Genomic DNA, 72,089 nt, shown 5'->3' on the forward strand with positions numbered 1-72,089 from the left:
AATAAAATTTATGTTAAAAACCTTGTTTTTTTGTATCATTTGTACAAGTAATTCCACATATTAAAATTTATTCTAAAAAAAAAACGCAGTGGTGCTCAAGGAAGTATTTTGTACAGAAAAAAATAAAGATTGAATAAAAAACTGCTCAAGGACATGTGATTGGACCCATAAGTTTTGGCATAACAGCAATTAAAATCACATTTTAAATATTCGATTTTTTTTAATGCAAAAAAGGAGTATAATGTCATTATGGACATTAAATATGCAAAGGAAAATTAGAAAGTAAAGACATCATATTGGCAAACTTTTTTTTTCCTACGTGGTTGTGTTAATAGTCATATTTTTCCTTTTCGTTGTTTTCTAAATTAATTTTTTTAAATGTTTTAAAGTATTTGTGTAATCTGTTTTAATAAGTTAGTTTGGATAATAATGTAAGTAATTGCACAAAAATAATATACTATTGCCTAAAAACTGCTTTTGGTTAAAAAACACTAGAATCTTAGCCTTTCACATTTGTGTACTGCCCACATTCTATGAAAATATAAATTTTACAAACATTACTTTTTAAGTTGGCAGGTGAATTAAGAGCAACAAAAATCACCATCAATGTCTTACTAACAGTTTGGAAAAGCTCTCAGTATCTCATTTCAAGAATTCCTCCCTTGCCCTTCAGGATATAAGCATTGCTTTTATCAAATAGAAGATTTTTGGCATGTAATAGACTCATTCATTTTAATTATCTTAGTACTCAATTCCTGCATTAGAGGAATACCCTACTGACTTATCCTCCAAGCATGAAAATTATTTTGAAATTTAAAAAATCATTATTTTTTCCTCGATAATAAGAGATTAATTCACTCTAAATCTATGTTGTTGTCATTGTTAGATACCACCGAGTCAGTTGGAAATATTGCCTGGTTCCGTGGCATCCTCATAATTGTTGCTTTGTTTGAATCTATTGTTACATTCATGGTGGCAATCCATCTAGTTGAGGGCCTTCCTATTTTTCACCAATGCTTTACTTTACGAAGCATGATATCCTTCTCCAGGGATTGGTCCCTCCTAATAACGTGTCCAAAGTACAGGAGATGAAGTCTCATAATCCTTGCTTCAAAGAAACATTCTAGCTGTACTTTTTTCCAAGACCAATTTGCTCATGCTTCTGGCATTCCATGGTATATTCAATATTCTTCACTAACAGCATAATTCAAAGACATCAATTCTTCTTCAGTTTTCCTTGCTCATTGTCCAGCTTTCTCACGCCTATGAGGTGATTGAAAATACCATGGCTTGGGTCAGTGCACCTTAGTCCTCAAAGTGACATCTTTGCTCTTTGATACTTTAAGGAGGCCTTTTGCACCAGGTTCTCCCAACGCAATATATCGTTTGGTTTCTTGACTACTGCTCCCATGGGCGTTGATTGTGGATCCAACTAAAATGAAATCCTTGGCAACTTCAATATTTTCTCCCTTTATCATGATGTTGCTATTTGGTCCAGTTGCGAGGATTTTTGCTTTCTTTATGTTGAGGTGTGATCCATACTGAGGACTAAAGTCTTTGATCTTCATCAGTGAGTGCTGTCTCAAGCCCTCTTCAGTTTCAGTAAGCAAGGTTATGTAACTTCATGCCTCAGATTGTTAATGAGTCTTCCTCCAGTCCTGATGCCATGTTCTTCATGTAGTCAAGCTTCTTAGATTATTTGCTTGGTGAAAGGATACAACCCTGACACACACCTTTCCTGACTTAAAATCATGCAGTATTCCCCTGTTCTCTTTGATTGACTGTCTTACCATCTATGTATAGTTCCACATGAGCACATTTAAGTGTTCTGGAATTCCTATTTTTTGCAATGTTATTTATAATTTGTTATGTTCCACAAAGTCAAAACATTTCCACAGTCAATAAAACACAGGTAAACATGTTTCTGGAGTTCTCTGCTTTCAGTCAAGATCCATCTGATATCAGCAACGATATTCCTAATTCCACATCCTCTTCTGAATTCACTTCGAGTTTCTGTACTGTTGCAACTACTTTTGAATTATCTTCAGCAAAATTTTACTTGTGCATAATATTAATGATACTGTTCAATAATCTCTGCAATCTCTTAGATCACCTTTATTTGGAATGGGCACAAATATGGATGGCATCCAATCAGTTGGCCAGGTAGCTGTCTTTCAAATTTCTTGACCTAGATGAGTGAGCGCTTCCAGCATTACATCCATTTGTTGAAACATCTCAGTTGGTATTCCCTCAATTCCTGAAGACTTGTTTTTCATCAGTGCTTTCAGTGCAGCTTAGACTGTCTAAATATATATTTTAAAAGCATTTAAGTAGGATAAAGCAGCAACTTTATATGGATTTTGGTCTTCGTGGATTTCTGTGATATTATTATAGTTTAATACCAAAAACTAAAATTATTATCATCTAGTCGATTTGGACTCAGAGCAACACTTTAGGACAGAGTAGAACTGCCCCATAGGGTTTCCAAGGCTGTAATCTTTACAGAAGGAAACTACCACATCTTCTCTCATGGAGGGGCTGGTAAGTTTGAACAACTGACCTTTTGGTTAGCAGTCGAGCACTTTAACCATGAAAAACCAGGGTTCCTTAGAGTATTATGCAGACTTACATTTGAATTTTGTCTGTAGTTTATTAGGTATATTTTGAGTTTGTATTGACCAGGTGGATTATAATATTCATTAAACTGCTGGACAAAACAATGGAAGTATGCCTTGATGATAATGCTTTTTTTGTCATGCCCAACATCTGCATTCCTAATTTGTCTTAATTATGTACATATACAATTTGGTCAATGTTTTGCATTTCAAAAATCCTTTCTAATTTCAAATGTATCTGATAGTTCATATGAACAATTACATATTTAAATGAGACAATCATTGTCTAACTGGCAAATTTCAATTTCCAGTAAGATGTGCCAATTAAGTAGAATCCACTGTAGACCACAATATCTCCAGCACAGAATTTATTGACTATCAACTAAACACAGCAGTTTTAAAGCAGCATATCTAAAGTTGATTTCCCAAAACAACTTTCTCAAGGAGAGATTGTGCTCAAATGCATAAGTTGCACTTAAAACAAATATCATCTTTGGAAATTCTCTGTTTAGTACTAGGCTCTATGTCCTTTTATAGAATCAAATGTAATGGAGTAAGGATGTTAGATTGGTATTCACTTCACTGCATTTTTATTTAATGTTTTAGAAACACTTTTTTTTAGAAACACTATTAGTAACTTCTGAGGAGCTCTGGGGCCCTGTGGTTAAAAGCTCAGTTGATAACCAAAAGGCTGGTGGTTTGAACACACCAGCTGCTCCATGGGCAAAAGATATGGCAATCTGCTTCCATAAAGATTTACAGCTGTGGAAACCCTATGGAAAACCTATTCTGTCCTATAAGTCAGAGTCGATTCTATGGCAATGAGTTTGGATATACTAACTTTTGGTGGTTCCTGAGAAGCAATGCAACCTCTTGCCTTCACATTTTATAAAAGTCCATTCCAGTAATGGGTTTTTTTTTTTAGAATCTAGGTCTCTTTCTCTCTCTAATTTGTTCTGTATGACAGCTTATACTTAATGATGAAAATTATTTATGCAGGTTATTAGCACAATTGAATTTCAGGTAAGTTTTGCCCTTTATTATTTCTCCTGAAAGAAGTTCATTGGGATGTCCATATAAACCTGTACAAAAGATCAAATTTACATAGGTAAAATCAAAAACATTGTTTATATTTTAATATTAATGTAAAAGTTTACACAATTGTCCCAAATGCCAGAAAAGTATAATCCATATTGCATAGTATGCAATTGTCTTTGCTTTTATAGATTCATAAGACATGCCCATTGTCAGTTTTCGTTGTTAGATTTTAGAATTTCTTAGACTTTGTTTTTCTTTCCCACTTGAGTTTCACCTTTTTTTCCCCATTTCTTAATGAATAATGTAACCACATATTTTTTTCTTTTTTTTTTTTTTAAGGTAACGTGACTAAATATTCATTATTTAAAGTTTATGGTTGATTTAAAAAATTTATTTGAAAAGTTGGTCAAAGCATCACTGAAAAAATGAACAAACAAATCTTTTATCTTATTGGGGACTATCCCATTCTTTGATTTTATTGCAATTTCTCCTTTTTAATTTTTAACACACTGAGGAATTTTACTGAAAATAGCTGGCAAAATAGTGATTTTCATAAATGACACCCTCTTGTATAGAAACAGTGCTTAATTACAATTTAGTATTTTTTTCTGTTTGAACCTTATATTTTAGATTATAATTCTGCAACTTTGATAAGTCCAATCATCACTACTTGAGACAGTTTATGTCAACCACTGTAATCTTTACCTAGGCCACTTCATCCAGTCTAAAGGTCTTTATGATGTATTTTCCCCATATTTATACTTTTCTACAAGGCATATTCTGCTTTTACCGCATAGGAAAGAAGATACCAAACAGTGGTACCTTAGCTACCCAGTGTCTTAGTTTCCTAGTGTCGTTGTAGCAGCAGTACCAAAAGTGGGTGGCTTTAAAGAGAGAAATTTATTGTCTTATAGCTCTTGAGGCTAGCATTCTAAATTCTGGGCTCTAGATGGAGGTCTTCCCTTACCAATTTCAGGTTCCATTTGCTACCAGCCATACTTGACACTTCTGGGTTTGTAGATAAATCTGCTGTTTCTGTCTCTCTTCATCTCTCTTCGTATGTTGTCTCCCCACCCACCCACCCAAACTCCGTGTGTATCTCTGTGTATATTCTGATTTTGTTTTAATTCAGAAGTTGCTAGGTTTAGGACCTCTGGCAATGATGTCAATAACGTAACAAAAGAAACTACTTTTTCAAAACATGGTCATAATTATAAGTTTTATGATTTCAGTGCATATTTGTTGGTACCATAAAGGATTGCCAGCAGCTATAAGCTGAAATAGACAAAAAAGGGCCTCTCCCTAGAAACATGCCCTGAATTCAGACTTCTAGCTTCCTGAAGTAAGAGAAAATAAATTTCTGTCATATGCCTGTTAGGGCAGCACTAGTGAACTAAGATCTAGGGTTTTTTTTAATGTCAATGAGTCTATAATGTAGCAGGGTAGGTCCCAAACCTAATACCTTCTCAATGTTGTCTTATAAAATGAGCAGAATAAACACAGTGACGCACACACAGCGGGAAGAAAGACTTCATTGGAAAATTCCTCCACAAGGCAAGGAATTTCAAGGAACACCCAGGGCTATTGACAAGAAAGGGCCCTCCCCTAAAGCTGACACCCAGTTTTGGACTTCTAGCCCCCCAAACTGTGAGGAAATAAATTCCCGTTCTTTAAAGCCGTTCACTGAGTACTATTTTTTTACGACAACACTAGGAAGCTAAGAGAGAGTTTTAAAGATGCTATGCTACGGGTTTTGTAGATGGAGGAAGGGGCCCTGAGCCAAGGAATCCAGGCAGCCTCTAGAAGCTGGAAAAGATTACTCCCCAGAGCCTTCAGAAGAAACCTTCCCTCTTGACAACTTGACTTTAGCCCATTGAGACTAGTTTTTGACTTCTGACTTCCGAAATTGTAAGACAATAAATTTGTGTTCTTTAAAAGCACCCAGTTGGTGATAATTTGTAATAGCAGCTAAAGGAAACTAATGCAGTTATCAAAGATCTAAAATATGAGTCAGACTTAACTTGGCAAAGAGATGAAGAAAAAACAGTCTATGCAGAGGGAGAAGATCCTTTGGCAAGAAGCATTGTCCATTTAAAATGAACTGGAAGAAAGTTGCTGTCTTATGGTGGAAGGAAAGAGAGAGATCAGGAAAATTCTGATGTATGTTGAAAAGGAAAATTGTGATTCTGTAAACCATGTTCAGGGTTCTGGGAGGGCGTGGATACATTTTAATAGGAGACTATGTGTGTGGTACCTAATCAGACTTGTGATTTGAAAATACTTCACTCTGTAGAATGATTTGTGGGGTCGGGGGGATGCTTCAGGTCTGGAGGATGATTTGTGTGTGTGTGTGAGTGTGTGTTGTGGGGGAGGGGAGACTTCATATTGACCACTTAGGAATCCCTGCTGAAATTCAGGAAAGAAATGGTAGCAGCGAGCCTGTGTGGAAATGCTGAAAATACACAGAGGCTGACAAATCTAGGAAGTGTTTGGAAGATAAAATTTATAGGGCATGTGGGGACTGTGGAAGTATGGAGTATAGCCTCCTCAGAAATTTTATATGGTACACATCAAAGCTGAGATAAAGGCCCAAAAAGGATCCTATGGATGTGGTAAAAGTTTGATAGCTTTCAGGAAGAATAAAATGGCTCCAAATAGAAACGAGGAAAGAGCAAGGGAGATACTGAAATAAAGACAGAGATAAGTCATTTTGGACCCTAAATCCAGCGGTCATTGAAAAAATTCTACCTATGCGCTTTCCATATTTTAGGTAGATTAACCAAATCATATCTCTTTGTTTTTACTTACATCTTTTATTTAGGTCAATGATTAGCTCTTGACAAACCCTAGTGAAATATAGACTAAAAATAAAATTCCAAATATAAGTGTCTTTATAGTTAACAATCTCAATAGACAAAAATTATCGGTATTGGCTACTAAGCTCTATGCTTGGATTCCTGGCTAAACTGTAATATTATAAAGGGACAGTTTTGACTCACTTAGCAGTTGTATGTGTGAAATTAAGGGGAATACAATACTAACTCTCTGAAGGGGTGAGGCTAGTGTACCTCCACATTCAACTGAAGTGCTGAGATAGCACCTTGGCTGGTTTCTGCTTGGGTAATGTTGAGTATACTATTTTTTTACTTCCCTTCATTCACATAGCAATATAGCCTAAATAAATTTCTATTCCAAGTAAATATATGTTAACAGCATCATTTTTTGTGGCTAATAGTTCATCTTCAATTGTGTCATAATTTATACAGATTTATGTTATTTAATATTTAAATTTCTTTAAATATTTTTTGATATTATAAACAGTTTTATAGTGAGCATTCTGGCAACTCTGTGCTTAAATTGATATAAGTGTACATTCTGAATCAAACTGTATGAAAAATACTAATTTTGGCTTTAATCTTGAATTTTATGTTGAAAAACAATAATAGTCTCTTCTCTCCTGGGATCCTATTTAAAGGTTTGTTTAAAGGATTTTGTAGAACTTTACTTAATTGGTTTTTTTCTAATTATAATACCCAAAGGACTCTTAAAAGTTATGTCTTCATCTGAAGCTGATATTACTGTCAACCTTGAAAGCAACATTGGAACAGCATTAAACTCCAGGGAGTGTCATTTAAATGACTATATATATATAAAACCAAAGCAAACCCAGTGCTGTCGAGTCAATTCTGACTCATAGCGGCCCTATAGGACAGAGTATAACTGCCCCATAGAGCTTCCAAGGAGCGCCTGGAGGATTCGAACTGCTGACCCTTTGGTTAGCAGCAGTAGCACTTAACTACTATGCCACCAGGGTTTCCATATATCTATATAAATATAGATATATAGAGATAGAGATAGAGATAGATAGAGATAGAGATAGAGATAGAGATAGAGATAGAGATAGAGATAGAGATAGAGATAGAGATAGAGATAGAGATAGAGATAGAGATAGAGATAGAGATATAGAGAGAGAGAGAGAGAGAGAGAGATAGAGATAGAGATAGACAGAGATAGAGATAGATATGTATATATTTTAAAACATTTGGTTTAAAGTGATTTATGGAAGTTTTTTTTACCTCTAATGTTACTTTTGCCCCAAATATATGCATACAAATAAATATCTAATAGAATCAACTGAAGCACTAATCCTCTAATAAAATAACTTTAACAACAAAACAATGCCTATTTTCAACTTTGTTTTAGAATACACACGCACAAGCATATATGGAAAAAAAATACATTTTTTACATGTCTCCTGTCACAGTATCATACTAAAATATATATAGATACATTTACCCACGTCACCGGTAATGACAATTTTGTCATAGAATGTAAATGTCCCCCAATAACTGTAATTCACTCTTTCACAGTGTTTTAGTCAGGCTTCTCTAGATCAAAGGTCCCTGGTTGGTGTAAAAAGTTTGCATTGACTACTAACTAAAAGGTTAGTGGTTCAAACCCACCCAGCAGTACCTTAGAAGAAAGGCTTGGTGATCTGCTTGCATAAATTTTAGAGCCAAGAAAACTTCATGGAGCTCAGTTCTACTCTTTATCACATGGTTTTTTTTTTTGTTTTTTTTTTTTTGGTTTTCTCTATAGGAACAGAAAGAATGATTTATACACATAGGATTGCCATAAGCCAGAATCCACTTGACAGCAACTAACCCTATATATATATGTATATATATACACACACACATATGTTTGTGTGTTTATATGTATATACACATATATATTTATATATATGTAGGATTGCTGTGAGTCAGAGTCAACTAGACGGCAATGGGCTTTATATTTGTAGACTGAGAGAGAGAGAGATTTATTTTAAGGAATTAGCTTACGGTGATTACGACTGACAAGTCCAAAATCCAGATTAGGTGACAGGGTGGAAATTCGTGCAGGTTTGTATTCCCAACATCTTTAGTTCAGGTGCTGGGAAGAGTAAAGAGTGAGAGAGTTCTGGTAAAATGTCTATCTATAGTCTGGAGATAGAACACGCCCTAAGGAAACTTGCTTTTTTGCTCTTAAGGCCTTAACTGATTAGTTGAGGCCCGCCCAAATTACGCGGGGTATTCTGTTTTACTTAAAGCCAACTGATTTAATCACATAAAACCACTTCACAACAATAAATAAACTAGTGTTTGACCAAACAACTGGGCACCACAGCCTAGCCAAGCTGACACAGAAGATTAGTCATCACACATAGTAATAGCATATTTATCAGGACGTGTGATCACTCAGAACAAGGACAGTATTTTTTCTGCCTCTTTTTCAGCATATGATCACAAATTTAAGTTGTGACAAGAGCAATGTGAGTGGAAGCAGTGAATGCAAACTCTAGGAAGTGACCTTAAAAGCAACAAACAATATATCTTTTTTCTCTCTGTTTTGTCTTCTTGCCAACGTAAGGAGGCATTTTAGTAACTGGAGCTGGAGGCCATTTCTAATCACTTGGGAATTTTTTTTTTTTTTGGGAATGGAAGCTACACACAGGGAAAAATGACATAGAAGGAACTTGAGTCCCTGATACTATCCAGCAACAAACTAGCTCTGGAGTACCTACCCAGACCTTTACATAGAAGAGAAGTAAACTTCTAGCCTTGGATTTTCTGTCCTGCAGAGCTTAAACTCAACCTAACTACAAAAAGAAGAAATATAAAACATTTATTTAAATACCTAAGTTGTCCATAACTTTCTCTCATTTTGAAAGAGATAAATGCACACACATACAAATATGATATGCTTTTTTATTAATTGAAATAAAAAATTATAAGAGCCAAGCAAAAAAAAAAAAACTTTGCCGTCGAGTTGAATTCAACTCATAGCAACCCTACAGGACAGAGTAGTACTATCCCTCAGGATTTCTGAGAAGTGGCTGGTGAATTCAAACTGTCAACCTTTTGTTTAGCAGCCACGCTCCTAACCACTGTGCATCCAGGGCTCCTATAAGAAGAAATAACTCTAAAATTCCTAAATAATGTATGTTCTAAAAACAAGATATAAAGGCATGACATAAATTGAGATATAATAAGAAAACTGTAGAAAGGTATGATACTTTTAAGGAAAGATATTTTTAATCTATATTGTTGGCCTTAGTATTTTTTAACGTGTTGCATAATGTGATTACTGACCATGAATGACATTGTTTTCTGTAGGCATTTGGCTTTGCTTTTATTTTCAACAATAAAAATATTCTGGTGCCGTAATTTTCTTTATGCAGGGTTAATATTCTAAAGATAAAGTTAAAAAAATATATATCCAGATGTAAAACTTCCAAACTTTAAAATTCTCCTTGAGTTTCTAAAGGGACTTTTAAGAACCAACCTGGGAGATGCTGTAGAAACCTTTTGAAACATAAACACTCAATTTTGTTCTATTTTCTGAAGCAAGAATCTTGCTATAAAAGAATTTCAAATTTACCCCAGTGGACATGTTAGTAACTGTGGAATAAAGCCTTTTCTTACCTGTCACTGTTTACTTTGTTATTGCCTATTAAAAATCATTCACTGCTATAATTCCCCGGGAATGAGACACCATTTCTGTGTTACTAAAAACGTCTTTCAAGGGCAACTCAGAATAGTTAAAAGGAAGCTTTGCTAAGAGTTTAGCTTTCCGTAAGTTAAACATTCTAACCGACTCATTCAGTTGAAAAAGAATAATAATGAGCCTGGATAGAAAAATTAGGATTATATACATGAGCATGAGAAATGTTCTCCCCATGTTTATTAAAATCATTGCTTATTTCTAAAGGAGTGTGTTTCTGCAACAAAGCCATTCTTCCCTGAATTTTGAAAGTGGCTGAGAACATCTATTGTTATGATTTGCCAGACTCCATTCCCTAGTGCCCTCAACTTCAATAAGATGAATGTGCACGTCAAAATTTGCACCTTCATACTTAGAGATGAAACAGGCTCAGAGGAAAGTAAGCTCAGGGTCAAACTTTAAAAATGCCACTTTGATTGTTATTCTGACCTCTGGATGCCAGAATTCTACCTTGAGTTTTAAGACCTCAGCTTCTTAGTCCTCTATTCTTAGTCTTTTTCTACCTTTGCTTGTTTTCCTCAAATAAGCCCTTGCTTGTTTGTACCTGTGCTTCTTGAACATCCTGTTTTCCTTAGCTGACTTCTTTGATCTTTCATTCTGACTTGCATGAATTACACTTCCTTTGTCCTTTCTGTCAAGTCAAATTCCTAGTTTTTAACTCTCCAGACTAGACCATTACTATTCTTTTCCTGAGAAGGGACTCAAGGAAACTTATGGCTTTTTTTTTTTCTTTTTAAGTTTGAAATATTAATTGTCTCATAGTTCTACACACTCTCCAATATTCTTTAGAAAATATTTTAGCATATTCTTAAAAGACTGGAAGATGGCCTCTAATCTTAAACTACAAAAATGGATTAATCTGCATGAATAGAGCTACCTTTGCGTCTGAGGAGAGACAAAAATGTACAGATAATTCCAATAAAAACGCTAGTGCTTGCATAACAACAGATCACTACACAGACGACAGAATGGTTAACATTAAATAAGATTGATAATACCACAAGTCATTAGAATGCGGAGCAATGAGAACTTTCCTACAATTCTGATGAGAGTGTCTCTTGGCACCGATGTTTTGAAGAATTTTTAGGTATTAAATACTAAAATGAAACCTATATATAGCCTGTGTCCCAGAAAATACACGCCCAGCTATCTAGATACACAACAGGTATGTGTACGTATGTTCATCAAAATATATGTTCAATAATGTTCATAGCAGCAATATTGGTAGTTCCCTAAAACTAAAATTAAAAAAGCCACAAATATTGACAGTAGCACAATTCCAAATACTTTGTAGTACATTTATTCAAGCAAATAATGTACACCATGAAAATGAATGAGTTACAGTTACAGCACAACGATGTAATGAATCTCGCCAACGTAATAGTGAGAGAAATACATTAGAGACAAAAACTTTGAATTTATAGGAAGTTCAAAAAGAGGCAAAACTCATACAGGCATTTTAAAATCAGGGTAACATCTCTCTGAGAAGGAAGAAATAGAGACAATGATTGGGAAAAGGCAGCTTAACAATAGAATGTTGGTAATATTTGATTCCGGATCTGATGATGGTTCATGGGTGTGCTCATTTGGTGGTAATGTACCAACCTGTAAACTCATGGTTTATTATTTTTTTCTATATTATGTTATACAACAAAAAATGCTATTAAAGAAAAAAGGTAGAACATTCTAATGTATAGATTTAAACCCTCTGCCATTAACTATCATTAACCATTAAATAAGGCATGGTATCATTCCAGAAACATTTTTCTTGAAGTACTATCATATTTGCCTAACCAGAAAAATTGGACTATTTACGTCAGTGTGATAACGTGACTATACAAACTCTCTTGAATTACAGAGTTAAATTCATAGCCTCTATGAAGGAGCCCAATTTCTCTATTTATACTCCAAAAAAAAACAAACCAAACCCAGTGCCATCGAGTCAATTCCAGGGACTATTAACTAGGAGAGTCAATACATTAGTCCTGAAGTACAATTCAGCAGGTATTTATCGAGTACCAAGGATATCCAAGTCACTGTGCTCATCATCTCATCTCAGTGAATACACAAAAGATAGCACAAGGACTCATAAGGAATGCAGAGAACACTGGGGGTGGGGGTGGGGATGGGAGAATAACTTCATTTAATAAATGCAGTGTGCAAAATAATTGCCTCCCTACTTCTCAGTAGATTTATAACACCAATGAAAGAGAGAGTACATTTATATAATAAGAATAAAACAAGACATGACAATCAGGAAACATTCAAATTCTGATGATGTATATTTTTTGTTAACAAATTACGATTGAAATTAATGAACAATTTATAGTATGAGACTTTTAAAATAAATAATTCTACTTTAAAATAAATAATAATACTTATGCATCCTTATCAGAGCCCTGGTTGCACAATGTTTAAACACTTGGCTACTAACTGAAAGGTTAGTGGTTCAAACCAGCAGTCACTCTGTGGGAGAGGAAGACCTGGTGATTTATTCCCATAAAGATTACAGACTAGGAAGCCCTGTGGGGAGTTTCTACTCTGTTCTTATAGGGTCACTATGAGTCAGAATCAACAACAACAACATGCATCCATATGAGTGTGGTCTTCTTCCCAATATTTCATGTTTCATACATTATCAAAACACAAAGGCTCCTCATTTCCCCAGAATAAAATCCAAGGTCTTAAAAATGACTTATAAGGCCCTAGTTTGTTTCCTACTCCTCCCCACCCCATTGCCTGTTTGACATTACCCTTCTTTTAGTTGTCCCCTCACTATCTCTACCTGCAATCACCTCTGTTCTGTTCTTCCAACTCATGCTCCCAGTCAAGGACCTTGACTCTAGATATTTCTTCTTTCTTGAAAGCTGTTCCTTCAGTCATCCGTTAAGCTAATTCCCTCATTTCCTTTATGTCTTTGATCTAATCTCACTTTCTTAATAACTCTAGGTAAAACCAACCTCTGCTAACATTCCTTTATCTAGTTTTACTTTGTTCTATTTTCCATGTTCTTTGAACTGAATTACTTCCTTATGTGGCCTTAGTTTTTCAACCCATTGTACTCTCATTTTGATCCCCATGTCCCCTTGAAATTGTACTTCCTAGGGTCACTTTTAAAATGACATTTTTCATATCTCAACTTAAATGTTGTATACACAGAGAGGCCTACCCTTTCAAATAAAAATTAAGGAACTTGTTGATATTCTGTCACCCCAGTCTTCTTTTTTGTACATAGCATTCATCATGATTTTGGAAAATAACTAATCTTTTGAATGTGTGCTTTTCCCCCCACTACATTGGAATCTCCCTGAGGAAAAAAATTTTGTCTGTATTTTCACTACCATTGACAGTGCCTAGTACAGTGCCTAATGTATAGTAGACCTTCAGTATATATATGCCAAAGGAGTGAATTTCAAATTTCAAGAATTTTTACACCTTAATTTACTGCTTCATTGGGACCTTTTCTAACTCCTTCTTTCTTGAGATCCTTTACTTCCTTTGCTTAAAACATGTTATAAAGTTTACTCTAACCAACATTACTCTGTCTGCTCCATGATTTACATTATTGCCCATCTTTTTATTTTTGTTTATATAATTCTATCCATAGCTGTTTTAGACTGGGTTCTCTAGAGAAGCAAAACCAGTGAAGTATATATAAATATAGGTAGATATTTAACTCAAGGAAATGGCTCACAAAGTTGTAGAGACTGGCAAGTCCCAAGTCCATGGGTCAGGCAACAGGCTGGAGGCTTCTCTTGACTCACATGTCCGTGGGGGCTGATAGACTCCAGATTGGCAGGTCAGATGGTAAGCTGCTGGCTTAAAGGCTGTGGAGGCCAATGAATCCCAAGATTGGCAGGCAATACAAAAGACACTGGCTTAAATCCTAAGAACCAGAGGTCAGATAATGATGAACTGGATGCAGGATCCAGAGCAAGCCAGTGAGCTTTGCCAGAATGTCCATATATATATTGGGTAAAGGCCACATCCTTGAGGAAAGTCCCCTTACAATTGATTGCCTAATCACATCTGATCACATCATGGAGGATGACTATATCATTACATAACAACTAAATTGCATCATCACGTAACTTCCAAACTACATCATTCATAACTGCCAAACCACTGAAAATCATGGCCCAGCCAAGTTGACATACTACCTTAATCATTGCAATGGACAAATGATTTTTCATCCTACTATCTCCCTAGGTGATCTCAACCAAACCCATGGCATAATCTAATAACTATATACTAATATTTCTCAAACCTGTATATTTATCCTAGATTACTTTTTGGAAATTCTTGGAAAATCTTAACTCATTTCTTTCCAATAAAATTTCTTCCTTGTTTCATGTCCTATCTAATTTGTCAGCACTCCCATCCAGTCAGTATCACATCTAATAAACATTTTACTGCTATCTGTCCTTTAAACTTCACATCTGTTTTACACACCTTTGTACTTTCGTATAACAAATATTACTCATTTTCTTCATTATTTGTGATGAATGACCTAGTTCAGAACATCATCTCCTCTCACCTGAACTACTTCAACAATCTCCCGGTCGGTAACCCTGCCCACATTCTCATCTGGCATGAAGGATGATGTAAGAGTTTCTGCTCTTATATAGTGGATAAATCTCCACTTGGTAATGTTTAACTATCAGAAATGGATATTTGACTGAATGTTTCTGAGCCTTGGTGTTTTTAGCTATAAATTGGGTACAATTTTAAATGCTTCATGGATTATTGGTTGTTATTACATGAGAAAAATTATATAAAGTACCTTTCATATAGTAGATAATCAATTATTATTTATTAAGTGAATAATGGCAAGATTGCCAACCCCTGAAGTCTTTCTGGAGGAACAGGAAACTTAATGTACAGAGAAAAAATCTTTTTGCAAAATCCAGATATGTCCAATGCAAGTCCAATTATTAATTAGAGCTGTGGTAACAACACTAAATTAGTTGTCAGAAAACCTAGCTTCCAGCCTAAGATCAGTCATTTACTGTTTTACAAGTTAGAAAGTTGGGTAAGTACTTATCATCACTTAACCTTGGTACAATCACCTCTATAAGGAGAAAGTAATACTTTGGTGACTAGGAGAATAAATGAAGAAACTGTATTGATACAATTTTATACTTATATTCTCATTGTTTTTCTTCTGGAAGAGGGAAATACTGATTAGTGGTAACAAACCAAGATTCCAAGTTTAATAGATGAGACTATAATTTTTACTGTCTGACCATTCTTGAATTAAATCTTAACTTTTCTTTTTCCTAGCTCTGTGATTTTAATTCATAGCAAGACCTTTCTAAAATTCAATTTCTCTTATCTATTTAAGTGAAGATTATTGTAAAATTTAAGTGAGAAAAACAATGTAATCTGTATTTAGAATAGTACAGTGTCAAAAATAAATTGTTATTAATTTTTTTCAGCAACCTCGGTTTTAAAATCTAGATTGAAGTCATAAATTATAGCTGAATAATATAGTTGGTTTAAATGAAGAAGGTTTTAAAAGACAGAACTGAATATCAAAATATTATCAATTCACTCGTCAGATAAATATTATCAATTCACTCTTCAGATAAAATAAATGTTAGAGTTTAGTCCTATAAAGAATTAACGAAATCATCTAAATCCATTGCCATCAAGTCTATTCTGACTCATAGCAATTCTATAGGACAGGGTAGAACTGTCCAATAGCATTTCCAAGAAGCACCTGATGGATTCAAACGGCCGGGGCCTTTTGGTTAGCAGCCAAGCTCTTAACCGCTATGCCACCAGAGCTCCTGAAATCACCTAGAACTGGCAAATTATAACCTGACATACTCAGTGAAGTTATGCAATGAATTGCATGAATCAAATACAGTTTGAACGCGGATTGAGGATAACAATTAGAAGAATGCTTCAAACAAATAAGGCCTCCAAACTGAGGAGAGAGATTAATTAAATGATTGCTAGAAAGTCAAAAACAAAGAAGCAGTTAGAGAGTGATCTAGGACAATTATCTATCTAAACGCATTTATTTCCTGGATGGCTTCTACATTTTCTCACATACAATTTTTATTTTTGCCTCAGCCATTTTACCTGACTTATTTTTCCCCACACACTTATCATTTGCTTCAGGAAAAAAATAGTATTTCTTGAAAACGCTTTTGATTTTATAAAAAAGATTCATGTATTATCACTTGCCCAACCACCGCACAGAAATAAAAATTGTAAAATTCAAGCTTATTTTCAGGATATTAAGATTTTTCATGTTTTAATACATTCTCAGAAATTTATTTATATTGCTTTGGACTTCCCATGATTGCAACAATCAAATCTCTAAGGTCATTTCCTGTATTTTTTTTTCGTAGATATTCTAACATTTATTTTATAGAGCTCAATGCTTGTACCTAAACCTAATATCCAAATGTCATATAAAGAGTGATTTCTTCTAATTTATATTTTTCATTTTATTCTCTGTGGTTCTTCATTCAATTTTTCTTTGTGTATTTCTCTAGACAATTTTCAGAGTAAGTTATTACTGTTTTGAGAAGCCAGTAAGAATAGCTATCTGTTTTAATTCTGAGGAATGTTTTTGTAAATATAATGATTTAAATGATTTTACAGCTATTTTTTATTGATATTAAGTATGATTCTGTATTACAGATTACCTTACAATTTGATACTACAAAAGGAATAGAATGTGTTCTTCAAGAATATTGGAATGAGAAACAAAAGAACTAGGTTCCAGTCTTAGCTCTGAAAATTGGTAGAACCATGAATAACTTTAAAATTCCAAGACATGCATTTATTTTTCAATTAAATGATAAAATATATTTGCTTAAATTCTTTTTTAAATACGAAATTTTTCTATACTCATGAATCTTCCATAACCTTAGAATTGTGTCAGCACGGTATTCAAATAATAATTTGCTTCAGAATTCTGAATGGCAAATGCATTTTTTTTAGGTGCTCATTAGATATTATTCTATATTAAACTAAGGATTTTAATTCCCTAGTTAAAATTAGATGAAACCCTTAAAAGATAAAGAAAGAAAAGTAAGTCTCTTTGGAATAAATTACATGAATCTTCCAAATGATTCAGAAAAGTTAAGTTTGGCTCATATAACTTTCTACAACCATAGGATGCAGTCTTCTTCTGAATGTGAACATATGTTTAAAGGAATCCATTTACAACTATAGGTTTAAACATTTTAAGACCTTAAATAATGATTCCCTCAACTGCTTGTCAGTTTGTCACACTGTGTTGCTATGATTCAGGAAGCTACACCATTAGTCTTTCAAATCCAGTAGGGCTACCCACAATGGACAGGTTTCAGAAGCTTCTAGATTAAGACAGATTAGGAGTAAGGGCCTGGAACTCTATTACCAAAAATTAGACAATGAAACCTTATGGATAGCAACAGAACATTGTTTGATACAGTGCTGGAAGATGAGTCTCAGTTTGGAAGATACTCAAAATATGACTGGGGAAGAGCTGCCTCCTCAAAGTAGAGTCGGATATGGAGGAAAATTTTTGGGATCTTCATTTGCTGATGTGGCATGACTCAAAGTGAGAAGTAATAGCTGCAAATATTCATTAGTAATTGAACTGTGGAATGTACAAAATGCAAATCAAAGAAAATTCGAAGTCATCAAAATTTCAAAGGAATGCTTGAAGAACAATATCATAGCGTTAGTGAGCTTGAATGAACTGGTGTTGGTCATTTTGAATCTGATAATCATGTTGTCTACTATGCCCGGAATGATAAATTAAAAGGCAATGGCATATCATTCCTCATCAAAAAGAACATTCAAAGATCCAGCCTGAAGTACAATGCTGCCAGTGATAGGCTAATATCTATACACCTAAAAAAAAAAAAAAAAATTTTTTATGAGGAAGACCAGTTAATACAACAATTACGTAAACTTTTGCATTAAGCACAGATGCGAAAGATGAAGAAATTGAAGATCTTTAAGAACTTGTTGCAGTCTGAAATTGAGCAATGTATAAACTAGATGCATTGATAATTACAAGTGATTGGAATGTGAAAGTGGGAAACAAAGATGAAGGAACAGTAGCTTTGCTGATAGGAACAATGCCAAAGATCACGTGTTAGAATCCTGCAGGATCAATGACTTATTAACTGGAAACATTTTTCAACAACACAAAGGATGACCATGTATGTGAACCTCACTGAATGGATTACGTAGAAGTGAAATCACGACATTTGTGGAAAGAGAGGACTAAAAAGCTCAGTATTATTAGCCACAAAAAGCCAGGGGCCAACTTCAGAACAGACCACCAATTACTCATATTCAAGTTCAAGCTGAAGCTGAAGAAAATCGAAACAAGGAACAAGAGCCAAAGCATGACGTTCAAGACATCCTAGCTGAATTTAGAGCATTTGAATTGTGGTGCTGATAAAAAAATATTGAATTTATTGAGGACTGCCAGAGAATAAATAAATCAGTTTTGGAGGAAGCACAGACAGAATATTCATTAGAAACAAAGATGATGAGCTTTTGTCTTACTCATCATCAGGAAAAACCAATCGCTAGAAAAGGACATCATGTTTGGTAAAGTAGAGAGTCACCAAAAACAAGGGAAACCTTCCATAATTGCGAGGATGGTGGAAGACCAGGCAGTGTTTCGTCCTGTTACACATAAGGTTACCATGAGTGGGAGATGACTAGACGGTAACTAACAACGATAACAAAATCAAGTATTGGCTTTTTTTTTTTTGAGTGTGTGTGTGTGTGTGTGTGTGGAGGTGATAAATGGCATCAACCTGAAATTTTACCCCCATTTGTTCCATTTATCAACTTTTTTTTTATAAAATAAAGACCAGGGAGGAAGATAATCGGGACAAATATGTAATATGCCGCCATGAGTCCTAGTGGGAAAATTTGATTTTAATAGTGTGATACTTATGCTTTGTATGTGTAGCTATTACTTTTTGATTTGTCCCTTCTGTCTTTCTCCACATACACACAAATACAACACCTATCTGAAATATGTGTGGGAATGGCTCTTTCTCACTATCTCTGAGGTTGTAAATGAGGTAGCTTGTTACAAAGCAGCCGTGTCCCTTTAAGATGTGACAGATTTAGGAATGGGTTCCCTGCTCAACTGGGATCACCTGGTAGTAATCCAAATCTTAATTATTGATTGACTTGTGCCAGGAAGAACATCTAAAGTAAATTAAACAGTGGCTTGCTTTGCTGTGATCTTTGCAGTTGGAAGTCAGAGCCTCTTTTTGGTGTCTGACTGGAAAAGGAAATGTTTGGAAGCTGCCTGCTGTCAAGTCTCCTACTAGACAAGCCAGAAAAGCAAAGGAATCTGGGAGAATGATGTGATACATAATAGTTTTAGCACAAGATCAGGGTCAGGCATAAATCAAGCACACTAGAGTTTATAAATATTGTTTATTGCTTTTGTTATTATTATCTGTTTAATTCTCCTAAATCTCTTCATCTCCCTTCTGTGTCCAGAAAATTCAGAATGCACATTCTGTCAAGTAGTATTTGTGCAACTTTACTGCAGACTTCCTCGAAAATAAGCAAAAAATAAAGGCTGCAAACTTTTTACAACCCATCTTATTTAACTGATTGATTACTCTCAAACAATCTAGGGATATGGACATCTTTATAGTGTGGCAAAATAGGAGCAATTCAAACTAATTGAGGTGAGAGCTTATCTCAAATCAATGAACAAGCAAGATTTATAAACATTTTTAAAAGCAATTAAAATGCCGTTTGTTCAAATCCTTAAAATGTTCTGCCAAAAACACTTGCACTGATCCTTAGAAAGCAAGTCTTTGAATGCAGTGATGCAAAAATATGGCCAGAGGATACAGAGTGATTTGGCCCAGATGCAGCAAGATTGCCACAATTGTCTGAAGTTCAGCTTTCATCCCGTAGTTGAGAAACGAAGTGTGCTGGAACTAAATGGTTCAGTCAAGTTGTAGGCTTATGTTAATTTCACTTTTTAAGTATTTGATTGTGTGCTATAAATCGGCTACAAGTTTTAAAATTTGGTGAAAAATAGCACACAGGAAAAATAATTGACATCGACAATGTGAAACTCTACTGGAGACCTGTACTCTTGGAAAATAGGGAAAGTCGAGAAACCCTGCCCCTCTTCTTTTGTGTTCCAGGAAATGACTTACTGCAAAGAACAGCCGTTTCTCTGTATGATTTAGATAAGACTCAAGATACCCTCTAGTTTACCTATGACAAAGCCAGATGGAGATTTTCCAAATATCCGTTCTTTGCCCTATAAAAGATTAGTTGAACTGATCAGTCAGGGAAAAAAATGCTGGTTACTGACTTGACCAAACTTGAATTAAGCATCTCTCCTTCCAGGCCCCTGAGCTTTGGCCAACCCTCAGCATGCAACCCCTCCAAAATGGCCCCTTCTGAGAATCCGCTGGCCACAAGGAAAGACATTCCTTGATCAAGGATTTGATTCACTTCCCCAGATCTTGTTCTTTATAGCCCTGTTAAAAGAACATTCCTTTTGGCCTAACCTCTAAGAAGCTTGCAGATCTCTCTCCTGCAATAGTTTCCTCTACCTATTGCAATAGTCTTTCTACCTTATTGCATTAATGTCTTTCTGAGCCCTGGTGGCATAGTGGTTAAAGCACTCGGCTGTTAACCAAAAGGTTGGTGGTTCTTTATTCTATTGACAACTTCTAATAATTAATAGAGGTGTTCTATAAGTTTGTTCCCCATAACCTATCTTGTAACACATGAATGCATTTACTTTCAAAATAATGTAGTAAACAATCATAACGTCTTTTGCATTTTTATGATGCCCTATCTCTTCATGTCAGCTTTCATAAAGATTTACAACTTTGGAAACCCTACTGGGCAGTTCTACTCTGTCCTATAGGGTCACTGTGAGTCAGAATCAACTTGACAGCAGTGGGTTTGGATTTATTATACCTAAGTCTAGCTTTGGTTTATTTGACAACATCTAAATCGTTATTGCTGAATTATATAAATTAATGCATTTCACTGAGAGAAGGGATTTTCTCTGCATCTATCACATAAGGGACAGAATTATTTGAAGTCTAACAAGGAACTCTGCTGTTTAAACACAAATCTATGCAGTTCCAGTTACTTCCTCTTCTTAAATTTGCCTTTAAAATATTTCCTTTGTTAAACTTTGACAAAAATCATACAAATGAATTTTAGTTTCCTAAAGACCAATTAAGAACTAAGCAATGAGTTATTCTGTAAGGCAAAATTTCCTTAGCATGAACAGAATTATTAATTATGCCATAAAATTATATTACATGAATGAGTACCTAATCTGGAAGGACAAATGCCCTAGAGAATATTTTATTATTCCACTCTCAATAATCTTTTTCTTTCAAATCAAGTTTAAATTTGTTTTTTCCTTCAAGGTCATTTTATTATTCCACAGGAAGTTACATTTTCTGAAAGTTCCTCCTGTTCTCTTTCTCCTAACTTGACACCATTAATTTCTACATACTACTTAACTAGCTGCTTGGCAGAGCAGAAAGGGCATTCGTTATAGAGTCATGTAAGCTTGGGTTCAACTACAGGTTCTCCCATTCATTTTCAGATTGTACTTTGGCAAATAATATTGCCTGTCTATTTATGAAATGGGGATAAAAAAATTTACCTTGAAAGATCAGTGAGAAGATTAACTGAGATAAAGATGCAGGACTTGGCAAAAAGTGGTTGGTGCTTAACAAACAATGACCCCTGTCTCTTCTCCAGAATGACCTGCCAACAACTTTACAGAATCACGAGGGAAGTACTTGGTTCATGAAGTTTGGATAGAAAGTCATAGATAGTGTTAGAATATACAGTAGACAATAAAATCTTTATTGTTCTCTGTATGAGAGAATTTAGCTCATTCTCCATTTTCCTCTTGGAGAAGACATATATAGAATTATTAACATAAATATGAAAAAATCCATTTCACTTTCTATGTAATCATTCTTATCACATTTATTTATTCCTTCTGTCTCCCTTAAAAATATGGGTTCTAAGCTGTTCATTTTCCACAGTCTATGTCATGTTAGCCATATTGTTTATTGAAATCAATCAAATTCATATACCGGAATTGAATCCAATTAGATAACATGCTTCTTAAGAATTACACATTATCTGCATAAACCTCCCATTTTATTTAAGGTTCTTTTTGTTTCGTTTCTGTTTGTTATGTGTCTATAAGAATAAAATGCATAGCCATTAAATATTATGGAATGGTAATAATATTATGGAATGGTAATAATAGATGTCATATATTAGACACTTAAACTGTGGAATGTGAAATGATTTACAGTCATTTATTCATTCATTTATTCAACATCTGTCTTTTAGACCTGATTCCACTTTAGTAAAATGTCAATTACTTCCAAACTGTTGGTACCAGTATACGCCCACTGTCTTAGTCATCTAGTGCTGCTCTAACAGAAATACCACAAGTGGATGGCTTCAGCAAACAGAAGTTTATTCTCTCACAGTCTAGGAGGCTAAAAGTCCAAATTCAGGGCATCCACTTCAGGGGAAGTCTCTCTCTCTCTGTCAGTTCCAAAGTAAGTTCTTTGTCATCAGTCTTCCCCTAGACTAGGAGCTTCATGCAGGATCCCTGAGTCTAAAGGATGAGATCTGCTTCCAGTGCTGTTTCTTGGTGGCTTGAGGTCCCCATGTCTCTCTGCTCCCTTCTCTCTTTTATATCTCAAAAGAGATTGGCTTAAGATACAAACTAATCTTGTAGATCTCATCAATATAATTGCTGCTAATTTAATCCATCTCATTAACGTCATAGTGATAGGATTTACAACACATAGGGAAATCACATCAAATGAAAAATGATGGATAATCACACAATACTGGGAATCATGGTCTAGCCAAACTGATACATATATTTTGGGGGCTATAATTCAAACCGTGACACCCACCAACAGTATCAATCTTTTAATTATTTCACAAACTCATCAAGACTAGGAATTGGCAGTCATTCTGTTGGGTGAGTAGTGATAACATTTCATGTTTTTAATATGGATTATAGCTTTAATATGAACTATAAAAATATTGAGTACCTTTGCATATACTTATTGGCTTTTTGGATGTCCTCTTTAGTTAAGTGCCTGTTCAAATCCTTTATATAGTTTTCTATTGGTATGTCTACCTGAATTAAAAATGGTGATTCATTGGACTCCTTCATATATTCTGGATATGAGGTTTTCAGTTACAGGCATACTTCATTTTATTGTGCTTCCCTTTGTTGTGCTTCAAAGATACTGTGTCTTTTACAAGTTGAAGGTCTGCTGCAACCTATGGGCACCATTTTTCCAACAACATGTGTTCACTTCATATCTCTGTGTCACATTTTGGTAATTCTTGCAATATGTCAAACTTTTTCATTATTATTGTGTCTGTTACAGTGATCTGTGATCAGTGATCTTTTATGATACTGTTATAATTGTTTTGGGGTCGCATGAATCTTGCTCATGTAAGACAGCAAACTTAATTGATAAATGATGTGTATTCTGACTGCTCCACCGATGGGTTGTTTGTGTCTCTCTCCCTCTCTTGAGTCATCCCTATTCTCTGAGACATGATAATATTAACATTAGGATAATTAATAACCCTACGATGGCCTCTAAGTGTTCAAGTGAAAGGAAGGATCGCATGTTTCTCAATTTCAATCAAAAGGCTAACAATGATTAAGCTTAGTGAGGAAGCCATGTCAAAAGCCAAGATAGGCCAAAAGCTAGGCCTGCACCAAGCAGTTAGCCAAGTTGTGACAGAAAAGGAAAAGTTCTTGAAGAAAATTAAAAGTGCTACTCTAGTGAACCTATGGATGATAAGAAAGTAGAACAGCTTTACTGCTGATATGGAGAAAGTTTTAGTGGTCTGGATAGAGGATCAAACCAGCCATGATATTCTGTTAAGCCAAAGCCCAACCCAGAGCAAGTTCCTAACTCTCGTCAACTCTATGAAAGCTTAGAGAGGTGAGGAAGCTGCAGAAGAAAAGTTTGAAGCTAGCAGAGGTTTGTTCATGAATTTTAAGGAAAGAAGCCATCTCCATAACATGAAATGCAACGCGAAGCAGTGAGTGCTGATGTAGAATCTGCAGCAAGTTATCCAGAAGATCTAGCTAAGGTAATTGATGAAGGTGGCTACACTAAACAACAGATTTCTTTCAATGTAGATGAAACTGCCTTGTATTGGAAGAAGTTACCATCTAAGATTTCATAACTAGAGAGAAGTCAATGCCTGGCTTCCAAGCTTCCAAAGACAAGTGACTCTCTTGTTAGGGGTTAATGCAGCTGGTGACTTTAAGTTAAAGCCAGTTCTCATTTACCATTGTGAAAATCCTAGGACCCTTAAGAATTGTGCTAAATCTATTCTGCCTATTCTCTATAAATGGAAAAACAAAGTCTGCATGACGTCACATCTGTTTACAACACTGTTTATTGAATATTTTAAGCTCACTAGTGACACCCTTTGCTCAGAAAAAAGAGATTCCTTTCCAAAAATTACAGCTCATTGACAATGCCCCTGGTCACCCAAAAGCTCTGATGGAGATGTACAAGGAGATTAATGTTGTTTTCATGCCTGCTAACACAACATCCATTATGAAGCCCATGGATCAGGAGTAATTCTGTCTTTCAAGTCTTAGTATTTAAGAAATACATTTTGTAAGCTATAGCTTCCATAGATCATGATTCCTCTGATTGACAAAGTAAATTGAAAACCTTCTGGAAAGAAATCACCAATCTAGATGCCATTAAAAACATTTGTGATTCATGGGAGGAGGTCAAAGTATCAACATTAACAGGAATTTGGAAGAAGTTGATTCCAAACCTCATGGATGACTTTGAGGGATTCAAGACTTCAGTGGAGGAAGTAACTGCAGATATGGTGGGAATAACAAGAGGACTAGAAGTGGAGCCTGCAGATGTGACTGAACTACTGCAATCTCATGATAAAATTTTAAGAAATGAAGAGCTGCTTTTTGTGGAAGAGCAACGAGAGTGGTTTCTTAAGATGGAATCTACTCCTGTAGATGCTGTGAACGCTGTTGAAATGACAATAATGGATTTAGAATATTACATAAACTTGGTTGATAAAGCAGTGGCAGGGTTTAAGTGGATTGACTCCAATTTGGGAAGAAGTTCTACTGTGGGTAAAATGAAATCAAACAGCATCATAGGCTTTCATGAAAGGAAGAGTCAGTCGATGCAGCAAACTTCAGTGTCTTATTTTAAGAAATTGCCACAGCTGTCACAGCCTGATCAGTCAGCAGCCATCAATATTGAGGCAACACCTTCCACCAGCAAAAAGATTACTGCTCACTGAAGGCTCAGATGATGGTTAGCATTTTTTAGCAATATTTTTTAATCAAGGTATGCACATTGTGTTTTTAGACATAATATTACTTAATAGACTACAGTATAGTGTAAACATAACTTTTATATGCACCAGGAAGCCAAAAAAATTTGTGTGACAACCTTTATTGTGATATTCTGTTTATTGGGTTGGTCTGGAACTGAACCCTCAATATCTCCTAGGTATGTCTGTGTATGTGTTGCAATTATTCTCTTTTATAGCTTGCTTTTGACAAAAAGAAATTCTTTATTTTAATGTAGGCTACTTTATCAGCCTATTCTTTCACAAATATGTGTTTATGTATGTATTTATGTGTGTAACAGTCATTGAAATTTATTAGAAACCAAACTTTGATCAATACACTAAAACCAAAAATTGAACCTGTCGCTGTCAAGTTGATTCTGACTCACAGTGCTATCTGTCAAAAATCAATTGAACGTATATATATATATATATATATATATATATATATATGTGTGTGTATATTTCTGAATACTGTATTCTTTGCTACTGACAGATATTTCTATCCTAGTACTGGTACCACAATCTCTTAATTAGTGTGGCTATATAATATTATATTTAAGAGAGCAAAAATTCTGCCCTCCCTTGTTGTCTTAAAGACAATCTTGGTTATTCTTTGTTGTTTGAATTCCCATACACATATTAGATGAGCTTGTAAATTTCCAAGTGAAGAAAAATGAAAAGTACCATATGGATTTTGTTTGAGATTGCATTGACTCCTTTAATTTCGGGGAGAATAATGTTGTTGTTATAATTTTGAGTCTATCAACTCATAAACATGGTGTATCATTACATTTATTTAGGTCTTCTTTAATACCTCTTAAGCTTAAGCTTACTATCTCTTAATTTATGTTTATTTTTTAGTAGTTTCATGGACTGAATTGTGCCTGACCCCCGTAAAAAAATGTGAAGGGGTCCTGACTCCTATACCTGTGGATATAATTCTCTTTGGAAATAGGGTTTTCTTTGTTATGCTAATGAGGTTGTATCAATGTAGAGTATGTCTTAAACTTAATTATCTCTGAGTTATAAAAATAGATTAGACAGAGGAGCAAGCATATATGGTAGAAGACAGCCTCTACTTGATGGCCATTGAGGCAGGAAAATCTACAAGCTGGGGACTTCAAGGATTACCCTGGGTGGTGTAAATAGTTAAGCACTTAACTACTAGCTAAAAGGTTGGTGGTTCAAACCCACCCAGAAAAGCCTCCCAAGACAGGCTTGGCAATCTGTTTCTGAAAGGACACAGCTTTGAAAACCCTATGGAGCAGTTCTGGTCTGCACGCATTGGGGTGCCATGAGTCAGATTCGACTGGATTGCAACTAACAACAACAACAGAAGCTGAAATAGACAAAGGACCTCCCCCGGATCCACACTCTGAATTCAAATTTCTTTTCTCCTGAACTGTGAGGAAATAAATTTCTGTTTTTAAAGCCATCCACTTGTGGTATTTTTGTTTCAGAAGCACTAAGAAATTAAGACAAGTAGATTCATTTCTATGAATGTGATACTCTTTGATGTTATTTTAAATGTTTTTTTCTACATCATTTTCTAATTATTTGTTTATGGTACATAAAATGCAAATTTTTATACATTGATCTTGTACCCAGTGACCCTGCTATTCACTATCTTACTAAAAATTCTAATTTTTAGTTGTAGATTCTTCTACATTGCCTGTTGTCACAACCATATCATTTGAAAATATAGTTTTATTTCTTCCTTCAAATTTTTATACTTTATTTTTCCTTTACCTTAGTGACTAGGACTTCTAGTAAACTTTTGGATATAAATGGTGAAAAATAAGCATTCTTATCTAATTTCCAATCTCAAAGAGAAATTTTTGACACATCATTGAAAAATCCTGTACTTTTTTCTTCTTTTTGTAGGTATTCTTTATCAAACCAAGAAAATTTCTCCCTATTCCTAACTTTGTAAGGTTTTCTTTTTTTTTAAAATCAGGAACAAGGTTAAATTTTATCATTGCTTCATACTATTGGCTTTGCTGTCTGTGTCATTTCACTTTTAGAAAGTGATTAGTCACGTACTATCAAGTATTAAAATGTAATTATTTAACAGTGCCTCTTTAGAATTCTACTTTAATGCTGGCAAATGCCTATGTCCATAATCTAGGACAATTTTCAAATTTCATGAATGTAATTGTCAATTTTTTTCTTATTAATAATTATTATGAGTCTTTGAATTATCTCATTTCATTTACTCAGCAACAATATAATAGCTTATATGGTGAGCATTATTTGAATAGTTTTTGTAAGCTTGCTTGTTTATTTTACTATCTAGTAAAAACGCAGTGCATTTAGTTGCCATCAGGAGTCATCCAGTTAGACTTTTGATTTATAATACAATGCATAGAATTGGTACTAAATAACAATATTGTATATTTGAAAGTTTCACACTATTAGTTCAATTTTAGTATTTTAATAGCACATTCTTCAAGAAAACTTTTAGTACTGTGGTGAAAAAAATGGCTATGTAACTCCACTGAATACCACAATTATCAAAATTGCATAAAATATTTTAACGGTCCTACTTCCTAGATACAACACGCAGCCATTTTGTTTTCACATCTGACCGTGTCCTTAACAAGCTGGCTTTCCTTCCAGATTTCTCTGCTTAATTTTTCTCCTTAACAATGATCACTCTGTAACATGCTATATATTTTTTTAGACCCTCAACAAGATGGATTGACACAGTGGTTGCAACAATGGGCTCAAGCATAGCAACAATTATGGGGATGGCACAGGACTGGGCAGTGTTTTGTTCTGTTGTACATAGGGTCACTATGAGTTGGAACTGACTCGATGGCACCTAAAAACAACATATTTTTCTTAATTATTTATTTTTGTATGTTTCCCTCATTATAATCTAAACTGCATGACAGCATATATTTTTGTCTATTCAGTCACCAATGTACACTAGCACTCATGTTTAGAGTAGTGAAAAGGAGAATTCAGTTACGTCACGGTTTTGTCTTAGTTTCCTAGATCTACGATAACAAAATACCACCAAGTGGGTGGTTTTTAAGAACAAGACTTTACTGTCTCACAGTTTTGCAGACCAGAAGTCCAAGTCAGGGCATTGGCTCTAGGGAAGAATACTTTCTTGTCGGTAACCCTGGATATTCCTCGACATTACTTTGCTGGTAGAGGGATTTTCACTTTTCTGTTTTTTGCCTGTGTGTGTCTATTTTGCTCTCTTTATAAGACACCACTCAGGATACATTAGGTTTAGGACTTACCCTACTCTAGTATGACATCATTAACACAAAAAAGAAAACCCCTATTTCTAAAGAGGGTCATACTTACAGGTATAAGTTTTAGGACTTAGAAGTACATTTTTGGGGACACAATTTAATCCATGTACTCCACCACTTGCTCCCACCCAAATTTATTTCCTTCCCATGTGCAAAATATGTTCACCCCATCCCAGCATCCCCAAAAGTCTTAATTCATTCTAGCATCTACTCTATGTTCAAAATCTCATCTTCTGGATCATCTAAATTAGATATGCATGACTCTTGGTATTATCCGATTTAGGAAAAATTCTCTGTCTATAAACCTGCAAAACTAGGATACAAGTTATCTACGTCCAAAGTACAATGGTGATACAGGCATAAGGTAGACATTCCCAATCCAAAGGGAGAAATTGGAGAGAATGAAGGGTCATGGGTATCAAGCAAGTTCAGAACACATCAGGGAAAATCTCATTAGATATCAAGGCTTGAAAATAATCCTTTCTTTTCTGGAACCATCTGGGCATTGGCTTCACCCCTTGGATTGTATGGTAATTTCTGTGGCCATAGGCAGTGGTTCTGCTTTTCAGGCCTCTGGTTTTGGGTGTCCCCATTCTCCTGGTCCTCTGAAGCAGTGACCCCCACCCCTCAGCCATGGACTACTTTGTTCTCCTGGCCTACCAGGTCTCTGGCCCTACCCCCTCAACAATGGGTGACAGCTTCATTCTCCCAGTCCACCCAAATTGTAGCTTCACCCTCTAGAAGCAGCTGCCCGGCCTCCTGTGTTTCTTCTGACAAACTTGCTGGTTTCTGGATTGCTCCTGGGATCATCCTTTCTTTTTCTTGTTGGTCAACGCATGTTTTCAACAAAGTAGTTCCATTGGCTTGTTACCTGCCTGTAGAATTCCAGGAACTGAGCAGCTTTCCTTTATCCTAATTCATCCCATCTTTGTTGCCTTAAACTGACAGCATTTCTGCTGAGATGTTTGAATAGATCCATCAGTCACAGGCCTAATTTCTTTAGTAAATCTTTGTGTATCACAACCTTGATGCTCTTTCCATGGCATGCACTCTTCATTTTTATGATAAAATTTTCAAAGTCTTCAATTTCTGGTTTCTTTTTGCATAATTTATTTCTCAATCTGTCTCTTTCCTTCTGCATCTTACTATAAGCAAAGAAAAAACAGTATGAACCTTCAAGATCTTCCTTAAAATCTACTCAGCCAAATATCCAAGCTCATCACTTACAAAGTTCAGTTTCCGCAAAACATTGGAATTAGAAACTAATTCAGACATGTACTTTGCTACTTTATAATAAGGAGCATTTTTCCTCCAGCATCTAATAATATGTTTATCACTCCTTTAAAGCCTCACCAGAAGCATATTTAACATCCACATTTCTGGTAACATTCTATTTGTGATGATAGAAGTTTTTTCTACAGAATTACTTGTTTATTTCTGAGCTCTCCTCAGAATCATCCTTAATGGCCATAATTCTACCAATAGTCTCTTCAAGGCAATCTAGGCTCTTACTATCCAGCACATTGAAACCTCTCCAGCCTCTATCTATTACCCAATTCTTAAATCACTTCCACATTTTAGGTATTTGTTAGAGTAGCATCCCACTGCCGGTACCAAATTCTTACTTAGTTTCCTAGGTCTGCCATAACAAAATACCACATAGTGGGTGGCTTTAAACACAGGAATTTATTGTCTCATGTCAGCTTTAGGGGAGAGTCCTACTGTGTTGGTTGCTCAGTACATTCTTTGCGTTATAGGGGAATTTCGATGTGGTGTCTGTCTTCCCCTTTTGTGTATCTCCGTCTATTCTGTTCTTTTTGTAAGACACCACTCAGAAGGGATTAGGTTTAGGATCTATCCTACTCCAGTATATTTCATTAACATAACAAAAGGAAAACCCTATTTCCAAACAAGGCCATATTTGTAGGTACAGGAGTTAGAACTTCAACATGTATTTGTGGGGTAGTAATTCAATCCATAACAGATGTCATAATTTCTAGCATGGGTAGTGTAATACTACTAGAGCCCTAATACTTTTGTTGGATGATATAGGGAAAAATGACTTCATTCTTTGTCAGTGATGACAATGGAGCAAACGGAGGAATTTAAGTTTTAGATTAAAATTCTCGTATTTTTTAGACTGACACAATTATTGTAGTTTTTATAATAATCTTTTTTGAGTCTTTTGTATTTATTAACATATTTAGCTATACAATTATTCTGTTAGGCAAAGTAACTGTTACTTTGTAATCTACTCTGCCACTACTCAGATAGCATTATTAATAATATTTTACTAAGAAGACACTAAAGTTTAAACAAATTAAGTAACATTCTCAAGTTACATATTAGATGAATAAGGATTGAAATAAAAATTATTATAATTCAAATAACATGGGTTTCATAATATTTTATACCATTTTAGTTTGTGAAGATGTCTGGCCCCTTAGACTCACTGATGGGTCTTTAAAAAAAAAAATGTAGTCTCCAAGAATCTATATCAGGTGGTTATGATTTTAAGGGACTGGAATATGTTTCAAATATCTATATTTTCAGAAAGTTTCCTAGAATGGTTCTGATGAATAGACTAATTTAGAAATAAGAGATAAGCTTGATGATGTTTCTTTTGAAAATTAGGTTCAGGCTAACTAGAAAGGACAATTTTACTAGTGCAACTGGGTTAAGACAATAGAAGAGAAGAGAGAAGATTGTCATGAGAAAATAAAAATCTGTAAATGATAGAACTTTATAGAATAAAATGTTTACTTGAATTAGAGAGTTCAATTATGGCAACATGAATCATTGTGGGTGTTATGGAATAAGGGATTATACTTTACCCAGCTATAGAAGAGTTAGGAAAGTCAATATCTGAAAAGGTCAGAGAAAGGTCACTAACTAGCCCTGGTATAGGTGGAAGAGTTGGAATTTTCAAGAAAATCTGAAAACTAGGGACATCCAGCTGCTGAGTAGGACCATAAGGGGGACATGGTATCAAAGTCCATGGCAGGGTATTGACTCTTTGTGACTACTGTCTTTCTGATTTTATAATAAAATATCTGGTTTTGAGCCAAGAGTGACTGTTAGGTCACCAGGGTCAGCAGTGTGAAACGAAACTTTGCCAAAAAGAGCAAGAACAAACTGGACCCCACAAGCACATCTACATCAGTTTGTCACTTCCTCTAACCAATAGCAGTCTTCAAAGCATAATGCCTCTACCTCCTAAATCTTCCATCTTTTCACTTTTGGCTAGCTCCCTTATTGAATGGAATTTGGGAAGCAGAACCCAATAACCTATCTGATGCTAAAATAATCAAGCACAGTAGGAGAAAAAAAAGTCAGGGTGGGATAATGACACATAGTGTAACTGGACAGAATTATAAAGCTAAGAACACTGAATTAGGCAAAATACGTTGAAATTGGAGTATGGGTTCATAGAAAATTTAATGCATTATTCCTTCTGATTTTCCACTTCAAATATTATATCATGATTAATATTACCTAAGAGATCTGGAGTCTGGGAAGAGATCTAGTATAAATGGAAACTATTGCAAAGCTAGAAGGTAATAAAAACATTTCAGCTCTCTGTTATCTATTTTGCCTTTCATTGAGCTGAAATGACAAACTTTTCTTACATGACCTGTTGGTGTCATATAACCAAAAAAAAATGTTTTACTGTTATTTCTGCGTCTTTCACGTACTACTTCTTCTCTCCTGGTATACAACTGAACACAATTGAATTGACCTTTACCATGAGACGTGACCTAATTTCTACTTTTTGTGACATTCCCATTTATTTTTCTTTTCTCTCTGTTGCTGAGAATTCAGCCAACTTTATATCCCCCTAGTGTATCTAGGCTTTTCATACAGCTATAAGACAGTATTTTCTAATATTAAGTGATTTTTAATTTGAAGAATATAGATAATTTTTCAGATGTCTTTTAAATTTCCTTGTCATTGAGCTAAGCTTTTGGATGTGTTTTATTCATATATGAATTTTAATTATATCATTAATTTTATTTTTCAAAAATTTCCTGTTCTTACACTATTACAATATTATTTCCAAATAGGTTTTCATGCACCCTTACTAATCGAAATATTTGTTATTTGCCACACTTTATTTTTGTTTTAACAATTTCTAAGATTAAAACCAATACAGTTGCAGAGGCAGAGCCAGCATGGTACTATAGACAGAAGCACCACACCATCCCACCACAAAAGGCCCCCAAAACTAAGTAAAACAGATACAATCGTCAATCCTGGAACCCTAAGTGTCAAATGAAGAGATACAGAACTCATCCAAGCACTGAATAGAATAAGAAACTGATGGAAAACAGAAAGCAAAGAGAGATATGGAATGGAGATACCCTCTCAGCTAATGCAGCACAGATTTGCCATCTTGGCTTCCTCAGCCACCAAGAACAGGGGACAGGGAGGATGGGAAGACAGCTTCGACGAGCTCCCAGCAGAAGACAGAATACTTGGTAACCAGCAAAATGCACTTTCTCACCCCCACCCTTCTTTGTCTTGCTTGGCCTCTGCTGCTTTCTGGGGGGCTGAGGTCACTCAGCTGGGATGGTGACAACTCTGTGCCACTCAGATTCACCCTGCCCATATGGACTAGCTCCTTCACTACCATTTTTTTTGTTGCTGTAGTTACTTTTTTTAAGCTTCTTTTGGTTTCTCCTCTCTCTCTCTCACCTCCCTCCCTTCCTTTCTCTTGAACACCTGGCTCCATGTGCCATCTCCGCTCCTTTTTGACAGGCTGTGCAGTGCCATGTGACTTGGGAGCCACTTCCCCGGTCTGCGCCGCCAAGCCAGTGGGTTCGCTTAGGGACTTTTTTTTTCTTTTCTCGAATTCTTGTCTCTCTATACCATCCTTCCTGTTTTAGACATCTAGTGCTGCCAGAACAGAGATACCACAAGTGGGTGGCTTTAACAAAGAGAAATTTATTTTCTCACAGTCTACTAGGTAACAAGTCCAAATTCATGGTGTTAGCTCCAGGTAAAGGCTTTCTCTATTGGCTCTGGAGGAAGTTCCTTGTCCTCAATCTTCCCATGGTCGAGAGGTTTCTCAGGTGCTGGGACCCTGGGTCAAAAGAATGCACTCTGCTCCTAGTGCTGCTTTCTCAGTGGTATGAGGTCCCCAGCTTTATATTAGCTTCCTTTTCCTTTTATCTCTTGAGAGATAAAAGGTGGTGCAGGCCACACCCAGGGAAACTCCCTTTACATTGGATCAGGGAGGTGACCTGGGTAAGGGTGGTGTTACAATCCCACCCTAATTTTTTAACCACAGGCAAAGATTATGATTTATAACACTTAGGAAAATTACAAAATGGAGGACAACCACACATGGCCTAACCAAGCTGATAAACTTTTAGGAAGACATAATTCAATCCATGACACTTCCCTTCTTTTGTCCTGAATACCTGCTCCTTCTACGTGGGCTGTGCAATGTCTTGTCACGGGAAGCCACTTCCCCAGTTTGTGCCACCACACCAGTGAACTCCCTTGGGGATTTTTTTTTTCTTCGCTTAATATCTCGTCTCTCTCTATCATCCTTCCTGTCTTTTTTTCTGAACACCTGACATAATGTGCCATCTCTGCTTCTAGACAAGCTGTGCAGTGCTGCCACTTCCTCCATCTGTACCAGCACACCAGTGGTCTCCCTCATGGCATTATTTTTTTCTCATCTTTTTTTTTTCTCAATTTTTTCTCTCCTTCTACCTTCTTTTCTTACCCTTCTCCTGAAGACTTAGTGTCATGTGCCATCTTCACTCCTTCTTGATAGACTGTATAGTGTCTTTTGTCTGGGGACTTATTTCTGCTAGGCTCCCTCGGGGCATTTTTTTTCTGTCTTTCTTCTTTACTCTCTTTCTTCTTTTTCATGGTTTCTTGTCTCTCTCTACATTTCTTCCTTACACTTCTCCTGAACACCTGATGCTGTGTGCCACCTCTGCTCTCTCTTGACAGGCCGTGTACTGCTGCTCACCTGGGGACCAGCTACTGGTGGGCTCCCTTAGGGCACTTTTCTTTTCTTTCTTTCTTTTTTTTTCCCTCAGTTTCTTGTTTCTTTCTACCCTCCTTCCTTACCTTCTGCTGAACACCTGGCATCATGTGCCACCTCTGCTTCTTCTCGATGGGCTGTGTAGTGCTGCTCACCTGGGGACCTGTTTCTAGTGGACACCTTGGGGCATTTTTTTTCATTCTTCTTCCCCCCCCCCCCTTGGTTTCTAGTCTCTCTCTACTTCCCTTAATTTTCTTCCTCACAACCACCTGGCTTTTTTTTTTTTTTTTTGCTTTTCTTAGTTTCTTCTCAGTCTCTACATTCCTTCCTTTCCTTTCTCCTTATCACCTAGCTGTGTGTACCTTTCTCCCACCTTCTTTTTTTTATCCAGTTTCTTACCTCTCTCTCTCTCTTCCTTCCATTCCTTTCTCCTGCCTACCTATCTGCATGTGCCATATCTGTCCCTTCTTGATGGCTAGAAAGCCACCAGCACACAGCTTCCCTGGGTCTGTGCCACTTCAATGGCAGCCTCTGTCAGCACTTATGTATTTTTGGCTCCTGTTTCTCTCTTTTCTTTCTCTTCCTTACTATACTTACTTAGGTCCATACACCATAATCACCCCCCCCCCCGCCACGTATCTACAGTGTGCATTGATCATCACAACCCTGAGCAGCACAGGCATGATCTACCAGAATCTGCCCTGCACTGACACCTGACCCCACCCTGTTGGCCCCAGGATGTGCCACAACCAATCCCAACCCCTCCCTTTCCGCTGGACTTGTCCTGCAATACCATAGCTAAGGGACTAGCCCTGCCCATTGGACAAGGTGGTGAGAAGTATCAGGCCCACAGACAAAAAAAGGACAAGAATCACCCAGACTGCCTACTCAAATATAAACAAATAAAACAAAAAAGCAGGACAAAACAAACCTACAATCAATAAACAAAGAAAATAACTACTGAATGTGCCAAAACTGCAGACAATATCAAAACTGATTAAAAAACAGAATAGGTTGGTGCCAATAGGCATCCAAAATGAAACATCACATGACCTTCCAGTAGAAGAAAATGTACTGGAACTACCTGATAGGGAATTCAAATTTCTATTATTAAGAGCTACCTGAGAGTTGAGGGAAAGCTCAGTCCAAAATGAGGAAAAAATAGACAAAATTATGGAAAAGACAAACAAATTAATGCAAGAATTCAGGAAAATAATATATTAACAAAATGTCAAATTAAATTCACAACTAGAAATCACACAAAAACAACAATTAGAAATCTCAGCTAAACAACAAGATTTCAGAAATGAACATGCCATAGAAGGTTTGAGGAGGAAGTCTGAAACAATGGAAGACAGGATCAGTGAAACTGAAGACAAATATGTGGATACTACTTTGTTTGAGGACAAACCAGTGAAAAGAATGAAGAAAAAAGAAGAAACCCTGACAATGATGTGGGATACAACCAAAAGTAAAAACCTGCAAGTGATCAGAGTTCTGGAACGGGGGAGAAACTGAAAACACAGAGAGGATCATTGAAGAATTGCTCACAGAAAACTTCCTTAATATCATGAAAGATGAAAAGCTGACCATTCAGGAACTCAAAAAAATTCACATAGGATAAACCCCCCAAAAAATCATCAAGGCTTATCATAATCACACTCCCTAAAACAAAAGACAAAGAAAGAATCCAGATAGCAGATTGATTAAAAAAAAAAGTCACATACAGAGGGGAAACAATAAGATTAAGCTCTGATTACTCAGCAGAAACCATGCAGGCAAGAAGGCAGTGGGAAAGTATATATAAAACCTTGAAAGAAAAAAAATTGCCAACCAAGAATAATATATCCTACGAAACTCTTGTTCAAATATGATGGTGAAATTAGGACATTTTCAGATAAACGGAAATTAAGAAAATATGTAAAAACCAAACCAAATTTACAAGAATTATTAAGAGAGACTTTCAGTTAGAAATAAAAATGGATCTCAGCCTGAACCTAGGACGCAAGACCCCATCAGCCAGATACCAGCCTAGGTAATGAACTCTCAAGGATTAATCAAAATTAAAGTATTTACAACAGGGAAACAGAGAGATTAGTCTGTAAATGACAACATTGTCAGAACAGTTAAAGAGGAAATAAACTGTGTAGACATAGAACTTTCAAACAGAGAAGAAACCAAGGCAATATCAAGCAATAAAAAGACTGGTTTGATCTTAGGAAGAAAAGGGTAAATTTCAAGGTAACCACAAAGAAAGTTAAAAAAAAAAAAATACTCATCAAAATAAAGAGGAAAAACATAACATCTCCGTAAAAATCTACAAAAACGAAACAAAGGAGAAAAAATCCACAAACAAAAGGAAGTCAGCTCAGGAGAATAAAAGGAACAAAGAGAAGGGCAGTACCACAAAAAAAAAAAAAAAAAAAAAAAAAACACTACAAAATGACAGCAATAAACTCACATCTATCAATAAATACATGGAATGTGAATGGCCTAAACGTACCATAAAGAGACAGAAAGTGATGGAATGGGTAAACAAAAAAGAAAAAGAAAAAAAGGATCTGTCAATATACTGTCCACAAGAGACAGACCTTAGAAACAAAGATATAATTTTTTTTAAAAAACCAAAGGATGGAAAAATATATATCAATCAAATGTAAAATCAATCAAATAACTACCAAAAAAGAGTAGGAGTGGCAATAGTATTTTCAGATAAAATAGACTTTAAAACAAAATCTACCATAAAAGACAAAGAAGGGCACTATACAATGATTAAAGGGAAGATCCATCATGAAGACATAACCGTAATAAGTATCTGTTCACACAATGACAGGGCTCCAAAAAAACATAAAAGAAACTCTTACAGCACTGAAAAGAGAAATTGGCAGTTCCACAATAATAGTAGGAGACTTGAACACACGACTTTCGGTAAATGACAGAACATCTAGAAAGAAATGCAACAAAGATGCAGAAGATCTAATGGCCACAATCAGCCATCTTGACCTAGAACATTCTAACCAACAGCCAAAAGTGCACTTTCTTTTCCAATGAACATGGAACGTTCTCCAGAATACACCACATCTTAAGCCACAAAACAACCCTCAAAAAAATCCAAGGCATGAAGATAATACAAGTATCTTCTCTTATCACAACACTATCAAAGTAGAAATTAACAACAGAAAGAGCAAGGAAAAAAAAATCAATTACATAGAAACTGAATAACACCCTGCTTAAAAACCCTGGGTAATAGAATAAATCAAAGATGGAATAAAAAAAATTCCTAGAATCAAATGAGAATTAAAACATATCATATCAAAACCTTTGGGATAAGGCAAAGGCAGTGCTCAGAGCTCAATTTATAGCAATAGATGCACACATCAAAAAAGAAGAAAGGGACAAAATCAAAACATTAGCTTCAGAACTCAAACAAGTATAGTACAGCAAAAGAAGCCAGAAGAACAGAAATAATAAAGATCAGAGCAGAAATAAATGAAATAGAGAAGAATAGAAAAACAATAGGAAGAATTTTTTTTTTAAAGTTTGTTCTTTGAAAAGATCAACAAAATTGACAAATCACTGGCCAAAATGACTATATAGAAACAGAAGAGGATGTAAATAACTCAAATAAGAAATGAAATGGGGGACATTACAAAAGACCCAACTGAAATAGAAAAGGATCATAACAGAGTATTATGAAAAACTATACTCCAACAAATTAAAAAACCTAGAGGAAATGGACAAATTTCTAAAAACATGCTACTTACCCAAGCTAACACAAAATGATGTTGAAAATCTGAACAGACACATAACAAGAGAAGAGATTGAAAAGGTAATTAAAAAAAAAAAAATTCCCAACCAAAAAAAGCACTAGAGGTGGGGCCAAGGTGGCACAGTAGTCAGAAGCTTCTTGTCGTACCTCTTACAAAAAGACCCCAAAAAATAACTTAACCGATTATATATGAAAACATAGGAGCCCTAAATATCAAACGCAAAGTTGAGGGATCAGACTGAGTGGCAGGGGGAGGGAGAGATGGTTCAGAAGCAGCGAGGTGTTGCCAGACCTGACCTGACCAGCACTGACACCCTGTAGGGTGGATTGGCTGACATGTGCATTGAGGCAAGCAGTGGTATTTGGGATGTATTTTCTACACTGGGAGCTACCAAGCAGTGGAGCATCCACTCAAGCCTCCAGAACCAGTGAGAAGCGGCGCTCAATTGGCAAAAGATAAGTACATGCGTCCAACCTACTCCACAAATTAAAAAAAAAACATTTAGGAAGAACCACTTTCCCCTTACCTGACCCCTCTCCACTCTACACCTTAGTCGGGTCCTGGTCCAGCTTCAACGATTGCCGTGCACCCTGGGCAGGAAGTAGGACCTGTCACACAGCTCCCCTAAGCCAAGAACCCAAGGCAGGCACAGCCCATTTGCTTAGGCACAGGCATAAAGGGTCCATGGACTTTGAATGGCTTTTACCCCTGCACAGACCTGTGTAAGGCCCATTTCAACAACACAGGCCTTCATTAGCACTGTACAACAGGGTATATACCCAAAGCTTATTTTCAACTGTATCAGCTATAAGAGGGAATAGCAGATTCCTAAAATTTGACACCTTCCTGCTTATTCCACAGGGTCCTCACCAGAAGTCTGAGGACTGGTGGCTCCACTTATGCTACCCAGCCACCCAAATACTGAGTCAACAGCAATGAAAAGAAAATACATTAAGAAAAATGACTCAGTACAAAAAATTAAGTGGAACAAAGAAACTGACAGCAAAACACAAAAAATGACAGCACTAAACTCATATATATCAATAATTATGCTGAATGTAAATGGACTAAATGCACCAATAAAGAGACAGACAGTGGTGAAAAAAAATTTTTTTTTTTTTTTATACAGTGGTAGAATGGATAAAACAAAACTGTCCATCTATATGCTGCCTAAAGTGGACATCTTAGACTGAAAGATTGAAACAAACTAAAACTCAAAGGATGGAAAAATATATATATTAAGCAAATGACAATGAAAAAAAGAGCAGGAGTGGCAACATTAATCTCTGACAAAATAGTCTTTAAAGAAAAATCCACCACGAAGGGTAAGAAAGGACACTATATAATGATTAAAGGGTCAATACACCAGGAGGATATAGCCATAATAAATATTTATGCACCCAATGGCAGGGCTCCAAAATACATAAAATAAACTCTAACAGCATTGAAAAGAGCTATAGCCAACTCCAAAATAATAGTAAGAGACTTCTACACACCACTTTCTGTGAAGGACAGAACATCCAGAAAGAAGCTCAATAAAGACATGGAAGATCTAAATGCCACAATCAACCAACTTGACCTCATACACATACACAGAACACACCACCCAACAGCAACCAAGTATACTTTCTTTTCCAAAGCACTGGGAACATTCTCCAGAATAGATCACATATTAGGCCACAAAGCAAGCCTTAACAGAATCCAAAACATTGAAATATTACAAAGCATCTTTTCTAACCATAAAGCCATAAAAGTAGACATCACTAACAGAAAAAAACAAGGAAAAAAAATCGAGTACATGGAAACTGAACAACACCTTGCTCAAAAGCTACTGGGTCATAGAAGGAAACAAGGACAGAATAAAGAAATTTATGGAATCAAATGAGAATAGCAAACCTCACCAGGACCTTTGGTAAAGAGCAAAAGCAGTGCTCAGAGGGCAATCTATAGAAATAAATGCTCATATACAAAAAAAAAAAAAAGAAAAGTCCAAAATCAAAACATTAACCCTACAACTCAAACAAATAGAAAGAAAGAAGAGCAAATGAAGCCCTCAGTCATCAGAAGAAAACGAAGAATAAAAATTAGAACAGATTTAAATGAAATAGAGAATAGAAAAACAATTAAAAGAGTTAAGACCAAAACCTGGTTATCTGAAAAGATCAACAAAATTGATAAACAGTAGAACAAACTGACAAAATAAAAAGACAAGAGGAAGCAAATAACCCAAATAAGAAATGAGATGGGTGATATCACAATATATCTAACTGGAATTAAAAGAATCATAACAGAATACTGTGAAAAATTACACTCCAATAAATCTGAAAACCTAGAAGAAATGGACAAATTTCTAGAAACACATGACCTTCCTAAACTAACACAAACAGAAGTAGAACAACTAGATAAACCTATAACAAAAGAAGAGATTGAAAAGGTAATTGAACCCCCCCCCCAAAAAAAAGTCCTGGCCCTGACACCTTCACTGGAGAATTCTATCAAACTTTCAGGGAAAAGTTAACACCACTACTATTAAAGGTATTTGAGAGCATAGAAAAGGATGGAATACTCCCAAACTCATTCTATGAAGCCAGCATGACCCTGATACCAAAACCAGGTAAAGACACCACAAGAAAAAAGAAAATTACAGACCAGTATCCCTCATGAACTTAGATGCAAAAATCCTCAATAAAATTCTAGCCAATACAATTCAACAACATATCAAAAAAATAATTCACCATGACCAAGTGGTAGTCATATCAGGTATGCAGGGATGGTTCAACATTAGAAAAACAATTAATGTAATCCATCATATAAATAAAACAAAATACAAAAACCTCATGATCTTATCAATTGATGCAGAAAAGGCATTTGACAAAGTCCAACACCCATTAATGATAAAACCTCTCAGCAAAATAGGAATAGAAGGGAAATTCTTCAACATAATAAAGGGCATTTACACAAAGCCAACAACCAACATCATCCTAAAAGGAGAGAGTCTGAAAGCATCCCTCCTGAGAACAGGAACCAGACAAGGATGTCCTTTATCACCACTCTTATTCAACATTGTGCTGGAGGTCCTGGCCAGAGCAATTAGGCTAGAAAAAGGAATAAAGTGCATCCAAGCTGGTAAAGAAGAAGTAGAAGTATTCCTGTTTGCAGGTGATATGATCTTATACACAGAAAACTCCAAAGAATCCACAAGACAAGTACTGGAACTAATAGAAGATTTTAGCAAAATATCAGGATACAAGCCAAACAAACAAAAATCAGTCGGATTTCTCTACACCAACAAAGAGAATTTCCAAGAGGAAATCACCAAATCAGTACCATTGACAATAGCCCCCAAGAAGATAAAATACTTAAGAATAAGCCTAAAATGAGACATAAAAGTCCTCTACAAAGAAAACCACAAGACACTACTGCAAGAAACCAACAGAGACCTACATAAGTGAGAAAACATACCTTGCTCATGGATAGGAAGACTCAACATTGTGAAAATGTCTATTCCACTCAAAGCAATCTACAGATCCCAATCCAAATTCCAATGGCATTTTTTAACGAGATAGAGAAAGAAATCACCAGCTTTGTATGGAATGGGAAGAGGCCCCTGATAAGTAAAGCACTGCTGAAGAAGAAGAACAAAGTGGGAGGCCTCGCACTACCTGATTTCAGAACCTATTATACCCTCAGGTAGTCAAAACAGCCTGGTATTGGTAAAACAGCAGATACATAGACTGACATAACAGAATTGAGAATCCAGACATAAATTCATCCACCTATGAGCAGATGATATTTGATAAATGCCCCAAGTCTGTAATTGGGGAAAAGACAGTCTTTTTAACAAATGGTGCTGGCATAACTGGATATCTATCTGCAAAACACTGAAACAAGACCCACAGGGTACACAGTGCAAACAAATTAACTCAAATGGATGAAAGACTTATATATAAAATCTAAAATGATAAAGATCATGGAAGAAAAAATAGGAACAACACTAGCAGCCCTTATGCATGGTGTAAACAGAATACAAAATATTACCAATGATGCACAAACACCGTAAGAAAAACTAGATAACTGAGAGCTCCTAAAAACCAAACTCTGATGCTTATCCAAAGACTTTGCCAAAAGAATAAAAAGACAAAGTATAGACTGGGAAAAAAATTTGGGCTATGACATATCTGATCAGGGTCTAATCTCTAAAGCCTACAAGATACTGCAAAACCTCAACAACAAAAAGACAAATAACCCAATTAAAACATGGGCAAAGGAAATGGACAGGTACTTCTTCAAGAAGACATTTGAGTGGCTAACAGATACATGATGAAATGCTCACAACCATTAGCCATTAGAGAAATGCAAATCAAATCTATAATGTGATGCCGTCTCACCACAACAAGGTTAGCATTAATCCAAAAACCACAAAATAATAAGTGTTGGAGAGGTTGTGGAGAGACTGGTACACTTATACACTTCTGGTAGGGATGTAAAACGGTGCAACCACTTTGGATATCAATTTGGCGCTTCCTTAAAAGGCTAGAAATAGAAGTACTATATGATCCAGCAATCCCACTCCTTGGAATATATCTTAGAGAAGAGTCGTCACATGAATAGATATATGCACACTTGTGTACATTGCAAGACTGTTTGCAAGAGTAAAAATATGGAAACTACCTAGGTGTCCATCAATGAATGAATGGATAAACAAATTATGGTATATTCACACAATGGAACACTATGCAATGATAAAAAAAAATATGTGTCTGTGTAATATAACATGGAGGAATCTGGAAGGCATCATGCTGATTGAAATTAGTCAGTCGCAAAAGGACAAATATTGTATAAGACCACTATTATAAGAACTCAAGAAAAGGCTTAAATACAGAAGAAAATATTCTTTGATGGTTATGAGGGTGGGGAGGGAGAGAGGGGAATTCACCAACTAGGAAGTAGACGAGAATTATCTTAGGTGAAGGGAAGGAAATCACACGATACTGGGGAAGTCAGTACAACTGGACTAAAACAAAAGCTAAGACATTTCCTGAATACAACCAAACACTTTGAGGGACAAAGTAGCAGGGGTGGGGGACTGGGGACCGTGGTTTCAGGGAACATCCAGCTCTATTGGCATAACAAAGTTTATTAAGAAACTGTTCTTCATTCCACTTTGGTGAGTGGCATATGGGGTCTTAAAAGCTAGCAAGTGGTCATCTAAGATTCATCAATAGGTCCCAACACACCTGGAGCAAAGGGGAATGAAAAATACCAAAGATACAAGGAAAATAATAGCCAAAGGGACACATAAACCAGAAACTTCATCAGCCTAGGACAAAGAACTAGATGGTGCCCGGGTACAAGCAATGGCCACCTGACAGGGAACACAACAGAGAGTCCCGGACAAAGCAGGAGAAAAGCAGGATGCGGAACTCAAATTCATGTAAAAAAAACCAGAATTAATTATTTGACTGAGGCTGGGGGAACTCCGGAAGACATGACCCTTGGACTTCCTGTTAAGCCAGGAGTAAAACCAATACTGAAGCCAATTCTTCAGACAAACATTAGAGTGGACTGTAAGATATAAAAAGTTACTGGAGAGGGGCCGAAAACATTCCCCTGGAGACCAGAAACAAGACAAGGATGCCCTTATTACCACTCCTATTTAACATTGTGCTGGAAGTCCTAGCTAGAGCAATAAGGCAAGAAACAGAAATAAAGGGCATCCAAATTGGTAAGGAAGAAGAAAACCTGTCCCTATTTGTGGATGATATGATACTATACATAGAAAACCCAAAAGACTCCACAAGAAAATTACCACAAAGACTGAACAGAGTAGCAGGATGAAAGATTAACATACAAAAATCAGTTGGATTCCTGTATACCAATAAAGAGAACAATAAGAAGGAAATCAGGAAAACAATACCATTTTTAATAGACCCTAAAAAAATAAAATACGTAGGAATAAATCTAAGCAGGGATGTAAAAGACCTATACAAAGAAAATTACAAAACACCACTGCAAGAAACCAAAAGAGATCTACAGATATGGAAAAACATACCACATTCATGGATAGGTAGACTCAACATTGTGAAAATGTCAATCGTACCCAAAGCAATCTACAAATACAATGCAATCTCGATCTAAACACAATAGCATTCTTTAAAGAGATAGAAAAACTTATCATTAATTTTACCTGCAAAGGGAAGAGGCTCCGGGTAAGTAAAGCACTATTGAAGAAGAAGAAGAAAGTAGGAAGACTCCCAATACCTCACCTCAGAGCCTACTGTACAGCTACAGTACTCAAAACAGCCTGGTGCTGAAATAACGACAGATATATTGACCAATGGAACAGGATTGAGAACCCAGAAGTAAATCCATCCACCTACGGTCACCTGATTTTTCACAAGGGCCCAAAACCCATCAGATGGGGAAAAGACAGTCTTTTTAACAAATGTTACTGGTAAAATTGGATGTCCATCTGGAAAAAAAAACTGAAACAAGACCCATACCTCACACCATACTCAAAAACTAATTTAAAATGGATCAAAGACCTAAATATAAAACCAAAAACTATAAAGATTGTAGAAGAAAAAATAAGGTCAATGCTACAGACCCTAATACATGGCATTAACAGGCTACAAACCATAAGTAATAACAAACTCCAGAAGATAAGCTAGATAACTGAGATCTTCTAAAAATTAAACATTTATGTTCATCAGAAGACTTCACCAAAAGACTAAAAAGAGAGCCTACAGATTGGGAAAAAAAATGTTGGCTATGAAAATCTGATGAAGCTCTAATCTTCAAAATCTACAGAAAAATTCAATACCTCTACAACAAAAAGACAAATAACCCACTTAAAAAAATGGGCAGAAGAAATGAACAGACACCTCATCAAAGAAGACATTCAAGCAGCTAACAGACACATGAGGAAACGCTATCCCTAGCCATTAGAGAAATGCAAATCAAAACCACAATGAGATACCATCTCACCTGGGCATTACCAGCATGAATCAAAAAAAAAAAAAAAAAGTAACAAGTGCTGGAGAGACTGCAGGGAGATTGGAACTCTTATGCACTGCTGGTGGGAATGCAAAATAGTACAACCATTTTGGAAAATGATATGGCTCTTCCTTAGAGAGCTAGAAATAGAAATATCATATGATTCAGCATCCCACTCCTTGGAATATATCCTAGAGAAATAGGAGCCATGACACATATAGATATATACACACCCATGTCCTCTGCAGCAGTGTTTACAATAACCAAAAAACAGAAACAACATAGATGCCCATCAACAGATGAATGGATAAACAAACTATGGTACATACACACAATGGAGTATCATGCAAAGAGAGAATAATGATGAACCTGCCAAGCATCTCACAACAAGGATAGATCTGGAGGGCATTATGATGAGTGAAATAAGTCAGTCACAAAAGGACAAATATTGTATGAGGCCATTGCTATAAAAACTCAAGAAAAGGTTTACACACAAAAATAAACAATCTTTGATGGTTAGGAAGGGTGGGGATGGAAAAACGCTGAATAGACAATAGATAAGTGGTAACTTTGGTGAAGGCTAAAACAATACACAATACTGGGGAAGCCAGTACAACTTGTCCAAAGCAAGGTCAAGGAAGCTCCACAGACACATCCAAACTCCCTGAGGGATTGAATTACTGGGCTGAGGGCTATGGGAACCAGGGTCTCAGGGAACATGTAGCTCAATTGGCATAACATAGTTTATAAAGAAAATGTTCTACATTCTACTTTGGTGATTAGGGCCTGGGGTATTAAAAGCTTGTGAGCATCCATCTAAGATACTCCACTGGCCTCACCCTTTCTGGAGCAAGGGAGAATGAAGAAAAACAAAGACACAAGGGAAAGATTTGACCAAAGGACTAATGGACCACGACTACCACAGCCTCCACCAGACTGAGTCCAGCACAACTAGATGGTGCCAGGCTACCATCACTAACTGTTCTGACAGGAATCGCAATAGTGGATCCCAGGCAGAGCTGGAGAAAAAATGTAGAACAAAATTCTAACTCACAAAAAAAGACCCGACTTACTGGCCCAACAGAGCCTGGAGAAACCCTTACAGTATGGCACCCGGACACCCTTTTAGCTCAGTAATGAAGTCACTGCTCAGGTTCATCCTTCAGCCAAAGATTGGACAGGCCCATTAAACAAAATTAGACTAAAGAGGCACACCAGCCCAGGCGCAGGTACCAGAAGGCAGGAGGGGACAGGAAAGCTGGTAATAGGGACCCCAAGGTCAATAAAGGGAGAGTGTTGACATGTTGTGTAGTTGGTAACCAATGTCACAAAACAATACGTATACTAATTGTTTAATGAGAAGCTAGTTTGTTCTCTAAACCTTTATCTAAAGTACAATAATAAAAGTAATAGTAAAAAAGAAAATAAACAATCCGGTTGTCACTGAGCTGCCTCAGACTCAAGGTGACCCATATGTGTCGGAGAACAACTGTTTCCTAATTTTTTGGAAGTAGGTCACCAGGCCTTTCTGAAGAGGAACCTGTGGGTGGACTCCAACTGCCAACATTCTGTTAGCAGTCAAGTGTGTCAACCGTTTACACCACCCAGGGACTCATCTACTAAGATTACATAATCTAAAAAGGTCAGATATTTCCAAAGTAGGACCAGAAATAGAAATAAATCAATCAAAATTGGAGCTAATAACAGATATAAGCTCAAAAAGAGGTACTGGAAATCAGATATTAGGCCAAAATTAGGAATTCAAATCAATCCATATTTCTTGAGTACGCTGAACACATACAGGCAATTGGAAATGGGATAAAACTGGTCAGAAAGGCTGGGATTTAATTCATTTTATTCTTCAATTATATAAACTGCTATGTAATAAGCAGAATTCATAAGTAGGTTCAGGCTTCCAAATAACTATGGATTTCCAAAAATCCGCATACTGTCCTCAAAATAAGATGAGAGTGTAAGGGCAAGAAACCAGGTCAAACCACTAAAGAAACCAAAGTAGATATATACAAACAAAACAAAAACACTTCTAAGTTTGCAATGCCTATCAGGTAGGATTGTGGTAATTATTTCTTTAGTTTTATGGCGCATTCAAGGTCCTCCATATTTTTTTCTTCAACAGTAAACTAAGTCATTTAGTTGAAATCACTCCAATCTAATTCAAAAATTTTTGAGCCTCCGTTATGAGCCAGGCAGTGTTAACAGACAGAGCTACTTCACCCTGTACCGACAAGGGACTTGAAATTTAAACAAGATTAAAAGAATTATCAAGTGTTCAGCACTTACCCTTATACTTTGATTTTGTGTCCTGTGTATTGAATGTGTTTGCCTTTCTCATTAGAACAAAAGCTCTTTCACATGGAAAGCTTATGTTTTTGCATCATCGCAACTGTCCCTTCTGCCAAGAAGCTATCATAGGGATTTGAAACAGTCGTTTAATAATTCACTTGTAAATACACAGATAAATAATTACATATAACGTTAGCTATAATACTGAAAAAAAAAATAACAAAGCAAAGCTTAGTACTGTACCCAGAGGTAAAAAATGAAGAATAGAATCTATAATTCTGTCTTTAGTAATCTGAAGTGTTACTAATAATTAAAAGTTCCTATCAGGCTTTTCAATGTTCTCATTCACTTCTTTGGTTTTACAGCAAATATGTCTATTTTTTCCTCATGACTTGTGCTTCCACACAAGGTTTGGAAACCCTGGTGACATAGTGGTTGAGAACCACGGCTCCTGACCAAAAGGTCGGCAGTTCAAATCCACCAGGTGCTCATTGGAAACTCTATGGGGCAGTTCTACTCTGTTCTACAGGGTCCTTACGGGTCAGAATTGACTCGAGGGCAATGGGTTTCCGTGCTTCTGAATGAAGATGAAAAATCAATTACTTCTGAATTGAGAATATGGAATGCAGCTGAAATGAGGATACTTATGTAAGTTTGCAACTCTAAGTACAGTTCTAAGGGATGATCAAATTTAAAATAAATGGGCTTTATGGATAGTTAAGATGAGTCTTGTTAATACCGAGCTGTTGATATATTTTGTCTTTAGCGAATTCAATAGGAATTTCTTACCATAACTTACTAATATTTATTTATATAAGAAGTAAAACCTGCTGGTATTCTTTAAAATAACTATATACTCTAACACTATTAAAGATTAATATGGGTGACAGTGGCTAAAAGTGTTTGAGTTCAGAGAAGAAAGAGATAAGGGTCATTTGGACAAGGAATAAAACTGGAGCTAGGCATGAGAACCCTTGCATGCAAACCTATTACTGCAGTGTCTTAATTGTTGCTAATAGTCTTCTTTTGCTCATTTACATTTTGCCATACATACTATGATTTTTAAAAATATTCCCACTGGAAAAAAATAAAACTTAAAATTTTAAAATAGAATTCATAAAGGATATTTCTAAATATATATATTTTATATCCCTGTAATATTGTTAAATATATTCTTTTTTATATGTAATATAACTAGTCTAGAGATAAAAGTGAAATTATTTAAGAATATATACCTGTAACCTTTAAAACTCCTCATTCATTCATTTATCTATTCAGTCTTTCAACTACTGGCTTTGGACCCCCTATTGTATGCCAGGCACAGTTCTAGATAGGTAACATCCCAGATAAATTTTTTTCCATAGAGATTACCCATTATGAAATGATAGAACATAAACATAATTGTTGTTGTTAGTTGCCATCGAGTTGATTCCAACTCATGGTGACCCTGAGAGTGCAGAGTAGAGCTGCTTGACTGAGTTTTCAAGGCTGTGGTCTTTCCGAAGCTGATTACCAGGCCTACCCTCAGGGGTGCCTCTGGGTGGGCTCAAATGTCAACCTTCCAGCTAGTAGTTGAGTCCTTTACCATTTGTGCCACCTGGAGACTCCTATGTATAATGTTGTTCTTGTTAGGTGCCGTCAAGCCTGTTCCAACTCATAGCTACCACATGGACAACAGAACAAAACCCTGCCTGGTCCTGTGCCATACTCATAGTCACTGTTATGCTTAAGACCATTGCTGTAGCCCCTGTGTCAACCCATCTTGTTGAGGGTCTTCCTCTTTTTTTGCTAATCTTCTATTTTACCAAGCATGATGTACTTCTCCAGGGACTATGATTTTTAAAGATATTCCCACTGGGGAAAAAAAAAATTAAATTAAATTAATAAAGGATAATATGTCCTGATATTTAGAGACTATTCTTGAAATGGTCTCTAATTTATAAAGGATAATATCTCCTGATAATACGTACAAAATATGTGAGACTTAGTCTCACCATCCTTGCTTCTAAGGAGTATTCTGGTTTACTTCTTCCGAGACAGATTTATTCATTCTCTTGGCAGTCCATGGCATATTCAATATTCTTTGCCAACACCGCAATTCAAAGGAGTCAGTTCTTCTTCGGTCTTCCTTATTCATTGTCTAGTTTCACATACATATGAGGCAGTTGAAAATACCATGTCTTGGGTCTTCAAGGTAACATCTTTGCTTCTCAACACTTTAAAGCGGTCTTTTGCAGTAGATTTATACAATGCAATGCGTCTTTTGATTTCTCGGCTGCTGCTTCCATGGATGTTGATTGTGGATCCCAGTAAAATGAAATCTTTGACAATTTCATTCTTCTCTCCTTTTATCATGATGGTGCTTATTGGTCCAGTTGTGAGAATTTTTGTTTTCTTTATGTTGAGGTATAATCCATGCTGAAGGCTGTGGTCTTTGATGTATATCACTAAGTATTTCAAGTCATTTTCAGCAAGCAAGGTTGTATCATCTGCATAAGGCAGGTTGTTAATGAGTCTTCCTCCAATCCTGATGCCCCGTTCTTCTTCATATAGTCCAGCTTCTGGGATTATTTGCCCAGCATACAGATTGAATAGGTATGGTGAAAGATACAACACTGACACACACTTTTTCTGACTTTAAACCACACAGTATCCCCTTGTTCTGTCCGAACAACTGCTTCTTGATCTACGTACAGGTTCCACGTGAGCACAATTAAGTGCTGTGGGATTCCCATTCTCCACAATGTTATCCATAATTTGTTATGATCCACACAGTCAAATAGCTTTGCATAGTCAATAAAACACAGGTGAACATCTTTCTGATATTCTCTGCTTTCAGCCAGGATCCATCTGACATCAGCAATAATATCCCTGGTTTCAGGTCCTCTTCTGAATCCAGCGTGAACTTCTGGCAGTTCTCTGTCGAGAATGCCTATGAATGATCTTCAGTAACATTTTACTTGTGTGTGATATTAATGATACTGTTTTGTAATTTGTGTATTCAGTTGGATCACCTTTCTTGGGAATAGGCATAAATGTGGATTTCTTCCAGTCATTTGTCCAGGTAGTTGTCATCCATATTTCTTGGCATAGACCAGTGAGCACCTCCAGCACCGCATCCTTTCGTTGAAACACGTCAACTGGTATTCCATCAATTCCTGGAGCATTGTTTTTCACCAATGTCTTCAGTGCAGCTTGGGCATTTTCCTTCAGTACCATTGGTTCTTGATCATATGCTAACTCCTTAAAGGGTTGAATGTCAACCAATTCTTTTTGGTACAGTGACTCTGTGTATTCTTTCCAACTTCTTTTGATGCTTCTTGAGTTATTTAATATTTTCTCCATAATATCCTTCGCTATTGCAACTCGAGGTTTGAACTTTTTCTTCATTTCTTTCAGCTTGAGAAATGTGGAGCATGTTCTTCTCTTTTGGTTTTCTATCTACAGCTCTTTGCACATGTCATTATAATACTTTACTTCGTCTTCTGAAACCGCCTTTTGAAATCTCCTGTCCAACTCTTTTACTTTATCATTTCTTTCTTTGACATTCAAGAGTGAGTTTCAGAGTCTCTTCTGACATCCATTTCTTTCTTTCCTGTGTTTTTAATGACCCCTTGGTTTCTTCATGTATGATGTCCTTGATGTCATAACACAACTAGTCTGGTCTTAGGTTATTAGTGTTCAATGTGTCAAATCTATTCTTGAAATGGTCTCCAAATACAGGTGGGATAAACTCAAGGTCATACTTTGGCTCTCATGGACTTTTTGTAATTTTCTTCAGCTTCAGCTTCAATTTGCATGTAAGCAATTGATGGTCTGGTCTGCAGGCAGCTCCTGGCCTTGTCCTGACTGGTGATACTGAGCTTTTCTATCATCTCTTTCCACGGTTGTAGTCGATTTGATTTCTGTGTATTCCATCTGGTGAGGTCCATGTGTATAGTCACCATTTATGCTGGTGAAAAGTTATTTGCAATGAAGAAGTTGTTGGTCTTGCAAAATTCTATCATGCAATTTCCAGCATCATTTCTATCACCAAGGCCATATTTTCCAACTACTGATTCTTCTTCTTTGTTTCCAACTTTCACATTCCAGTCACCAGTAATTATTTATGCATCCTGATTGCACGGTCTACCAATTTCAGACTGCAGAAATTGGTAAAAATCTTCAATTTCTTCACCTTTCACCTTAGTGTTTGATGCATAAATTTGGGTAATAATCATATTAACTGGACTTCCTTGTAGGCAATGGATATTATCATATCATTGACATTGTTGTACCTCAGGGTAGATCTTTGAATATTCTTTTTGTAATGCCATTCCTCTTCAAGTTGTCATTCCTGGCATAATAGGCCACATCATTCTCCAATTCAAAATGGTCAATACCAGCTGTTTCAGCTCACTAATGCCTAGGATATTGATGTTTATGTGTTACATTTCATTTTGATAACTTTCGATTTTCCTAGATTCACACTTCACACATCCAAAATTCTGATTATCAATGGATGTTTGCAGCTTTTTCTCCTCATTTTGAGTTAGGCCACATCAGCAAATGAAGGTCCTAAAAGTTTGACTCGACGTCATTAAGATTCACTCTACTTTGAAGAGGCAGTGCTTTCCCAGTCGTGTTTTGAGTGCCTTCCAACCTGACAGGCTCATCTTCCGGCAGTATATGAGACAATGTTCCTGTGCTATTCATAAGGTTTTCACTGGCTAAATCTTTTCAGAAGTATACCACCAGGTCGTTCTTTCTAGTCTGTCTTAATCTGGAAGCCAGCTGAAACCTGTCCAACATAGGTGACCCTGCTGGTATTTGAATACCAGTGGCATAGCTTCCGGCATCACAGCAACATGCAAGCCCCCACTGTATGGCAAAATGACAGAAGTGTGGGGACCTATACATAATAAATAATTAAAATTATAGACCATAGTTTCTGCTGTTATTGATATATTTGGTCAGATTCTTTACTGTAAGGGCCTATACAGTTCCCTCTAGGATTTTTAGCAGCATTCCTGGCTCTACCCACTAGGTGCAACTATCTTCTTCCCCAATCATGCAAAACAAAAATGTCTCTGGATATTGCCAAATGTTCCCTGGAGTAAAAAAATTGCTCCCTGTTGAAAACTATAAACGTAGACTATATTAGAATGTTGTAAATGATTTGGAGAACAAAGACTCAGGGCAAATGGCTTTCCTAGACATGATGATTCAGAGCCACAGTCATCTTCCATCTGTGGTTCCACTCAGAACTTACCTTCCACTGCAGAACCTAGAAGCAAGAATGCTGGTAAACATAATCTTTCACTGAGCAGTTATTTCCTAAGAATAAATCCATACTATGGAAGGGAGAGGAGGGTAAATTGTTCATGGAAAGGTAGCTGTCCCTGCCTTAGTACTGTATTCATTTCTAAGGACTACACTTAATAAATTTCTATAAATTGGTGGCTTAAAGTAAAAATTTTTTCTCTCTCACAGTACTGGAGGCCATAATTCCAAAATCAAGATGCTGGCAGGGCTGTACTCCTTCTGAAGGCTCTAATGAACAATTCATTATTTGCTTTTTACAGCTTCTGGAATACAAAATATCTAATGCAATGTTTATTCGTAAGTGTTATGATACCAGGAATCGGAATGGTCAAGTTCTCAAATAAGGAAAGGGAAGTGTCTTAGTCATCTAGTGCTGCTATAACAGAAATACGACAAGTGGATGGCTTTGACAAAGAGAAGCTTATTCTCTCACAGTCCAGTAGGCTAGAAGTTTGAATTCAGGGGGCCAGCTCCAGGGAAAGACTTTCTCTGTCTGTAGTCTTCAGACGAAGGTCCTTGTCATCAGTCTTCCCTTGGTCTGGGAGCATCTCAGCGCAGGAACCTCAGGTCCAAAGGATATGCTCTGCTTCCAGTACTGCTTTTGGTCCTCATGTCTCCTTGTTCACTTCTCTCTTTTATATCTCAAAAGACACTATCTAATCTTGTAGACCTTGTCAATAGCACTGCCAATAATCCATCTTATTACATCATAGTGATAGGATTTACAACATATAGAGAAATCACATCAGAAGATAAAAAATGGTAAATAATCATACAATCACACATGGAAATCACGACCTAGCCAAGTTCGGGGGACACAATTCAATCCCTAACAGGAATTAATAAATTAATTTTTTCTAATAGATGGTCCTTATTCTGCTTTTCACAATATGTAAAACGTGTATGTTTTACTCTGTAGCATTAAGGTATTTGAGTCCATATTTAAAAAGCAATAAAGAACAGTTTCCATATAGGCACAATAGCCAAAATGACCCCTTCTCAAAATTTAATAAATGTATGAGTAAAGTCCGCTCAGTTCTCTAATTTGTCACTTTGGTCCTCATAATTCACACTATCATGTTATATCTTACATATAGCTATACTGAGTCTGAAATCTTTCTGAACCACTGATACATATAAGTAAAATAAATAGTCTGGACTATGTTCTGTAAACACAATATGTAAATATGTATTAATAAATATCCCTTTTCCATAGCCATCAAGAGGATTCCAGTGCATAATGACCCCATACAACAGGGTAGAACTGCCCTACAGGGTTCCCAAGGCTGTAAATCTTCATGGAAGCAGATTGCAACTTCTTTCTCCCATGGAGCATTTGGTGGGTTTGAACTACCAACCTTTCAGTTAGCAGACAAGTGCTCTACCACTGTATTACCAGGGCTCCTTTCATGAATATATATAGGTAAGGTAATATTTTTGTCCTACATATAACGTTCAATTCAATGTTTCCATTGTTTTAAAAATACATTTTGTTTTTCTTTAAACTGCTAGCATAAATAAAGGGTTATTGACTAAAACAACTGCACCAAAAGAAAAAAAAAAATTACCCTATAAACTCCACAGCATCATATGGCATTCACAAATATTTTGCTAAGGCTCAAAATTTTCATAGCCACAATCCAGTTCAAACTCTTTCTGACTTTAGTACAGAGTATGTTTTAATTCTCACTTTACTGTGCCACCTGCCCCCTGCACATTGCTGTCTGAAAATGTTTTTTTATATTTCTATAAAAACAAAATATATTCAATCAGAAAATCTTGAATATATAGATGAAAGAATAAAATGAGTCTCTTAACACTCATTTTTTTTGCATGCATGTATCAACCTTTCCCCACCAACCTTCTGCCAGTTGTCATACTGTACTTGTTTCTAAGAGACTGGAAGCTATGCCCCCTGTATTTCAAATACTAGCAGGGTAACCATTGGTGGACAGTTTTCAGCACAGCCTCCTGACTAAGACTTGGAAGAAAGACCTGGCAACCTACTTCTGAAAATTAACCAATGAATACTTTATCATAACAACACAATATTGGCAGATATAGTGCTGGAAGAGGTGCCCCTCAGGTTGGAAGGCACTCAAAATACAACTGAGGAAGATCTGCTTCCTCAGAGTTGAGTTGACTTCGATAACGAAAATGGAATAAAGCTTTCAAGACATTCATTTGCTGGTGTACAATGACTCAAAATGAGAATTAACAGCTGCAGACATTCATTAACAATTAGACCACAAAATATATGAAGTATGAATGAAGAAAAATTGGAAGTTGTCAAAACTAAAGTGGAATGCATGAAGATCCATATCCTAGGTATCAGGAAGCTGAAATGGACAGGTATTGGCCCTTTTGAAACCAACCATCATATGATCTACTATGCTGCGATTGACAAATTAAAGAGGAATGGCACTGAATTCATTCTATGTAAGAACATTTCAAGATCTATCCTCAAGCTCAATTTTGTCAGTGGTAGGTATCCATGCACGTACAAGGAAGACCAGATAATATAATTGTCATTCAAACTTACACACCAACCAAGAATGTCAAAGGTAAAGATATTGAAGGGTTTTATAAACTACTGCTGTCTAAAATTGATAAAGCATGCAATCAAGGTGCATTCATAATTATAGGTGATTTGTTAATTGTAATGAGAAAGTTGGAAACAAAGGAGAAGGATAATTTGTTGGGAAATATGACTTTGACAATAGACTTGAAACTGCAGATTACATGACAGAATTCTGCAAGACTAACCACTATTCACTGTAAATACCATTTTTCAAAAACACAATAGATGATTATACACATGGACCTCAAGGAATGGGTTATACAAGAATCAAATGGAGTACATCAGTGAAAATAAAATACAGAGACTCAATACTGTCAGTCAAGAAAATGTCAGGGGCTAAGTGGCTTCAACTGATAATATGCAAGTTCAAGTTGCAGGTGAAGAAAATTAAAGCAAGTCCACGTGAGCCAAAGTACCATCTTGAATATATCCTGCCTGAAACAACACATTTGACACAGGGCCATTAATAACCAAATACAGAGGAAATCGTCATATATGAAGAAGGAGATCATTAAAAAGATAAGAAATAAAAGACCAAAATGGATGTCAGAAGACACTCTGAAACTTGCTCTTGAACATAGAGTAGCTAAAGCAAAAAAAAAGAAATAATGAAATAAAAGCTAAACAGAAGGTTTCCAAGGGCAGCTCAAAAACACAAGGTAAAGTATCATAATGAAATGTGCAAAGACCTGGTATTTGAAAATCAGTAGAGAAGAACATGCTCAGCATTTCTCAGGCTGAACAAACTGAAGAGAAAACTCAAGCCTTGAGTTGCAATGCTGAAGGATTCTATAGGCAAAAAATTGAATGGTGCAGGAAGCATCAAATAAAATGAAAGAAATATACAGAGTCACTGTACCAAAAAGAATTGGTCAATGTTCAGTCATTTCAGGAGGCAGCATATGAAATATGGATAACAAGACTCCAGAAATTGATGGAATACCAATTGAGATGCTTCAACAAACAGATGCAATGGTGGAAGTGCTTACTCATCTACATCATGAAATTTGGAAGACAGCTACCTGGTCATGTGAGGAGTAAAACAGAATTTGCAAGTCCAAACATGGCTGCCCTCACATTTTCTGTTAGTTCATTGCTGTTTCTGTTAAGCTCACTGATGTTTTCCAAGCCCCTGTTATGTGAGCTTGCTAAGGTGGTTTTATGTAACTCTCTGGCCTGTAGCCACTTTGTCCTTGACCACAATGAATCCTCCACCCTCCCCTACTTCTGGGTGTGGGGATCTGCTTTGGTCCTTCAGCCACCAGGGACCACTGCCTAATTTGTAAGTCTCCCTAATATACTCATTTGATGCCACAGTGTAGTTGCCTGCCTCCTTCATTGGTCTCTCGGCACCCTCCATTTTTGGAGGCAAATTGCAAGTTTCTTATCCATGCCTGTACAATTGGTGAGCCTGCCAGGAGCCCAAGGAAATGGTGAGTGGGAGTGAGGCATCTGAAGGGGGAAGTCCCAGGCTGGCCAGAGACCTTCATGTTAGGAGGTATGGCCTGTATGCTTTTCTGTGGGGAAAATCATGGGTGGGCAAGACACATCCATGTTGGGAGGTCTGGCCCATATGCCTTTCTGCTAATCCTGGGTTGGCGAGTCACCTCCATTGTGTGGAAATCAATCCTGCACACTTTTCTGCAGGGGAAATCCCAGTTAACCAACAACTTCCATGTAGGGAGGTCTGGCCAGTATATTTTTTTGCAGGAAAAATCCTGAGCTTTTACCAAAATGCAGCTAGCTGCAGAAGTATATATAACAGCTCTGCAAAAAGAGTTACGATTGGAAAGGGTTGTGTGGCAGTCATGTGAGTGCATGACTGAAATACTGAGCAGCCATGTCCGTGAACAGGATGAGCAGCTAGATACCCTCACTTGCAGGCTTATAAAGATGGAAGTTTCAGGGGCTAGGGGAACAATTCCCTACCCATTGCTTGAAGCCTGCCAACAATGGGACCAGAGATAGTTGGAGGGGCTAAGCAGACCCCTGGCACTGAGAACACCCTGTAACACCTGGTGCAAAGCATGAGTTAAAACAGCAGGAAATAGTCCAGGCATGGACAAGTAACTTGAAATTTGTCTCCAAAAATGGAGGGTACCAAGAGATCAAAGAAAGAGGCAGGCAACTCCAGTGTGGCAAGGAAGGAATTTTTCTAGGGAGACTTAAACTGGAGGCCAAGTCCAAGCTCTGGGTGGCTGTAGGACCAAAGAAGATCTCTACACCCTACAGTGGGAGGGCAGAGGTTTTATAATGGTGGTGGACAATAGTGGTTCCATGCTAGGGGCTTACATAAGAATGCAAACTGTAGTGAATTAGCAGACCACACTGGGATGTCTACGTTCAGCATCACAAAGCCTGTTTCTCCTTAGTCCACCCCACTTAGGCTGGCTTTTACAATCTGGCACATTTTCTCTCTTGTGCCATAGTATGAGAGACCCCGTTCCCTCCCCACCAGGAACTGATATAGAAGTGGGGTTGGCCAGGTGCCATATGGTGCCTGTGCATGTGCAAGAGACAGAGAAAGTTACTGTGTGCTCAGAACAGGGTGGGGGGAGCTTCTCTAATAAGGATAAGGAACTGGTAGAAAGTGAAACAATTTCCAGTCTTCTTATCAGAGAATGTTCCGGATCCAAGGCCATTACTTAGGTAGCCTGAATAGGAGGCATAGAGGCAGACCATTCCCCCAACAGTGCACCTCTAAACTCCCATCAGGGTGCCAGAAAAAGAAACAAAAGAGTACCAAGTCCTGCTATGCCACCACTGTGGACGCTGTTGGCTGCTGTGCAAGCCTTCACTGATACCGTTTGGTTTGGAACTGGCTCAGGGCAAAGCAGTAAATGGCTGCTTGGATAGTCATCACCCACACACTGGCCCTTAACCCTGTGTACAGACAGTGAGTGTTGGCCTGTGGTGTGGATAGGCCAATGGCATAAGGAGTAGTGAACAATAATCGGTAAAGTCCTTCGGGGGAAAACTTTGTGGTGGCACATCTAAGATTACTTCCAAATCCCAGATGCTGACCTGACTGATTTTCATGTAGCAGCCTATTCACCACTTTTCTGGCAGGAAACCAAGAAGCAGACTCTATAGTACAATTAGAATGGTGCATCCCAAAGGGCAAAGCTGCCCATTGGATTCACTAGAAAAGCAGACACTTAGTGCAGGCATAGCAGTATAGTGATCTGGCAGGTGCTGTACAAAACCGCCCTGTGTGCTCACTCTAACACCTAAGGTGTCTACCATACAGTCCTGGGCAGACACATAAGGGAGCATAGCCAGTGACAGATTGGCAGGTAAACTTTGTAGGGCCCCTACCCACCCAGTGAAATAGCAAAACATGCTCTTATTTGTGTGGGCACTGTCACTGGCTTGACATAGGTGTTCCTGTGAAAATGAGCAAACCAGGCTGCTACAATAAACAGGTTACAAAAATGTAATGTTATGCAGAGGATACCCTGAAGGGTTGATAGTGACCAGGGGATACAATTTACAGGTCACAATGTGCATGAATGGGCAGCTGAGAATGACGTACGATGGTATTACCACCTTCCCTACAACCCCCAGGTTGCGGGCCTGGTGGAAAGGAAGAATGGTGTCCTGAAACAACAAATATGAGCCCTTACAGGCAAGGTTTCCCTGGCAGGGTGGATCAAGGTGCTGCCTGTGGCTTTGACGTTGATAAATTTGGCTCCCATTGGGGCTTTAGCCCCATATGCCAGGCTAGGAACACCGAATGATCCTCCAGCAATGATCCGAATGATGCCACATACTCTGGAAGTGTATTCACAAGGTTGTTGCTGGAATAGAACAGCATGATCCTCGGACATCCCAGGATCTGGTGCCAGGAAATGGAACCATCTGTTAGCACCTGTCGTGGATCATCCCATCAGGGTGGATTGGTTACTTCGTGTCTCTGGAGAACAAGGAACTGACTGGCCTAACATGAGAGCCCGCCATCTTACTGCACAGAGGTCCTCAGCAGTCACACTTCACATGGAAGGGAATATCATGAGGCACAGAAGTGGGCCTCCTTTTCTGACATACAACTAAATGGATGACTTTATTCACAACCCATGTGGTAACCTCCCCAGGACAGCATGTATAGTACACTCGCCCAGGGAAACTGCCTAAAGCAGCCAATGTTCTCACTACCTAAGAGGAAGACACTAGTGTGAACCTAATAAAAGGGAAGATTTACTCCTCTTGCTAACTACTAAACACCTGTCTTTCTGACCATAGGTATGGCCTACTCTGCTTTCTTCCCTTTGGACCTACCAATCTCTTCCTAGAGCGGTCTCACAGCTTCACCATAGTCCACAAGAAAAGGAGCTACTGGGTCTGTGGACAGCTCCCCTTCCCAAGTGCCAAAGGCACTTGATCAGAACCAATTGGGCAGCTGTGAGAGATATGGGGGTGGGGCATGGAAGACTTTTAAACTCATAACAGGAGAGGGGGGACCAGCATCACCTTATCCTGGACTCAGACTCTTGCAGATAGTTACATCTTGGTATTAGGCCGCAAAACCTCTTGGCTGCAGCCGCTGGGTGTTTACCACCTCTAGGATGGTTTAGGATGGTTGGTACCTGAACAGAGTGCACTAGGGAACCTGCTTCTGTTTCAAACTAAGGGAAATCCCCTAAATTTCCCTGTCTCACCCTCTAAATTCTCCCAGTCTCCCACCAAGTTCTCTGCCTGTATGATGGGCTGTATTCATGTGTCCCACTGCCAATGGGTAATGGATAATAGTACCTGATGTCACTGACTGGATGCAGCATAAACATCCCAACTGGAAGACAGTAGCTTATCCTGCTCCTAACAGCTCCCAGTAGTTGTGTGGTCCCTACATGTGGCCCTGGTTACCATATAATTGCATGGGGTACTGCGCTTTGGGGTTACCCTATGACTCAGGGAACATCGAGAAAAATATCCCGAAATGACTGAATTACCCCATAGTGAAGCCAGGTAGGCCAAGCATAGTCTTTTCCACTGATATTATTACCTTTTAACTGTTGTTGTTCTCCTACCTTCCCTGTAGGCTCATTAGAAGTAACGCAACAAATTGAAGCTTTAAGTAATTTAACTAAACATTCCCTGAATGACAACAGAGAAAGCGTGTGGCTATTAACTGCAAAAAGCACCTAAATGAGGAAGGTAGTCCTTCAGAACCGAACAGTTCTGGACATTCTAACAGCCACTCAAGGGAGGACATATGCCATAGTAAAGGCTAATGTTGTACCTAAATACCAGACCACCATCAGAACATAACGATCTGATAGGCCACGTGAAGAAACAAATAGAAGCCCTGGACACACCTGATGACTGGTCTGCTGTGGCCACCTGGTCTTCTTCTTTTCCCTCTAGTAAGCATGGTATTTTGATGATCCTTGGTCTTTTCCTGGGTATAGGGACTGTCTGCTCTGTGTGTCTGTACTGTTAGTGTGGTCTGTGCCTCCAACTATAATAAAGCTGTCTGTCCCTACAGTGATAACTCCTCTCTGGGCCCTCAGGAGCTTTATGGAAGAGAAGGAACAGTCAGATTGTAAGAGTTGGCCTCAGGGGGTGAACTGAAGGTGAAAACAGGCTTTGCAAGGCAGAACATAGCTGCCCTCACACTTTCCGTTAGTTCATTGCTGTTTCTGTTAAGTTCGCTGCTGTTTTCCAAGCCCCTATTAAGTGACCTTGCTGAGGTGGTTTTATGTAACTCCCTGGCCTGTAGCCACCTTTGTCCTTGACTGTTATAAAACCTCTGTACCTCCGCTCCTACTGCTGGGTGTGGCAATCTGCTTCAGTCCTTCAGCTGCCAGGGACCACTGCCTCATTTGTAAGTCTCCACAATATACTCCTTTGATGCCACACTGTAGTTGCCTGTCTTTGGTCTTTCGGCACCCTCTTTTTGGATGCAAATATCAGGTTACTGGCACTGGGGTGGGTGGTCCATACCTGAACATCATCTGACTGGAAGAAATTCATTTTTGTGCCCATTCCAAAAAAGATAATCAAATGAGATGTGAAAATAATCAAACTATATTATTAATATCACATGATAGCAAGATTTTGCTGAAAATATTTCAAAATTGACTGTATATCAACAGGGAACTGTAAGAAGCTCAAACAGCATTCAGGAGAGGATGTAGAACAAGGAATCTCATTGTTGATGTTAGATAGATCTTGGCCAAAAGCAAAGAATACTGAAAGATGTTTCCCTGTGTTTTATCAACTATGCAAAAACATTCAGTTATGTGGATCATAGCAAATTATGAAGGGTATTATGAAGAATAGAAATTCTTGAGCACTTAGTTATGTTCTTTTGGAACCTGTACACAGATCAAGAGGAAGTTTGAACAGAACAAGGGATACTGCCTTGTTTAAAATTGGAAAAAGTGTGCAGGAGAGTTGTATCCTTTCTACTTTCTTATTCAATCCATATGCTAAGCAAATAATTCAAAAAGCTGAACTATATGAAGAATAATATGGCATCAGGTTTGGAAGAAAACTTATTAACAGTCTGCAATAGGTAGATGACACAATCGTGCCCAAAATGAAGACCACTTGAAGCACTTACTAATGATGATAAAAACATTGCAGTCTTCAGTGTGGATTATATGTGAACACACACACACAAATGAAAGTACAACTGAGCTGATAGCCAACATCATGATAAATGGAGAAGAAATTGAAGTTGTCAATGATTTCATTCTACTTGGCTCAACAATCAAAGTCTATGGAAGCAGCAGTCAAGAAATAAAAATAAAGCATTGCATTGGGGAATTCTGCTCCAAAAGACCTGTTTAATGTCTTAAATACAATGATTAAAGTTGTTGATGATTACAGTTCATCTGACCCTGAACAATGGAAAAGGAAGCCTGAAGAAGTGAAGCATTCAAATTGTCCCAGACTATAAAAAAAAAAAAAAATTTTTTTTTTTTTATATGGATAAGAACTATAGGAGGCTGGACTATATGAAGAACACAGCATCAGAACTAGAGGAAGACTCATTAACAACCTGCGATATGCAGATGACACAACCTTGCTTGCTGAAAGTGAAAAGGACTTGAAGCACTTACTGATGAAGATCAAAGACTACAGTCTTCAGTATGGATTACACCTCAACATAAAGAAAACAAAAATCTTCACAACTAGACCAATAAACAACATCATGATAAACGGAGAAAAGTTTGAAGTTGTCAAAGATTTCATTTTTACTACCTTACATGTAAAGTATTGAACCTCATTTTTATGAAGAGAAGGAAAGGTTTGATCTTTAATGCTTTTCACAATCTATTTAAAAATAAGCAGCACCAACTTGGCGGTAACCAGGATAAAAAAAAAAAAAACCTCATTTTTATGAAGAGAAGGAAAGGTTTGATCTTTAATGCTTTTCACAATCTATTTAAAAATAAGCAGCACCAACTTGGCGGTAACCATGATAGGGCGGGACTATATTTGCATGTTTATTTTTGACTCCATGATTTGTGATACGTATAGTAAGTTCTCAATAAATATTTGTTAACTAGATGAAGCATTGAAAGCTGTATTCCAGGAAGATAAGCCTTATTTTTATTTTGTATTCTGTTACGTCTGTTTCTTTGATATAAGAAGTAGAATCCATAAGAATCAGCGATGACCTAGTCTCAAAATTGTTTAACTGTTTAGATCAATATCTAGGTTTCAATTATGCCAGACTAAATTACACATTTTAAGATGACTCTTCAAAAATAATAATAATAATAATTGACTACAGTGAAAGTAAATTACGATAGGAAATTTCTCTTTAACACTAATAGAAACTAATGATATAAATCAAATAGCTTCAGAAACATCTTTAGCCCCAGCTGATCTTGTGGAGCTAAGATTTTAGTGAAACCTGTGAGCGCTGGAACTCTACGGGACTGCTTTGTTTTTCTGGTTCTCACAAGTTTTCAGCCCTTGAAAAAGTGCAGATCAGTACTTTTCTATCCTATTAGTGGTGAATATTTGAGTTTTCCTTCTCTGCCATGTTTCCTAACATAGATTCCAGCTTTTGCAGGTTTTACCGTATGAGAGAGGGCATCTGTATGCAACGTTTTCATTTGATGTAACTCATTGCAGAGTAGAATGAATATTTCGGCATGAAATATAAATAAATTAATTCAGAAGTATTGTGGGAATGGATTTATTTCCAAAAATGTTATAAAATGTGAAAATACATTCTAATTTGAATAGAGAATTGACTAAAATCTAGAGAAAAGAAGACATTAAAAATTTTAGGCTGATACATACTTTTATTATAGTCCCTGACAGAATAAAAACACATTTTATGTATTATTACTACAAACTTACCACATTTGTTTAAAGGTATTTTTGTAACTGTCTTTATACTCAGATAGTAGCTAAGAACATATATAATTTGCTGAAGCTTTGCAAGTATTATGTTTTAAAACCAGCCCCAACATGTCATTTGTCAAAGTATACAAATTATTAGAAGTAGTAATGTATTTGAAGAGAGGTAGATTTATGATGCAACATGAATATGTCACTGTATTTTACCATATCTGCCATCTACCATTATTATAAACAACTATTCTGTAAGCAAGTCTGTTTGTTCATTTATAGGAAAAACAAAGAGAGACAGGTACTGTATCAGCCAGTATCAAGAGATCCTTATATATAAAATAATAAGTATAGTTTCAGTTAGAGATAAAATTTGAGGCTATATTAAAATATATGAAATGCCTATGGTTGGTATCATTTAGTATAAAAATGTTATAAAATACCTGTGAATCCCACTTGAGAGGATTAGCTTAAATATCTGTAAAATGAATCATTGCTTGTTATTAAAAAGTCATGTCATATTTTTCAGCATATTATAAAGTACAGAAAAGCAAAAAATTGAAAATAGTTACTAATAACTCACCCAAAAGAAATTTGAATTTTATCATTTGGTTTTCTTTTCCCATGATGCAGATTTTATATATAAGGCATAGTTCGTAATTGTTTTAGGTTAAATTTATTATATGTCAAATATACAAAGATCATCTTTATTATTAAAATGTTAATATTTTCCTATATATTTTTCAAAAGGAATAAAAGGATTCACATTGAATTGGGGGCAGTGGTAGTTTGGTGGTAGAATCCTCACCTTTTTTACAGGAGACCAGGTTCAATTTCTGGCCAATGCACCTACAGCTACCACCTGTCAGTGGAGGCTTGTCTATAGCTATGAGGCTGAACAGATTTTAGTGAGCTTCCAGACTAAGAAGAACCAGAAAGAAAGGCCTGGAGATCTGCTTCTGAAACTAAGCCAATGAAAGCCCTATCAATCACAATGATCAGAGCCAATCATGGGGATGGGTCAGGACTAGCCATGGTTTTGTTCCATTGCGCATGAGGTCACCAAGAATTAGTTCACCAACCCAACAGCAGCTAAAACTACAACATTTACAGAATATTTCTTGTGAAATGCCTTTCTGATATTTATTTCCATCAAGACAATAAATAAATCCTGAGATTTTTCTTTGCCTTCTAATAAACAAAACTGAAAACAATCTGGTAGCATTATCCAAGTTATTCCTGTCCTACTGGTAGACAAATATCACGGTCACTTTATTAAAGATCTAAATAAAATTGTCTTAAAAATATGCAGGCATAGTATTTTAAAGAAAACATTGGAAAGACTTCAAAATATGCAAAAAGATTACCGTTTGTCATTTCTATGGGATATTGTGCATTGTCTAGTGACGCTTAAACCTGTTGCTGTAGCGTAGACTCTGTCTCATAGCCACCCTGTAGGACAGCGTAGAACTTCCCCATACAGTTCCCACTCACTCCCTGGAAACTCTGTGAGGCAGTTCTGGTCTGTCCTATAGGGCAACTGTGAGTCAGAATCAACTGGATGGCAACAGATTTTTTTTTTTTTGGCAGAAATAAAAGTTAGTTTGTGAAGCACTAATGGTGTGGCAGATGTTTTCTCTCTGAGGTCTCGTTCCTACCATAAACTACTTTCAGCATATGACTAGATCCTTCATTCATTAATGAGTTAAATAAAACTTTTAAGGTGTTTATTTTATATTTGTATGAGAATTATGATTTAACTTTTTTGTTATTATTATTTTATTTTAACATATGAGAATATTTTAAGATAAAATAAACTGTTTTACCTTGAAACTAATGTGACCCAGGATAAAATTAATTCACACTTCTGTCAGTCCACTTATCATGAAAAGAGCCCAGAATCTGGGACCATGACCCCAACTGTTAAATCTAAGTCGTAAACCTATATAGAGTTCAGTCCACATTTTAGTTCTAAATGCTGTGTCACTTAGAAGTTTTCCTTAGCTCCAGGTCTTTCTTTTCTGGCCTGAATATAGCCATTAAAAATGGACACTAGACAGTTTACTTATTATACTTGTGAAAACACAGATTGTTGAATTCTTCTCTTATTGGCATAAAACAAGTTGGAACAGGACAAAGAAACTCAAATGGATTTTAACAGGGTTTATTATTGCATTATTAGGGTTATTAGTTTTTTCACTATTCAGTAGATCTTAATTTTTTTTAAATAACTTAAAGGCACACACACACGTACACACATTACAACCTCTGGACAAAATAAAGAAGTTATTTAATAACTTTTAAATGTTCACCAATTATTAAAACTGAAAGCATGAGAAATGGAGAATAGGTACAGAAGTTTGGAAAGTTGCATAACTTTGGTTTTAGTGAAATGCATGATGGTATAAAGGGAGCTAACTCTTTACCCTTCAGACCCAAACCGCTTCTAATTACTTGAAACTATGCATATTTTTTTTATTTGTGGATTTATACATGCTAGATATGCTTCTTAATTCCCATTTTTTCAATGAAATTGTATTCTTTTTTGAATAAATTAAGAAAGCGCCCCCAGTAAAATATGACGGAAGGAATGGTCTTATATTTACCTATTACTATTTTTTGACAGTGGAAACCCTGGTGGTGTAGTGGTTAAGAGCTACGGCTGCTAACCAAAAGTTGGCAATTTGAATCCAACAGGCGCTCTTTGGAAACTGTATGGGCCAGGTCTACTCTGTCCTATAGGGTGGCTGTGAGTCAGAATTGACTCAATGGCAATTTTTTTTTTTTTTTGACACATTGCCTGGCACATAGTATTTGGGAGGTAGTCAGTAGATCCCGTAAATATCTCCCAAAGATTAATACTAGTAAGTATAGAGATTTGTTTTTGTTTCCTTGGACTTTTTATTGTTATTGCTGTTGTTGTTATGCTGGTGGTGGTGTTATCCTCTGTTTGTTTGAATACATTTGTTTTTCCTAGTAAAGAAAGCAGATTTTTTTTTTCCCATGATAATATTATTTGGATCTCCATGGAAGCAGAAGGAATTTGAAAATTATTTGGACCCCAAATCAAAAAGCAAGCTTTTAAATCTTCTAGAGTTCAAACGCCATTGGTTTGGTGAGCTTTTGGTGATGGGATTGGTCAGGAAAGAGATGAGGCAGCTGAGGGTATTCCCATGGTATCTGCAAAGATATCCATGGATAAGCAGAAATTTTAAAAGAGCAAGACTGCTGACAAGCCTGCAGCCAAAACCTTAATCAAATAAGCAACAGGAATTTGAGAAATATCAGCAGATCAGACAGACTTCTTTGCAAGCAAAAGTGAAGAAAAACTCGCTTTACCGAGTTGCTTCAGGGCTTGGATACCCAGCCAAGACCTTGAGGGAGGAAAAAGTCTGAAGTTAGAGGTCTAAAAAGAGCACTGACAGCCTTCAATGAGGCTTATAGAGTTTTAGAAACAATTTTATTTTTAATCTTGCTCTGTTTAACTCTTCCCTGGTCAGCCTGTCTGAGGCAGCTTGTAAGAGCTAATGAGAGTAGCTAAACCATTGAGGACCATCCAGGAATTAACGCTGTTTCTTTTAGGCAGATCTGACATTTGGTTTGTGAGAAGATGCCTCTACAACTTCAATGGACATTGACTATTCCGCGACATTGATAGGGCCTAATCCTGAAGGACAGCATGTTCCAATGAAGAAAGACAACAGTATTTGGCACAAGGCAAATTTCAGTCAAGATCCTGGCTCTGCTATTCATCATCTTTATAATACCAAGGAAAATAGGGTCAAATTCAGCTTTCTCATTGGTATAAGTGAAAAACATAATATGTTCTACCTTACAGGAGTGTTGTGACATTCAATGAGATAAGGTACGTAAAGTCCATACACATAGCAAGTATTTCAAAACTGGCAATTTCTCTATTTCTAACATTATCCAGCCTGTGTAATGTATCTGGTTTTGTGCTATACTTTATTATATGGATTTTGTTTCTAGTAGTAACAGGGATACTTGGCAATAATTGGCTCTAGTAGCTGGTTTTGCAGCAATGGCTTTTAATTTGACTCTGGCCTTCGTCATATGATTTGTTTTGGCCAATGGGGGAATAACAAATGTGATACAAGAAGAGGCTTCTAAAGTGCGTGCAGGTTGGAACTTGATTTCTCTTGCTGCTCTTTGACCCCTGAAGCAACCATGTTAGCTAGCCTGGACTAGCCTTCTCAATGTTGAGAGAGAGGTGGACCAATGATTTCCATTTTCCAAACTGACAGCCAGCCAGCTGCCAGATATGTGAGTGAGGCCACCTGGGACTAGGCAGCCTTCAGCCAACCATTCAATTGACTGCAAAAACATGAATCCATGAATGATCTCAGCTGAGTCTGACCCAAATGAAATGAATCATTCAGCTGAGCCCGGACAAGTGCCAATCTGCAAAACTGTGTGATTAAAAACAGAAAGAAAAGTAAAAGTTCTTTTATACCCCTAAGTTTTGTTGGTTTGTCACTGCATAGGAATAGATAAGTGATACTTCTTTCAATATATTTAAAAAATATATATATATTAATTGACTGGCTGAAGATAAAAAAAAAAAGGGTGGGGGAAACAGAAAGACTGCAGGAAAAAAACGAAAAGAGTGAGGGAGAAAGATGAGTGGGAAGAAAGGAAGATTTCTATCCTGAATCTTGCATTTTCCAAAGAATAAGCACAAGAACAATTCTTTGCCATCGTTTTCTTCTTGCTCATTGAATAAATTAGTATTCCAAGGTGGAAATGCCAGATACATTAATTTAGAGGAGAGGAGGTGATAGCTGGGGGAGAAAAAAAACTCCCTGAGAACATCGTGGAAAGGCTTTGTCTTAAATATACCAAGAGTGTGATTTAACATTTAATGGTATTTTACTATTATTAATTAGCACAGATCCATGTAGGAACTTATTGGCACAACTGAATGTCACTGTAATAATGGAAAAAGCAGTATGTTGGTTGGTGCACTATTAATCACGAAGCAAGCAAGGAAATTTGAATATGAAAGATAAATTGTAATGCAACACTAGTGTGCACATATTCCTGAATTACTATTAAGTACTCTTCAACATTCTCTATGCCAACATATTACCGAGGAATAAAAAAGGAAATTCCTATGAAATTTCTAGTGTTCTTTGTAACCCTTTGGTTACTTAATCCCAACACCAACAAAAACATATTTTTTGGCTTTAAAAAATAATCTTACACTTGACATAATGTGCCACTCTGGAAGAATGAAGAGTCAGAGTCAGGGAGATGATGGATTATTTCTTCTCCTGTCTATCTGCTTCATGGTGGCATCTCTGGCATCAGCTGTGTCTCCTCCATGTTCCCAGCTACCCAAGCCAAATAACTCCTGTCATAGCAGCTACAAGACTCTGAAAATGTCAACTTTTCTGTGGCTGGCCTCCCTCCTGAGGGTTGTCATGCCTTTCTGCTGGTGCTAAGCTCTGGATTGTCTCACCATTCCCCGTGTGTCCTTTCAGTTCTGTAAACAACTTCATAAATAATCCCTACATGAAATTCCTCACATTGAGTTCTCTAGTATGGGTTCTGTTTTTCTGATCAAACTCTGGCTGATACAGCAATATTAATTAAATAATATGATATTGGGACCAATAACTGTACAAAGAAATCATGCTTGGTAAAGTAAGGGGTCAACAAAGAACAGAGAGATCCTCAATGTAAGGGATTGACAGAGTGGTTTCCACAATGGGCTCAAACATAGCAATAATTGTGATTGAGAGCAGAGGAACAGGCAATATTTTGTTCTTTTATACATAAGAATGAGTCAGAGCTGACTCAAAAGTACCTAACAGGAACAGTAACAACAACAAAATACATAAATTGGCTGGAAAAACCACAGATACATAAAGATTTGTGATAATGTGTATTATAAATCAGTCAGGAAAACCATGAATGTTTAATAAATTCCTTTAGGAGCAATTAACTCATCAAATGCCAAAAGAAAAATATGAAATGAGTTCTTTGTCTCATATAGTACACCAAAATTTTCTAATATCTTAAAGACAGAAAAAGAAAAGTATAACTCTAGCATTTAAAAAAAATATAGAAAAATTCTCCATGTTTTGTATGTAGGAAATAATTGCTTCAATAAGACACTCAATTCAAAACCAAATAAAGGATAGAAAAATTTGTTAATATTAACATTTCATTGTGATAAAGTGCTCATAAAGTTAAAAACATTAAGTGCAAGAAAATATTTGGTAGAATTTATCATCAAGAATATATAAAGGATATCCAAAATTCATTCTTAAAAGACAAATCAGTTGAAAAAAATGAGAGGAAAGTACAGTTGATTCACCAAAAACATGATTCAAACGTCCAATAAAAATGTGAAACAATGTTAGACCCCCCAGTTACCTAGAGCTGACAAATTTTAAAAATGAAATACTGTTTAAAGTGGAACAAAAGTGTAAATTTTAACATTTTCATAGTGTATTTTTTTTTTTTTACTATGCTATAGGGATGAATGGGAGGAAGCGGGAACTGGGGAAATCACATTTCTGCTGTTAAATTGCTGCAACCGCTTTGGAAAGCTATTCATCAAAGGTTAAAAAAAAGTTAAGACCTGCAGAACTTAGGACATAGCAATTCTACTTAGGCCTGAAATCTAGGGGGAAAAAGAAAAAAACTTTTTACATTTGTAAAACAAAACATGCAAAATGTAGTGATGGTATAGTTGTAATAGAAATTTATTTACATCAGTAAAACGATAGAAATAGTGAGCATGTGTATGTGTGTGTGTGCATTCTATAATAACAATAAATGTAAATAAACCTATATAAATCTGGAAACATATTTGAAAAGATTGAAGAAGACAATGCACAAAAAGACATATTCAGTACACAGCATTAAGGTAAAATTTAAGTGGACAATATCTTTTTATAGATAGACATGTATAATAAATGTATAACAAACATATTAGCAAAGAGAATACATTAAATGAAGAATTTAAGAATCATTATGTTACCTGGGTTGCAAGGAGAGGAGATGGGATGTTGGTAGCTGCCATTGAGTCCACAACCCCGTGCACAACAAAATTGTACTGCTGTGATCCATAGAATCTTCAATGGCTGATTTCTTAGCAGTGGATCACCAGGCCTTCCCTCCTAGTCTGTCTTAGTCTGGAAGTTGCACTGAAGCCTGTTGAGCATCAGAGCAATACACAAGCCTCCACTGACAGATGGTGGTGGCTGTTCATGAAGTTCATTAACTGGGAATCAAACCACGGTCTCCTGCATGGAAGGTGAGAATTCTACCACGGAAACATCACTGCTATCAATATCAGCTGACTTGGCAAGTGATAAAGACCTTCATTGAATGAGGGCAGTGAAAATGCGGGAAGTTTCTTTCCACTCTATCTGGACATGGGTGATGAAGCAGTTGGATCCATGAAAAGATTAGGTTGTTACTAGATTTTTAATACATACAGTAAAATAGTCCATTGTGAGGACTGTAAGACTTCTAAACACAAAACTCTACTTTGTTATTTAAAATGTCCCTATTGCTTTTGTTCTCCACAACAATCATTCACTCTCTAGATATGTCCATAAAAACCAGTTTGACATTATATACATTGTTTTTGATAATGTATTAAAATGCAAAGGAGTATCTGATCCAAAACAGGCCAGAATACTTTGAAAAAAACCCTCAGTACTGGGTTTTTTTTTTTTAATTCTGCACTTTATTTTATAAACATTCATTAGAACAGACAACATTTTAGCAAAGCTAAAGGATTTTAAACTGGTTTTTGATTAATACAAATGGAAATAATTAAAGACAACATCTAACAGTTAATAAAAAAAAGTTAATAAAAAAACTGTAGAGCAATAAAATGAGATTTTAAAAAATGACTTTTTTTTCATTTAATATGAGCTACAAACTTTAACTCTTTTCAATTCACTAAGGTGAAAAAAA

The sequence above is a fragment of the Loxodonta africana genome, chromosome 5 (genome assembly GCF_030014295.1).
Source record: "Loxodonta africana isolate mLoxAfr1 chromosome 5, mLoxAfr1.hap2, whole genome shotgun sequence".
Taxonomy (NCBI): Eukaryota; Metazoa; Chordata; class Mammalia; order Proboscidea; family Elephantidae; genus Loxodonta; species Loxodonta africana.